Genomic DNA, 72,089 nt, shown 5'->3' with positions numbered 1-72,089 from the left:
GTTATAATTTTTTTTAAAATATAATAATAATTCCACCTTCTAAGTAGAGAAAAATATTAAATTAAACAAATTAAAAGTTATTAAAAAATTTATGTATACGATGACACATTTCATGTTCTGATTGGAGGATTAAATTTATTAAATTAAATTTTCAATAAGACTAATTTCATAAAATATGTAAGTCTTGAAGATTAAATATGTAATTATACTAATTTATTAACTTATGCATCAATATTTTCGTTAAATATTGATAAGAGATGACTAGATTGATAACATTTAAATAATTAACTGACAAAATTAATAGATCGATAATCAAAATAAAAAATAATAATATAACCATATGTGTAATATTATAATTTCATACATTTTTCTTATAACTACAATAAAATCAAAACTTGTTTTCATATATTGTTCTATCATATTAATGTAGATAATTCACTCCACCTTTAACACACATTAATAAAATACATTTGATACTTCTTACATTATAATCGAAATACTTTACATAATATATTATTAATTTATAATAATAATAAAAATAAAATATTTATTATTAAACAAAATACGTGGCAGTCGAGCTGGCGAAAGGCGCGTCCCCGGGGATGCGCCTTTCACACGTGGCATCCAACTCAGCGAAAACACAGGTAAAGCGTGTCCTCAGGGACGCGTCTTTCGCCAGCTCAGTCGAAAGGGTGTTATTTCAAAAAATATATATTAAACGATGTTAAAAAAATAAATATTCGTTAAAGGCGTGTGAGTTTGATCAAATCGCCGTGCTTTGATCGAAACTAAATTGAGATCAGTGTTGAAAAATCACATCTTTATGGGTGTATATATGACCCACGGTAAAGGATAAAAACCCTTAAATAGATTTCCCTCTGGATTAACAGCAGCGAGCGCCAACCTATCACCATCAATCAATCCCACATCCAATATAAATACAAACCACCATTTAACCATAATTATCCATCATCAGCTTTACTCTCCACGAGAAAATTACTCAGTTCTTACGGTGCAAATGGGATCTTTATTCCTCTTAAGGACTCAGAACAAAATCTACGGTTGCAGTACTTGGAGTATATAATAAAAGGAATCAGAAACCAACACGGTATATATAACCAGGTTTTTTTCCAAAGTTCAACGATTATGAGAAAGAAAATATAAAAATGAAACTATCATCTTTTATAACAATAATTAGATACGATTTGCATTGGTACGTTTGTGGGATGACGTTGACAATAACTGTCATTTTTTTTTGAAACGGCGCCATATATCAGAAATCATTTCTCAAAGAAAATGTGTGAAAATGGCTGCACCATGCAATCATTTACTACTTTCAAATGCTATATAAATTGGGAGCTACCATCCCCTAGTGTTCTTCACACCTCTCTATCTTCTTTCTCGTTTTGTTTTGCTATTAAGAGATTTTTCTTGCTAATCTGCTATGGCTACTAGGGCATCTGTGCTCCTCCTCGTATGCTTTCTGGTCTTGCATGGCGTTTGTGGTTCGAGTTCGACCTCTCTTTATTCTTCATTTGGGGTCCCGTTTTAAATGCGAACGTGCTAATCTTTTTCATGTTTAACAGGCTGCGTTTCTGGCCATGGATGCTCCTATGAAAAGCCATCTCAAAACAGAAAGGTTCATTATTTTGTTTTTTATTTTTTTTAACTGTTGAAAAAAAAACTAATGAAGCCATCGGTGCTTGCAGATGCTGCTGCAGGCTGATTGGAAGGTAAAAGATGGATCGACGACCGGTGCTGTGAATAGAGAAAGCTTTAGGACGGTACCATCAGGACCAGATCCATTGCACCATAACGGTGGTAGCCCTAAGAAGCCACGGATTGACCCTTAATTTCCCATGTTTTAACGTGTCCCCCCCCCTTTAATGACATACTATAATATAAATCTTGTAAGATTCCATCTTCTCTTTTGGAGGAGGGTAGTTTTTTGTTTGATCATGATGGTCTCTTGTCCTTTTGTTCTTTATATAAATGCAAATGTTTGAAGTTAATGATTAGTGTGATTTATCATATGGTCCATAGCCTAAAGCAAACAATGTTGAATTTGATCATTTGATTGTAAATGTTTCTAATACAAATGGTGACATCAAAACAAAAGAAAGACAAATGTTTGATCATTTGTATATCTGAATCATTTCATTTCAAGTCCATTTTTTTATTTAAATTTACTTAATTAAATCAACTCCAAATTCATTAAATTTAGACTAAATCACCTCGATAATAGAGAGGGGATGGATGGATGTGATTGTTTGTAGTCATAGCACCAATTGTTGATTGGAAGAGGGTGATAGTGGTGCATCCAGCGGTATTTTTACAAAAAAAAAAAAATCATCTAAATATATATTATTTACATGTTAGACATAGTTTTTTTTAAAAATTATTGATTTAACATTTTTTTTTACAGTAAAACGTTGTTGACTAAACTTGCCTTGCACACGTAGATAGAAAACATGGATCATCAAACGTGCCTTCCATCTGAGCTGACACCACAAGGTAAGCACGGATCCTCAGGCACGCCTTCGATGGAATTCTGACACTTGCCGGAAGGTATGGATCTCTTCTATTATTTTCTAAAATATCTCCTTTAATACCGTCCAACCATCCCCTTTCCTTTAATTCCACCGTGTCTCTCACCCCTCCACCTATAAATGCCCATCATACAACCCTTAAATCACACCAAAATATTTTCTTCTTTTTATTATTCATTTTAATAAGCTTTAAGTAAGTTATGTTATCGTTTTTATATGGTAAAACTTTTATTATTATATTATAATCATTTAATAGTTTATTATTTTATTATATTTTATTGTACTAATTTTTCATTGCTTTTTGTAGTTATAAAATGGAAAGCAGGTTACTACGTTTAGATGAAAATCATATCTTCAGTCATTTTGTTAATACAATAACAAATTTAAATTGTGTTATTTTAATTATTGTGAATATTTTATTTATTTATTTATTTTAATATTAATTTACATTTTAATTTATATACTATTTATTTAATTAGGAGAATGATTGTATATTATATCCACTTATTCATAACGTTAAGTTAGAGATATCAAATCATGTCTGGTTGTATTTAGTCGAGTCTGGATTCGGTTATATAGCGAGATAGGAAGGGCACTGTAACCTGAACTTCCCCTTATTTCTGCATTGGTTGAGAGGTAGAGACCAGAGACGCACACATTCCATCTTTATGCGGGGAGTGCACTATTACGCTGGAGGATGTTTCCCTATATTTGGGACTTCCAGTAGATGGGCTGTTATTTCTGGTGTGGCGGATGGTGATTGACATTCATTGTGCGAGGAGTATCGTCGAGGTATCACGCCTACTTTCTACAATGGTAGAATACTGTTGCATGGTTTGCTACAAATTTTAAAAATTTGAGTGAAGACTGTTCCGAGGAACATGCTAAAAGATTTGCTTAGGTTGCATATTGTACTCATAGGAGGGATCTTGATGGCCGAAAAATCTCGCAACCAAGTTCATGGTACCAGGATGTGGATTTCCCATTAACGAGTTAAAATCATTACACATTACTTGAGTTGAGCTACGAACAACATATACTTCAACAAATGTGGCATACGTTTGTGTAACAGCGTTTGAATTTTGATTTTGAGCATCAACCATCATAGCAACATCGTCATCGTTGGAGAGTTTGAACGTTGTATAAGTTAACGAAAATAGTGATGGAAATTTGTACTGAAGTGAGGATAGTCTTCTAGTATTTCCAATATTGACCTTCTTTGAAATTTTAATGTTTAGCTCCTCAAGTGTGATGTTCCTCTTGAAGGATAAGTTGACAGAATGCTTTGATGCGAATACAACGTCAGTTCCATCTTCCCAAATTTCTTCATCATATTAAACAATAGTTGAAATACACCTCATTTTGAGAGTTTGAAAGATTGAGAGTCTTATATCTGCAAAAAAACGACGATAATTATTTCTAATATACGAATTAAAATATAAACTAATACTAATAAAATTTAAAATATTCATAATAATTTAAATAGCACAATTTAATATTATTACTGTATCGATAAAAAGCCTCGAAATATGATCATGTCTATCATTTTACAACCGTAAAAGAAATAAAACATAATTAATACCATAAAATTTGGTCAAACAATTCTATATGAAATAAATATAATATAATAAAAGTAAATTTACTTTCTAAAAACTATAAAAACTTCTATTTAGCTTGATAAAAAGAATTGATAAAAAAAAGAATATCGTTGGATTTGTGTGTGGTTCGATATTTCTATTTGGGGCGATATTTATAGGGTAGGATATGGCCGATTTTCGGACAATAATTTTGAGAAAATAATGGAAGGCTCAGATAATGCATGTGTCAAAATCCCATCGAGGACGTGTCTGAAGATTCGCACTGTACACTCGTGGTGCCAGCTCAGACAAAAGACGCACTTGATGATCTGCGTTTTCCATCCACATGTGCAAGGTATGTTTGGTCAATCGCGCTTTACTATCAAAGGGTGCTAGATCAATAATATTTAAAAAAATAATGTCTGATAGATAATATATATTTAGGTAATTTTTGGATAAAAATGCGGATGCCTCCATATATATATATATATATATATATATATTGCTGCAACTGCTGCATTTGCTCAACCAAATCTATACATGTATGATGGACAATTAAGGATTTGACAGTGCTGATGCTGGGATTATCCTGCTGCAACTATTATTATTCCCTTTCATGCCAGTCAACATCATATTATATGTTACGATATCAGCACAAATGAGACAGACCAGTGTCAATATCCAATTGCTTCACTTTTAAATGTAGTTGATCATCAAGTTCAAGTTTGGTTTTCCATTATTTTTTAACAAAATATTTAGTACTTAATATTGTACTCATTTGTTATGACCGTAGGTAGCCATTGGCACTGAGCAGCCGTTTCTGATATTTTCTGCTAATGTATGCTCGTCCCAGAACCATAACCTTTTTCGCATCCCTTCTAGATAAATGCTCATCCACCAAATCCCTCCAAAAACTCAAACAAATTCATGCCAAAACCATTCTGCTTAATATTTCAAGCCACTCCTTCCTCCGAACCAAGCTCGTCTCGGCCTACGCTTCATGTTCCCAAATGCGCGAAGCTCATATCCTCTTCTTCTTCACTTCTCGACAACCCACTTTCCTATACAACTCCATTATCCGAGCCCACTCTTCTCTTAACCAATCCTCTCAATCCCTCGCCGTTTTTCACCACATGATCAGTGCCCAAAAGCCCTTTGACATTTTCACCTTGCCTCCCGTTCTCAAGTCTTGCGGCCAGTTATCTGATTTAACCCTTGGAAGAGAACTCCACGGGGCTGTTCTGGTCAATGGGTATTCGTCCAATTTGGCAAATAACAATTCTTTGATTAGCATGTATGGAAAATGTGGTGAATTGGATTGTGCAATGAAACTGTTTGATGAAATGCCTGTGAGAAGTTATGTATCGTATTCAGCGTTGATGGTTGGGTATGAGAAGCTTGGGATGGCGATGGAAGTATTTATTTTGTTTGATAAAATGGTGGAAATGGGGATGGTGGTTGATGAGGTGACGTTGACTACAGTTTTGACCACATGTAGTCGTGAGGGAATGGTGGAAAAGGGGAAAGAGGTTTTCGAAAAGATGGAGGAAAGTTTCGGGGTGAAGCCTAAATTGGAGCATTATACGTGTATGGTGGATATGTTGGGGAAGGCGGGATTGGTGGAGGAAGCTGAGGAATTGGTGATGGGGATGGAGTTGGAGACCGATATGGCTTTGTGGAATGCTTTGTTGACAGCTTGTAGGGTTCATGGGAAAGTGGAGGTGGCCGGAAGGGTGGAGAGAAGACTTGTGGGACGAAGTTGAATTTCGCTTCTTTGAATTGCTTTCTTCATTGTATTGGATGCTATTTCTATTGCTGCTATTAAAACTGCGCCGTGATGTTACAGAAGCTGGTCGGGTGTTGCAATTTGACTCATATTGGTAGAAAGAATCAATGCGCTTGTTTCTTGTTACTCGTTGATGGGTTTAATCACTTTCATATATTTGTCTTGCAACAATTTCAGAAGCATACCCGGATGACACTAGATCAAAGGCGAGCAACTCTAGCATTGCATAAATACAATCTTTTTCGATATGTGACTTGTCACTGGCGACGAATTCATGAACACAACCATTGATCTCAATTGAACTAAAACCTGGTTTCTTTTGTATCCCAAGTGCTTTCATTCTCCTCCTAACCTTCTTGCTCCCTCCCATCTTCCAACTGCTGCATATATGTTTGAGAGCAGTACATAATTGGAATCACTACCAGGGTCCAATGCCACAAGGTTCTTCACTATCCTTTTGGCTAAATTAATGTCCCCATGATTTGTACATGCAGCTAACAGTGAACCCAATACAACTTCGTTTGGCTTCATAGGCATATTTTGTACTACGTTCCATGCTTCTTTCAACTTCCCAGCACGGCTATAAAGATCAACTATGCAACCGAAATGCTCAATCCTAGGTGATATCCTATAAACTCTTTTCATAATAGCAAAATAATGGAGCCCTTCATCTACTAATCCTGCATGGCTACAAGCTGTAAGTGCTCCAGTAAAGCTGACCCCATCTGGTTTAAACCCTTCTTTCTGCATGGCATCGAAAGAATTAATGTTGCAATTATTTTTTTTCATCATAATAAATTTTATTTTTCTACTATAAATACTAAATCAAATATGTTCGGCTTAAATACTACGATTACATTATAATAATGACTAAATTTATTATTTATTATTACTTCGAATTTATTACTTCTTAATTCATTATATTTTCCCGTTCAATCACCATCCACCAACCTACCCGGGTTATTTATGGATAATTAACGGTGTCATTATTTTTTGTCATTATAATTAATATTATTTTTCTTCATTATAATAAATATTATTTTTCTACTACAAATACTAAATCAAATATGTTCATCTAAATGTCTTAAAATGTCTACTACAAATACTAAATTAATAATGTAGCAAACAATAAATCGTAAAATACTTTAAATAATATATTTTTACACTTACTTGAAAGTTTCTTCCTATAAGTTGATGTTATAAAAAAACCTTTTCTAATTTCTTACTCACTTATTTTTTTACTTGCAACAACATATTAAAAATAATATTTTAATAACCTTTCCGAAATAGACATATTTTATTCAAATACGAATATAATTTTATTCGAATAATACTTACAGATTATAGATTAGAAGAAAATTTTGTTCAAAATTTTATCTACTATTCTTCTCGGATGCTTACTCTTTCAATTCTTCTCCAGATTTTGCATCTTTTCTCCTTTTCTCACCATTACTTTACTCCTCAATTCTCAACCAAAACACCCCATTTAATAACATATCGGATATTTATTACAATTTTCCGTTCAACCACCAACCAACCCGGTTATTAATGAATAATTAATTTTTCCATTAATACTTACCTATTTCCCAGTCTGAGGCAACCTACCACCCTACACTAAAGACGTCGAGTAATTACGGAATCTTCTTTATGGCCAACTTGCCTGAAGACGCCAAGTGATCCCAGGGATTTTTAGTTTGCCTGAAGACCCTGAGATTTCGTATAACTTTTAGACTTGTAATGTAGAAAATACCCTAGATGGAGAAATAATGTTGGAACCGCATTATCCTAGAAAAAAACTTCCCAGGATACATTATTTTGGCACTTTTGCCAATTGGCTATGTTATTGTTAAATTTCTTAAAAAGAGAGAGAGAGGATAAAATACATCTATAGTCCCTTTAAAAGAAAAAAATGTTTTGCAATTAGACAAAGAAAAACCGTATACTTGAGCAGCTTGTGGCACGCTTGCGTGTCGCCACGGGCTTTCGAAGAGAAAATGATATGTACGATAGTAAGACCCACAGATGGTGCCTAATTGAATGGCAATTATTATTATTATTATTATTATTATTATTATTATTATCTATCTTCCGGTTCACTGTATATATTTCATATAAATATTACTGCATAAACAATTAAATTTTACAAACATAATGAATTTAGTAAGCCTCTCATGGTTTTTAAAATATATTAAAATTTTAATAATAATGAATTTGTACACGCTTTATGAAATCAAAACTTTTACTAGACTTGGCAAACTTGACCCGAATCTGATTACCCGAGTTAATTTACCCGAATATGATAATCAAATTTGATTCGATACCCGACTCATACTCAATCAGAACCATACTCAATCCAAAATTTAGCGAAACCGAAATTAACCCAAATCGAAATCGAAATTAAGTCAAACCAAAAGTAACCTAAACCGAATTTAACCCGATTCGAAAGCAACCTGAACATATTGAAATTGATAAAAATTATTTTCAATAATAAATTAATTTAAATAAAATTGATAATTTATTAAAAATATTATATTTATAATAAAATAATAAAAAGTTTAAGAGGAATATAAAAGTAAGAATCTAATTGTAAAATTGGAAACAATAATAAATAAAATTTACTTATCTTACTTGTTATAAAAATATTAGATTTATAATAAAAATAATAGAAAACAACTAAAATAAAGGAAATAATATTATATTTATAATAAAAATAACATAAAGTTTATTTTTGTTATGACTAAAGCTTAACAAATAAAGTTATGTATTATTTTTTAAAATTTAATAAAAATATTAAATTTATAATTGGAAATAATAATTTTAATAAAAAATTTATTTTTTTATCAAATAGTTCTCGTTATAAATTTGTTTCGAAGATTGTTAATGCTTGTAGTGTGCGAGATTTTTGTCCTATTTCTTGTTGTTCGGTGGTGTATAGGACAATTATGAGGATTTTGGTGGATAAACTTGCTGTTTTGTTTTCGTCTATGATTCTCCCTAGTCAGTTTGCATTTGTAAAGTGTAGGAACTTTGTGGGCAACACATTGCTTGTGCAAGAGCTGGTGGAGGGTTACTCTAGGAAGGTCATTTCCCCGAGATGTGTTGTGAAGGTAGACTTGCAGAAGGCTTTTGATAGTCTTAGTTGGGAGTTTATTATGAATGTGCTGGAAGCGATGGGGCTGCCAAAAGCGATTGGAGTTTGCTTGATGACGCCCCATTATTCTATTGCTTTTAATGGTAGTTTGGCTGGCTATTTTCGGGGTGCTAGGGGTACGACAAGGGGACCTGTTGTCCCCATATCTGTTTGTGTTGTCCATGAATGTGTTAGCTTGTATGCTGGATATGGCAACTCGTAAAGGGGTGTTTCGTTATCATCTGAAGTGCAAGAAAATTGGTTTGACCCACCTTTGTTTCGCCGATGACTTACTCATATTTTCTAAGGACATAATGGATTCTATTACATGTATTAAATCTGTTTTAGATTGTTTTATACCTTTTCTGGCTTACGGGTGAATCCTGCGAAGTGTGATTTATTTTCTGCTGGAATTTCGGACGGAGAGTTGTTACATATGATCTTAGTTTCGGGATTTAAACTTGGTAGTCTCCCTGTTTGTTACTTGGGTGCACCGTTGGTAACGAGAAAGGTTAGGGAATCAGATTGCCAGCCTTTGATTCGAAGTGTTTGCAGTAAATTGGAACATTGGTCAAATTATGGGTTGTCATATGCTGGTAGACTCTAGTTGATCTGGTTGGTGTTATTTGATATCATGAATTTTTGGTGTAGGCAACTTATCCTTCTGAGAAGTGCGATTAAAAGAATTGAGCATTTGTGCTCTCGGTTTTTTGGAAGGGACATGATGTGGTTGCATCGGGTGGTAAGGTTCGATGGGAGCTATTATGTTTGCCAAGGTTTGAGGTCGGGCATTAAGGATATCTGGTGCTGGAATAAGGTTTGTCTTTTCAAATTGTTGAGGGATATTTTTGCGGGGAGGGGTCGCTATGGGTGGCGTGGGTAAACGCTTATGTGCTAAAAGGGGTGATTTTTGGAAGAGCTCTGTGAGCTGGAGTCTTCGGAAGATTTTCGTGTTGCGAGGCGAGGCTTATGCTATAAGGGGTGTCCTGGTCAGATGGGATGTGGGTGTGAGGGAGATTTGGGTTGAAATTCGTAGGAATGACGAGAGGATGGGTTGGCATAAAATTGTTTGGTTTCCTCTCCATGTCCCTAAGCATGTTGTGGTCGTGTGCCTCGCCATCCTCAATAGGCTAGCGACAAAAGATCGCCTGTTGAAGATGGGAATGATATTAAATGCGGATTGTGTACTATACGGGGAGGATGCGGAGACACTTGATGATCTATTTTTTAGGAGTCCTTTTTTGGTGAGCATTGGGAAGGATATACTTAAGTTATGCAGATGGGACAAGGGGATTCATTCATGGGGACAAGAGCTTGCTTGGGTTATCAGCATGTTCAAGGGTAAGTCTTTAGCAGTTTTGATTCTTAAGCTAGTTTGGAATGCTTTCCTTTATTTGGTTTAGGAGGAGAGGAATAGAAGAACTTTCCAACGTATTTCTAGGGATGATATGAGGAAAATGAGTAGAATTCGAATCTTTGTATAGAGGGGGATAACTAGGGATGGACATGGGACTCGAACTCGACGGGTTTCGACTCGATCTGATCTAGTCGTTTTTTTTATAAAAAAATTGGGTTCGGATTGGGTTGGGTTCGGGTATAGGGTGAAAAATACCCGACCGACCCATCCCAAAAAAAATAATTTTACCTTATATAGTTAGGAATAATTATAACAATACCCTTTTATATATTATTTTTCAATTAATTCACTAATTTTATTGATTAAAAATAATATTTTTTATTATTAGGGTCGGGTCGAGTGAGTTCGGATTTTATCTAAAATATTCGGGTCAAATTTAGATCGAATGAAGAATATATATTTTTTGAATCGAATCGAATCGGAGGAAAAATATAAATTTTTTTAATACCCAACGCATACCCATCCCTAAAGATAACTAAACAAGTGTCGGGGGTTTTTGTCGGTTGCTTTCGTTTTTGGTGTAGCAGTTTTTGTTGCTTTTTTTTTTTTTTTTTTGGATATAATACAACGTTATTTATCCAAAAAAAAAAATATTCTATTCAATCCCATTTCAAATCACTCAAACAAGACGCTCATGTCTTGTTGCTAGTTACATCGCAAATACATGCAAACTTTTCTAAATGTTTTGGGTTTGAAAATGTCCATTATTGAATGATGATATTTCAAACAACAATTTACAACTCTTTTTTTTTTTAGTGATGATTTTACCCTAGAATATTGATACCTTAAGATAAATATCGATGTTCTTAGATATAGATATAAAAAATTGTAAGAGCATAATGTTACCCCTAAATTTATTAAAAAAAAAAGATAGGAATGGATTTGTAATGAACCGATGCGTTAATGTACTAAATAATTGAAATACCACTAAGGGCCTCAAATTACTAAAAATACACCCATGTACAGAATAGATCCAAAGTGCTTTATGTTGTATCGTTTGCATCCTATTGTAAAAAATAAAGATGAAAAAAATGAAGCAAATGCAATACAAAAAGACATGTAATGAAGGCTTAAAGAAGGCAAACAAGGTGAAAGACGTATAATTTTTTTTGTATTGCATTTGCTTCTTTTTTCATCTTTATTTTTTACACACCTCGTTTTCCAGCTGCATGCCCCAATCCCATTTTTTATATTTAACTTTGAAAATCTATTGCCCCTACCTAACCCCATTGGATACATAGGATAATGAAAATACCACTGTAAAAAAGGCAAAACAATTGACTAAACAGTGAATTTTAGTGGAAAAACCTTTATTTTTTAAAGGGATGCCACGAGAGAGAGAGAGAGAATAAAAGAAGAGAGTGGGGTATCATTTTCTGTTCACTTTTCTTTGTATCTCTCTCTTTTCCTTTTAGTCATCATCAATTATTTATGAACTGTAAGGAAAGGAAAATATGGTATAATTTTTTTCCTTGTGACCATTATTGGATTGAAATATGGTACTTTGCTTCTATCTGCAAGACCCTTTGACGCCTTCCTTTCCTTAATCAAACCTTTTTTTTTATTTCTTTAACAGAGACTGATGTCAGTTTTCAATTATGGGTGCTTTTGGTTTTCATTTTGTTGTTTCCAGGTTATGAAATGATTTGTTCACTTCAAGTCTATATCTTGTCTTTCCAGTTAAAGTTCTTCAGTTCCGTACACTGGTGAAAGGTTCGATTGTTTTGGGATGGCGACGTACTTTCATGGAAGCTCAGAATTCCAAGCTGCTGATGGGATGCAAACACTCTATCTCATGGACCCCAACTATGTTCACTGCTCCGATACACACCAAACAGCCGCCGCAGCCACTAAAATGTTCTTCTGGAACCCCACAAGTTTACCTCAAGCGCCACCGCCTAGTAACCATCACCGCTTCCTCGGTCTTCCTCTCCAAACACAGCCATCGGCTTCCATCAGATTGGTCGATTCCGATGATGCCCACCGTCCATCGCCTCTTCATGGTTTAGTCCCCGGTTTCCACTCTAACTTATGGGGCACTTCAAGTACTCTTGATCATCAAAATTCTACGGGAAGTAGCCATCCTCCTCAGGTTGTGTAGGCAGCAGCGGATAACTTGGGTGGACCCCACGATGCACGGGAGGGGTTTCATCGGCCGGTGGTGTCGCCTAGGCAAGGTTTGTCCCTGAGTCTGTCAGGCAATAACGTTGAAACGGGCATAACAGGGCAACAACAACAACCTCAAGTTCCAACGATGTCATTGGCGGATGACGTGAGAATATCGGGAAACTCGCCGTCGTCGGTTTCCATCATTTCGAATGGGATTTCCGGTGTCTCAAAGAGGCAATATCGGGACAAGTCAAAGCCACGAGCAAGAGTTTGGGAGAAGAGGAGTGGTTGGCTGGAAATACGGTGGAGGGTTCGAGACTAAGGTACGTGGATCATCAGCTCCGACAACAACGAGCGTTGCAGCAGCTGGGAATGGCCCAACACAATGCTTGTAGACCCCAAAGAGGATTGCCGGAGCGGGCTGTTTCCGTTCTTCGTGCTTGGCTTTTCGAGCACTTCCTTCACCCGTATGTAACTCCAAATTACAAATCCTCTAATTACACATCTTTATCAATATACATATTACCTTTAGCTCAATACGAAATCCATTGAACTTTGTTCCCAGGTATCCTAAAGATTCAGACAAACAATGCTTGCCAAACAAGCAGGGCTTACAAGAAGCCAGGTAAGTATTATGTGCATGCATGCTCTCACTTCAATCTGCATATATATTGTTCTTCTTTGATCATTATTCTTTGGTCAAATTATGGGTTTGGCCCCTTTACATTATAATATCATTAGTTAATCTAAATAATTAACATCTTAATTATTTAATTAAGATATAAGAACATTAGTCAAATTCATATCATCATCATCATGTGTCTGAGATCGATTATAATGTCAATATTTCAAGAGCGTGAAGACTGATAGGTTGAGATTAAATCTCAAATTTGATAATAATAGATGGACCAAATCATAATTTGAGGTTCTATTTTTTATTCATCAAACAATTGAACTCGGAATGCAGGTGTCAAACTGGTTCATAAATGCTCCAGTTCGGCTTTGGAAGCCAATGGTAGAAGAAATGTACATGGAGGAAGTGAAGGAACAAGAAAAGAAGGCCAACGAGGCTGCGCAAAAGGAGTCCAGGTCTAGCTCCAATGGCCAGCAGGGGAGTGTCTCGTTTATGATCGATCAAGTCAAAACTCAATCCCAGACTGATCAATTTTCCAATTCCACCATCTCCACATCTCCCATGGAAGGCTCCTTTCTGCCACAAACAGCCTTCGATCTCATCGGATCGACCGACAGCTCAAAGAAGACTGAAAAAGCCAAGGGGTACCGTTGATGACATGCAGAACTCCCCTAGTAGTATCCTTTCCATGGACATGGAGATGAAGCAAGGTGAAGAAAGGATGAACAAAAACACTTACTTGTTTCCAGTGGGAACCGAGAATCCCGACGATGGATTCGCAACATATGATCCAATGGGCGATATCGGGAGGTTCGATCCGAACCAGCTGACACCGATGTTTCATGGAAACAGTGTTTCTCTCACCCTCGGTCTTCCCCATTGTGACAATTATCCGTCACTCTCGGGGAACATTCAGGTAGGAAGAAGGTTAGAATTAGGGGCACCCGAATTTCATTCTACCACCTTCGAGATGCAAAACAGGAAAAGATTTGAAGCACATTTGTTGCCGGATTTTGTGGCATGAAAACGAGACCAAACTTCACATGGCATTCACTTGGAGTTCCATTGGCTGAGATCTTTAAACCATGACACTGAGTAAATGAGCATGCACAGAAAAAAGCCGAGGAACAGGAAAATAACCTTTATTTCTATTTATATCATGTTTGCTCGCCTGTAAAGGAAAGATGGATAGTTTATATATAGTTCGTATATATTCTTACGTAGTTTAGGCTTGAATTAGAAAGTCTGAGCATTATATATCCTATTGATATAATTCGAGATTTTTGATATATATGGATCTGCAAAATGTTATGGGGTGTATACGATTGATAGTTCAACTTAACTATTGTTGAGAGTTGCTGCGTATGGTATAGCAGTCCCATGGAAGCTCCTGTGCGTGCGTGTGTATAGGATGGTTAAAGATGATTCTAGAGGCTGTTAGTTACAAGAATGGTATTACTAATTGTGTAACAGAATTCTGTTGAGAAGTTTTTTCAAGCTTGATAAAGATGTTATATAAGCTGAAAGAATGTAAGCATGAAGAGTATTAATTTTCTGATTCAATAAAGAAATTACACAAGTTTTGAAGGAATTTTCCAGCTTCTCAACATGGTATCAGTCGCTTTTGGTCCTGGAGCGTTCTGCTAAGCTGCGATGGTGCTATTTGCGGATTCGTCTTCCTCACAAGTTCGGATGTTCACTAACAAACGAGTGAATGACGTACTGGACGAGACAAACTTCCTGTTATGGAAGCAACAGATCCTGCTCACCGTGCGCAGTCACCGTCTCGAACGGTTGTTGAACGGCACTCTACCAGCTCCATCAGAAACGGTTGTCAATGAGCATGGCGACATAGTGGTGAATGAAGCTCATGAAGACTTTGTGGCACAAGACAGTGCGCTTGCGTCCTGGCTTCTCTCTACGATCAGTGCTCCATTGCTGCCACAATTTGTGGGTGCCGAGTCGGCTGCCGCAGTCTGGAACACGGTCCTGCAATTCTTCGCCAATCGGTCCACGACTACTGTCATGAATCTTCACTACAAACTTCAGTCCATGAAGAAAGGTGATGACTCGATTCGAGTTTATCTCACCCGATTCAAAGAGATCTGCGACGCCCTTGCTTCGTGTGGGAGCCCAGTGTCTCAAGTCGAGCATATTGTGAGCATCCTTAAAGGCTTGCCACGAGAGTATCAGCCGTTTATGGCCGTAATTACAACCACCCGTGAGTCACTCTCGTTAGATCAGGTTTATTCCATGCTGGTCGACGCCGAGACTCAGATTGCTGGGTTTGACTCTCAGTCTGAGAGCTTTCCAATGAGTGCGCATATGGTTCAAGGAAGGTCTGTGGCTGCTTCGATTGAGTCAACTCGTAGGGGACGGTCTGGTGGTCGAGGTCGTGCCCGCCTTCAATGTCAACTCTGTGGCAAGAATGGGCATTCGGTCGATCGATGTTGGTACAGATTTGATCGCGACTTCCCTGGGGTCAATGCGGTGTCTGGTTCGTCACAGTCCAGAGATGAATCGGGTGCTGCTAATTGTGTGCTTCTTGATTCATCAGGATGTGCTCGTTGTAGTGGTAAGACTGGTTCTAATCTTCCTCAAACACACATGGCTTCAGGTGAACAGTGGGTTATTGATTCTGGTGCGACCCATCACGTAACTCCAGATGCCTCCAAGGTGATGAACTCCTCCGAGTGTACTGGACCAGGTAAACTTCTAATAGGCAATGGTGTTTCTCTAAGGGTAAACTCGGTTGGTTCTTCTGTTTTACATGCTTCTCCTCAGAAATTAATTTTGAGCAATCTTTTGCATGTACCAAGAATAACGAAGCATTTACTTTCTATGTCCAAGCTTGCTAAGGATAACAATGTCTTCCTATAATTTCATGCTGATGAGTGTTTTGTTCGGGATGAGATTACTGGTGCTGTGATGCTTCGAGGGCAGCAGCGTGAAGGACTTTATATGTTTGCTATAGAACTTACAGTTACTTCATGTAATAAAGCTGAAGTTCATAATGTTGTCGCTTCTAGTATGTTTGAACTTTGGCATAGGAGATTAGGACATCCTGCCTTTCAAACACTAAAAGATGTGTGTACTTCGATCAATGTCAATATTTCAAAAGCTCTTAATTCCACTTGTGTTGCCTGTTGCATGGGAAAGAGCCACAAGATGCCCTTTGATTCTTCTACTACAGTTTATAGCAATCCTTTTCAACTAGTTTATACCGATCTTTGGGGTGCTGCACATGTTCCCTCCTGTGGCTATCGGTACTACGTTTCATTTGTAGACGCATGCACACGCCATACTTGGGTTTACATACTCAAAAATAAGTCTCAGGCTCTTGATGCATTTCGGTTATTTCAATCAATGGTTGGAACTCAGTTTTCTTTGACCATTAAATCAGTTCAAAGTGATTAGGGAGGTGAATATAGGCAGTTGTCATGTGAGCTGACTCGTGCAGGTATCTCCCATCGAGTCACATGTCCGCACTCCTCTGAACAAAATGGCGTTGTAGAATGGAAGCATCGCCATTTAATCGAACTGGCTCTTGTGCTACTTGCCCAGGAAGCCCTTCCATTCAGATTTTGGTCTTATGTTGTGGCCACAGCAGCACATTTAATAAACCGGTTACCAACAAGGGTGTTAGGTAACATCTCACCATTTGAAAAATTATTTGGATCCAAACCTAACTACAAGTCACTACGCATGTTTGGTTGTCGGTGTTTTTCTCATTTGAGGCCGTTTCAACAACACAAGCTAACGTTTCACTCTTCTCCGTGTGTGTTCTTGGGTTACAACTCCCAGCACAGAGGATTTCAGTGTCTTGCTCAGGATGGTAGAGTGTATATTTCGAGACATGTCAAATTTGATGAAGATGTGTTTCCGTTTACAGAGAAACAACAATCTGGTTGTATATCTGATAACCGTGCGTGGCAATCGGCACCTTTACCGATTGTGTCAAACCGAGTACACGCAAAGGATGTGGCTGAACCTTCAATACATTCTCACACGTCTTCGTATATGCATGAAGACTCTAGTAGTCAACATGATGTGGGTTCCAGTGTACAAGGTGCTGCTGATAATTTAGCTGAACAAGCAGCACAGCTGAGTCTCAAGATACTGTATATACCCAGCTATCTCCTGCAGCGCCTGAGCATCTAACTAATGATCACATGCAGGCTGCTCCTGAGCAAAATCTGACATTGCCAAATCAGCATCCCATGTTAACAAGGAGCAAGTGCGGGATCTTTAAGCCCAAGGCATTTGTTAGTTCCTTGAATGACTCTCTTCCTACATCCATTGATGAAGTGATGAAGTCTAAAGAATGGAGTGCAACAGTTCATGCTGAACTCACTGCACTTCAGAACAATAACACATGGACGCTTGTGAAGCTACCTGAAGGGCGAACCACGGTAGGTTACAAGTGGCTCTTTAAGATAAAGCATAATTCTGATGGGTCCGTGGAACGATACAAGGCACGACTGGTGGCTAAAGGGTACTCTCAGGTGCCCGAGAAAGATTTTAAGGAAACCTTCAGTCCTGTTGTTCGATTCTCCACGCTGAATGTCGTCCTTGCTCTTGTCGTATCTGGAGGCTGGTCATTGAGACAGGTGGATGTCAACAATGCATTCCTTCACGGTGATTTGCATGAAGAAGTATACATGCATCAGCCACCTGGTTTCGAGCAATACACTCCCGATGGTGGTAAGTTAGTTTGCAAGCTTCAAAAATCTTTGTACGGTCTGCGTCAAGCACCACGAAACTGGCATGCTAAGTTGAAGAACAATGTGCTTCATCTTGGTTTCAAGGAGTCCAGAGCCGATGCTTCTCTGTTTGTTTTAACAGAAGATGGAGTATCGACTTATGTTTTAGTTTACGTTGATGATATAATAGTCACAGGACAGTCGTCGGATGGAATTGAGAAAGTGGTGCTGCTATTGAAAAATCAGTTTGCCTTAAAAGACTTAGGTGAGTTGCATTACTTCTTAGGTATTGAAGTAAAACGATGTGATCAATTGTTGTTTCTTAGTCAAAAACAGTACATATTGGAACTACTTGAGAAGGCGCGAATGGTCAAAGCTACATCCACAGCTACTCCCATGGTTGCTTCGTTCAAGATGAATAAGGATAAAGGACACTTGCTTGCTGATGCTCGTGAATTTCGCAGTTTGGTAGGTGGTCTACTCTATGTTTGTCACACAAGGCCTGATATTGCCTTCAGTGTGAACAAGGTGGCCCAGTATATGAATGCTCATCGAGAGCAACACTTACTTGCTGCTAAGCGCATTCTACGTTACCTGGCAGGGACACTGAACTATGGTCTTGCATTTGTACCAGGTAGATTACAAGTTTCAGCCTTCTCGGATGCTGACTGGGGGGGTTGTGCTGATGACAGGAGATCAATGTCTGGTCACTGTGTTTTTATTGGAGACAGTCTCGTGTCATGGAATGCAAAAAAACAAAAGGTAGTTTCCCGGTCTACCATGGAAGCTGAGTATAGGAGTCTTGCGGATGCTGCAGCAGAGGTAGCGTGGGTCGATGCTTTGCTTGCTGACTTGAAAGTGCCACGTGATAAGCAGTCCACTATATGGTGCGACAACACGAGTGCAATTTCTCTAAGTGCTAATCTCGTATATCATTCGCAGCCCAAACATGTGGACTTAGATGTTCATTTTGTCCGAGAAAAAATTGCAGCAAATCAGCTCTATGCGAGCTATGTTCCTGCAGCTCATCAAGCTGCTGATGGTTTGACCAAGCCATTGTCAAAATCAGCATTTATTTGCTTTCGTGATAAGCTAAAAGTTTGGTTGATTGCTGAAGACGAGAAGAAGTAGGGAGAATGTTGAGAGTTGCTGCGTATGGTATAGCAGTCCCATGGAAGCTCCTGTGCGTGCGTGTGTATAGGATGGTTAAAGATGATTCTAGAGGTTGTTAGTTACAAGAATGGTATTACTAATTGTGTAACAGAATTCTGTTGAGAAGTTTTTTCAAGCTTGATAAAGATGTTATATAAGCTGAAAGAATGTAAGCATGAAGGGTATTAATTTTCTGATTCAATAAAGAAATTACACAAGTTTTGAAGGAATTTTCCAGCTTCTCAACAACTATGCATCTTATGTGTTTTCTCCTCAATTCGGAGTTTTGATATGTCTCGTAAAGCATTTTATATTCAATTTAAACTCAGAATTATACAGGTTTTATATGTTATTTACATGGACATATTTATTAATTTCAAATAATAATATTTAAATTTGGATATTTTATAATTTAAAATGTTTTAGATCACGATAAAATTAGATTTATATATAGTACAATATTTGTTTCAATATCATAAACTAATTTGATTCTCATTTAGATGATAGTATAAGATATGTAGAATTTTGTTCAATGTGTTATTTTAAATGTAAAGGATAGAGATAAAATCATTTTTCTAATGCAGTTAACCTAGGGCGGCAACATGTACATTTTAGATCTAAAATTTCTTCTATTATTTATTTATTTTATTAATTGCGTCCGTCCTGAAATTTTATTTATATCTATTATATACATTTCTAAAAAATATTTCTGCATCCACTATTGTTCTAATCTAATATTATGAACAAAGGAACATAAATGTGAAGCATGTTTTTGTTCAATGTAGTTTACCCTTGTAATAATGCAGTATATAAATGCATTGTTGACATTGTTGCTATGAGCTGTGACTGTGAAGGAAACAGAGCAACCAATGGAAAAAACAGGTGAAGCGAGTTGGAGTGAGCAAGTAGAGGATCCGGTGGCTTCCGGAGACACTCAAGCTGCTAGCAGTCACCTCGAAGACCTCATCTCCGAACCCCAAACCGCATCGTCCTCATCGTCTTCCGACGAACTCCGATTAACCTCTGCTCTCTCCTACTTAGCTTCCCTCTATTTCTCCATCGGCTTCTCCCTTAAATCCGATGAACTCTCTTCTCAAACACCGTGCTCACTCTTCAAGGCACCAGTTTTCTTTGTTTATCTTTCTTGTTTGTGTAAATGGTAGTAATTTCAAGGCTAAATTCCATGCCTTTCGTTTTTCTGAACTCCAGTTTGGGGCTGAAAAACAAGGACTTGAAGGATGAATCTTTAACGTTACCTAATACTGCAAATGAGAAGAACCCTTTGACTCATGGTTCAACTCAATATAATGTTTCTAACTTTCTATTGTGGCATAGTGTGATGGGAAAACTTAATATCTTACTATTTAGTTTTATTTTCATTCTTTGTTGATATCTTGCAACTTACCATTATTTTAATATTCCATTTTTTTAAATTTATTTTGTTTAAAAATGTTAATTCAACATTGGCAATTGATGAATAACATGAAAACCCTTTTCCACTAATGTAATTTTCATGTATCACCGACAAATAATTTTTGAACAAATTATTGCTTGATTAATTAATTAATTAATTTAAAAACAAATAAATTGAACAATATCATGACCAATAGCAATAATATTTGTTCCGTTACAATAATGTTTTTAAATCCAGTCATTTTTGTGTTTTACTATAATTTGTGTACATTTAAAAAAATCATGATTACGATATCTATAACGGTCGAAATAATATCCATTATGTTTATAATTACAATAAACACGTCATAATAGAAAATATGACAATAACTGTACGTAATTTAAATCAACGATGACGATGGTCGTGGTCGTTCCGGAGAGTTTACATCGAAGAGGATTGTGACTAGTGTTTGGCGCACATGGGGATATGAGGAGAAGTGAAACTTGCATACAATAAGTATCTTTTGTGGTGGTAAGGAGGACCCAGCAATTGAAGTGTACATGAAACGTAAATCTTAACAAAAGGAGAAGCTTATTTAAATATTCCGTTATCTTTTCATTATGATAAAAAGTACAAAGCAAATCAAAATAACAAAACATCCTTTCCTTCCTTATTTATCATCTGCCGTATGTATAAATATAGCATTTTTATTTTGGAAGATCTTCAATGAAAATAAGCTTTTTAGTACGGTTTTTCACCAATGACATTGCCTGCAGGGTAATGAAAGTTCCGCCATTGTTGCATGTCACCTTAGCACAACCGAGACGAACTGAGTTACGCCAAACCACTTGAGTGTAACGTCTGCAAACCTTGCCTGAAGCACAACTGTTGGAGACGTAATCGTAGTCGGCACCCTCATTAACCCACACTGTTACGGCATCGGTGCCCGATAGGTCGCCGCTGCTCCAGGCAAGGTTCTCACCGTAAGATCTGTTGGAAATATGGACTACAAAAGCACACAGTTAGCACTGATAGGAAAGATAAAAAATAATGTAAAAGGAACAGATTCGTAAATCGTGTCGTGGTAAAATCACTGCCTTAGAAACGAATTCGTCCCGATGTGTGTAATCGTTGCAGTAGGCGGACCGTCTCTCGAGGTTAACACGGTCGCTTCGAATTCCGTACACCCGAAACCGGAGTGGACTACTGATGATATTGCACTTCTGATCGGAAAGCACACAGAGAACAAGTGTAGAAAACATTTTGAGAGTGAATTGTGAATGTTGAGAGTGAGTTGAAAAGCTGAATTCAGTTATCTATTTATAGGCTAGAAATAGGGTTAAAATCGTCCATATAAAATCAGGATTAAAACCCTTCTTTGTAACAGCTGAAACATCTAGATGAATCTGACTCAGACATAGTCCAGGTTCATTGCATCATTATTCAGCTATTATAACTCCTGAAATTATATCATGTAACTCCTGAAATTATATCATGTAACTCCCGAAATTATATCATGTAACTCCCGTAACTCATGATATTAACAACTTGTCTCCTCTGTACAAAGCTGGAAATTAGTTTAGATATATCTTAACGTTTTTTTATTTAATTTAGGAAAAACTATTTAATTTATGATAACTCATAAATTAGCTGTTATCATTCGAATTTAAACAGTCCTCAGCAGTCTATAAATATCAGTTGAAATCTTTCACATTTTCCATTTGATTCTTTCAAAGAGAAATTCCTCAAGAATTTTCTCTAAAAAGATAGTATCCGCACGGATGTGTCGAAGACACGTATTACCACGACCACGAGAGTCGAGCCGAGTTGAGATGAGACAGACGACGGTGGCAACAATGCGCAAGAGTCCCCCTTATTCTCTTTCACTCAACAAGGAAGTGAGAAATTCAAACCTTAAATACCCATTCCCAATAGTATTTTCAATACTATGTGGGATTGAACATTACCAACAAGGTCCACCAGAGTGCACAAGGCTACAATCAGCAATGCTCTGATTAACATAGCTCTGTGCATAGGCAGCCACGGTGTTGTCCCAAGTTATAGGTTCAACGCCGACAGCTGCTCGAGCTGCGTTTGTGAGCGTCGAGGTAGTCTTGTGGCTAGTTTTGGGCATGGGAGGGAAAGACCAAGGCTAAGGCCATGGCCATGAGATAAGTAAGGGCTAGGGAAAACTCCATTTGAGATTAGATTCTATTAGGATAAAGCAATTAAGAGAAGATGAAGTATGAGGTGTATATTATGCGTTTTAATGGAGGAATTTATAGACAGTTATTATGTTGTCTGTTGAATGTTCAAATTAGGTTACCCTTCCAAGAATTGTTCTTTAATATTTAAGATATTTTCTTGAAATAAGAACCATTAGCGTTTAGAGCTGTTTTTCGCAATTTGGTTATATTATTTGCCGATTTTGTTATTTTAGAAAGTAATGGGAAGATGGTTTATTTTAAGGGTAAATTACACCAATCATCACTGAATTTTACTATCTACTATTTCACTCATTGTACTTTAAATACGTTCAATTTACTCACTGAACTTAATACATTTGGTTTTTTGGTCACTTCGTATTTTTCTCACTAATGGCATTATAAATTGACTGTTATATAAATGCAAAACAACCTCACCTTGGTGAAAATTTTGTTTCTTTTAAATGACGTCGTTTTAACACCATTAACTATTTAACGACGAAGTGACCAAAAAATCAAATATATTAAGTTTAGTGAGAAAATTGAACGGGTTTAAAGTACAATGAATGAAATAAGAAAAAAAATAAAATTAAGTGATAATTAATGTAATTCTCCCTCATTTTAATAGGAAATTGCATGTACCTCATGAAAGCCGCCTCATTTGTAATACTCAAACACGTAATGCTATTTACTGTATGAATTAGTCATAGTTTTTACTACAAAACACACATATATGTATTTGTTGTGTCTATACTTTTATTATTCTTTTTGAACCACACTGCAACTAGATAGGACACTAGGCTTTTCAAAATCAAAATTATATACACTGGTGAAATGAATTACGTTTAAATTAAATTAATTATAAATTTGTTTTTCTTTGATGACTATGAAAATTTATGTTTTCTTTTATCAAACCAAAATATAGTTAGAAATTATAAGACTAAATATAAAAAATGTTGTAAAAAAATATAAAGACAATCGTTCTATATAAATAACAAAAAAATTGATAAATATCTCTAAATGAAGAAAAGAAATTAAACATAAAAAAATCATAACACAACTTAAAACTGTCTATGAAAATAACGATATAATGTCATCTGATTGATTGAACTAATTTAATATATATATATATATATATATATTTCCCAACTTAAATTTTATTTCTATTATCAGTTTGATACTAAACTTTATTAATAAAAATAAATGTCTAAATTTGATTTTTTTTTATTTAAATTAACATATGGATTTAATTTTTTTATTCAAATTAATTAAAAAATCGTATGATTCAAATTGGCTAAAAAGTAATATGTATAATTTTATACCATGAAACCAAATAGATATACTAATTTGATCAAGATATCAGAGTTTACGGTGGTCCAAAAAAATGTAAAGTATATTTACCATTCTTTTAATATTCTATTTCAACTATTAAAAATGAACTTTATCTAAACCTAGTTGCTTTAAAAAAAAAACTAAATTGTTGTAATTATCATGTACTACCAATGGATAATTTAGCACAAATTGTTGTTTGATTAATGAAATAATGCATTTGTACGGTGAATTCACGACGAAGTTTTCGGTAATCATAAGTATTGTTAAAAAATTCATCATTATTGAAGTGATTTCTTATTCGATGATCTAGGGCTTCTGTTTTAAAGAAAGTATGGTTTGTGGAATCAATATCAATCATTGTTTAGGGTTAGGGATTGATATAATTCAAGTCAGATTAGATTTGTAGTATTCTAACTTAATCTGAAAAATAAATTCATCCATTCACATCCGACTTAACTCGCGTTCAGGAAGGTCCCATTCAATCCGAAATCTGACCTAATTTTTTAAGTCAAGACTCACACCTACACCTGCACCATACATACATACTGGGCAAAATCCAATTATATTGTATAAAATTCTTTTAGTTTTACACATTTTTAGAATTATTGGATGATGAAAATTAAAGTTTGAGATTATATATATATATATATATATAATAAGAAGATATTCAATAGGGAAAAAACAATGAGTTAGTTTCAGTCTTTGATTCCCTCAATCCAATGATCCTGAAAAGGTATAAAACTAAAAATAAATTTGTAGAGTGTGAGTGTATCATAACCCAACCTCTAATTTTTCTCATCACATGGTCTTAAAAATGTAAAACTAAAAGAGTTTTACAAAGTATAGTTGGACCTGTCCATATATATATATATAAAACTCTTAGTAGGTAAAATAAGAACCTAATTGAAAAATAAAATAGAAATGCGCATTATTACAATTATTCCTAAATATATAAGAGATAATTATAATATTATGTCGAGTTAGATTTTTTCACCTTAAACCTTAACACAACCTCATTCTTCAAAAAAAAACCTTATCCAAACCTAAATATTTATTTTAAAAATAAAAATTTGACTCGATCAATTCTAATCAAATTAAAACTCATCAAGTCCGAATGAAATGATCCTATCTATATACGTTGTGATTGAATTATCCAAAAAAAAAATTGTCGCATCATTTTGAAAGATTCTTACCCAAAACTAAATGACAACATCATTATTGACATTTGAGTATATTTTATATTTATCATGTCATCAATTGTTAAAATAGTTAATAAAAACACTAAAACAATCTATAAAATCAAAGTTCATATATCAATTCATTAGCAAAAAATCTTTAAATATCAACTTAAAAGAATAGGCGTGATTCATGTTTCAAGTATATATTGAAGCCTTAAAAGTAATTAAAAATATTTAAAAGTTATAATGACTAATTACGAACATAATTAGTCCAATTCCAACTTATTTACCTAAGAATATAAGAATAATTGGAACGTTAATTACGTTTAATTATGAGATCAATCAAATACAATGTTAACCTAAACATGTCATCATATGCTCTGCTATCAGTGTAAATACACCCTTAATTTTTATTACTTTTAAATTTTATGTATCGTTCTTAAAATGTCTCTTGGCAAAGAAAAAAAATAAAAATAAAAAAAGACTATTCAAAGTAGATATATTTCATTATCTTTCATTATAGTAAAATTATAATAGCAAATCAAAATACATTCATTCCTTATTATTATATGCCATGCATAGGCTGATCAGCACACACGTACACTCAACAATTTTATTGTAGATAATTAAGTTGATTTGGAATATTTTAACCAAAATGAGCATTTTAGTAAGGTCTTTGGCCGCGGATATTGCCTGCAGGAGCATAGTTGCAGATAATGAAAGTTCCACCATTGTTGCACCTCACCTTAGCACAGCCGAGACGAACCGAGTTACGCCAAACCACCTGCGTGTAATGCCCGCAGACCCTGCCCGATGCACAGCTGTTGGAATTGTAGTCGTAGTAGGCTCTCTCATTAACCCACAATCTTACCGCATCGGTGCCGGATAGGTCACCGCTGCTCCATGCAAGGTTTTCGCCATACGGTCCACCGGAGTGCACAAGGTTGCAGTCACGAATGCGCTGATTAGCATAGTTTCGTGCATAATTGGCCACGGTGTTGTCCCAAGTCATAGGGCCAACGCGGACGGCTGCTCGAGCTCGGTTGTGAGCGTCAAGGTAGTCTTGCGGTGAGTTTTGGGCGTGGGAAGGAAGGACCAAGGCTAAGGCCATGAGACAAGTAAGAGCTAGAAAGGAAACCTTTGAAAACTCCATTCGAGATTATTACAACGAAGAGGAATTGAAGTGAATTTTACGTGTTTTTGATGGATGTATTTATAGACAATATTTTGGCAGTTGAATGTTCAAAGTAGTTTACATTTCAATAATTCTTCTTTTTATATATGTTTATAAGTTTTCAAGTAATTCATAATTTAAAGCAACTAATTAAATTATACTAAAATATACTCATTGGCTACAATTCACAAAATCAAATCAAATTGTTACTTGATCATAATATTTATATTATATCATAATTAATGTAATGATCCAATTATATATATATATATATATTAATTTACTATTAACTCTCTGTCCCTAATTAATCATATTCATATGAGAATACTATTATATGTTTAAGTCTATTTTGATCCACAATTTTTAAGACTATACAACACAAGTTGTACTGATTGACTTTTGAATAAAAATTGATTTATTACGCTAAAAATGTATAGTTTATAACAAATTAAATTATCACAAAAGATATAAATAATTAAACATGTCATTAGGGGCGGAGCTAGAAAAATTGTTTTAAAATGTCAAATTTAAATAAAATTTATTTTAGAGTCTAAATTTAGAAATTATATGAAGAATTTTTTTTCAACTATATAAAATTTATTTTAGAGTCTAAAATTTAGAAATTATATGAAGAATTATATTGGAGGGGCGGACCCAAGCCTAGGCCTACCTGGGCCATGTCCCCTATGAGTAAATTACTTATTGAATCACTTCGTAATTATTTACTTTTTATTTTGGTCATATAATTATTATTTATTTTAAATCACATTTAATTTACGTTTTGATTTTGTTTTGGTCACTCATCTTTAAAAATTTAGCAGTGATGTTATTGTGTCATCATAAGATAATGTCATATTATGATTGGAAAATAATTAAAAATTTTCATGTTAACATCGTTAATTTTTTTAATTGTGAGTGATCAAATAGAACCAAAATGTAAGATTAACTATGATTTTTAAAAAAAAAATAGTTGAGTGAACAAAACATAAATTAAGTAAAAGACAGGTGACAAAATAGTTATTTTATCTTAAATAAAAAACATGTATGAATTATGTTAAAATTATATTCATCCATTTAATATTTTTTCTAGATTTAATCTATATATATATATATAATTGTTTTATATTTTAAAATCTATATAAAATGAATTAAAAACACGAAAAGTATAAATAATATAATATAATATATAATATAATATAAATACATTTATAACAAAATATTATGCAAACTAATATATTAGAGTTGAATAAATGAAAAAAAATAGAGTTGAATACCTTAAAATAATTATGTATATCCATTCATAGATATCCACAGTTACTTGACCTAGTTAAATTCTTATGATATGATGTAATCTTATTGACAGAATCAATCATATTTTTTTAATATATTCTATATTAACATAACACAGAAATCAACTAATTTATCCAATGGTAATTTGTCTCTCAATTTAATTTTTTAAATAAAATGAGATTTGGGTTGAATTTGTGCATGTATACGTAAGAATTGAATTGAATATGAGAGTCATCCGTGTCCACGTTTCTGCAAAAACTTATCTTCCACTCGTGTATTTCCTTTTCTCTATTTCATTTTGCTACTGAAACCCTAATTTTTTACACGGCGGCTTCCTCCTTTTGGCTGCCTCGTGTCTGCTACCAGATTAATTTTTATCCTCCGTCATTGTCACTTGAAAAACAAAGTAAACAACATTAATTTATTACTTATTCATAAAATATATGTAACGCGAAACAGGTGCTGATGCACCAAGTTTCTATAGGGATCAAGTGTATCTTTGTTGTGTTAAAAAATAGTTAAATTTAGTTTGATGTGTTAAAAAATCACATACCCATTATTTGTAAGAAAATAATATTAAAATTTTGAACTTCCATTCTTAAATTTATGAATTCTTAAATTTTGAACATTTCGTGTCTTAAATTTATGGATTCTTAAATTTTGAACATTTCGTGTCGTTAGATCAAATCTGATCCAAATGGTTTAGGTTTAGGTTTAAGGAAATTTAGGGTTTTACCCTAAACACGTGCTAAGCCCCGCTGCCTCCACGCGCATGTGGTCCTTTGTTTGTGAGATGCGTGTGCCAAGCTCCCATCTCTTGAAGTCGTTACCGTTAGGCATGGCAATGGGCCGGGTTGGGATTTTGGGTCACCCGACCCGAGAAGAAAGGATTCTCCACCCGTGACCCGACCTGATTCGAAGAAATTAAAGTTTCACCCGACCCGACCCAAAAAATATGACTTAGAAACTCGACTCGACCCGAAATAATTAAAAAAATAAATTTTTATTCAATAAAAATAGTGATTTAATTGAAAAAAATTATATATAGAGGGGAAATATTGTAATTATCCCTAAATATATAGGTAAAATTATATATATTTTTCGGGTCGGGTCAGATTTTTTCACCCTAAACTCGATCCGAACTGTGCATTAAAAAAACCCGACCTAAACCCGTATTTTTTAAAAAACAAATCCGACCCTATCGAGTCGGGTCGGATCGAAACCCGTCGAGTTCGGGTTGAGTTGCATCCCTAGTTACCGTCACCACCGAGACATCCGTCGGTCACCATCACCACAGGGAAACGAAAAGGGCCTCAGGGTAAAATATTTATCCCGTCCTTTTCATGAGATCACTGCCGCCTATAGGGCTTTGTCCTTGGTGTTATCTCCTCCTCTGTTAGAGCACACAAAGCCAAGAAAGGTAAAAAATAAATAAAGGAAATCAAAGATCATATTTACCATTCCATGCAACCAAAAATATGTTAAAAAAAGAAGATGTTCTTTCACTCTAAAAGAAGGAAACTTGAAAAAGAAAAACAAAGGAGATTGTTACCTTTGAAAGTCTCTAGATTTTCTCACCGAAGCAAGGGAACCACTCTCCACCGAAGGTAACACCTTGCATGTTCATAAATCGGGTTAGAGAGGCTTGAAGGGTCACGAAAGAGAACTTTTCCTATTAGGTTTTATGATTTTCGAAGCTTTTTGGGTGATTTGGGGCTAAGATCGAGTCGTTTTAGGTCCTAGGCTTGAAAAGGGGTGTTTTCTGACTTAGTTTGGTCATCGTGGCCATGCTTATAGTGGCCGGAGTGAGATTCAATTCATCTCCACGGTGGAGAGATGGAGGAGAGAGGGGAGAGTTGAGAGAAACTTTAGTTTCTCTGTTTGGCAAAAAACAGAAATGGTGCAAATGAGAGGGGAATAGCCATTTTCGCCTAATTTTGGGTTTACATACCTAGCGTCAAACGACATCGTTCAGGGGGATAGGCCCGTTTCAGCGTTTGGTTTAACTACTTCCTCGTTCATTTGTATTTTGTAACCTTTTGATTTAGTCACTAAATGCAATGTTTTAGTCATTTTACTTTGAACTTCAAATTTTATTTGGCATACATTTTAGTCGTCACCCATGCTTTTACATGTTTTGGTCGAATATTTGATATGACCCTTAAATTTTAGATTCAATACATTTTATTCCTTAACTTGTTGTGCGTTAGAAAATGTAATATTCATGCTTTAGGTCCTCCTAGGTTTATTGAATATTTGTTCTGGTCACTGATTAATATGATTACTACGTGGAATAAAACTTATTGATTAGTCCCTATAGTTCCACCCTAGTTCTGGTTTAGTCTACTAATCCTATTTACTTAATATCCATGCTTGATTTAATTTGTTAAGTAATCACATGACCCATGTTTTTTCTAAATATTTCATAAAAAAATGGTAAAATATCCTTAGATTAGTTAATAGTGATCACTAATGTTCATATCAATTTTCAAGAACACACTTCCTAAAATGGGCGTGAAAAGTGTAACCTATCGAGGTAGTACAATTCAATACGATATTCGAACGAAAGTGAACTTGAAAAAATATCGAGTATGCTTTGATAAAAAAAATGCCATAATAATTGTTTTATATTTATAGTAATCACGTGTTATTTTTTGCATGTTGTATTAATTTTAATTTATATTTGATTCATGCTTACTGCAATGCCCCCAAATAAGTAATAAAGAGAATATTCTCATATAGGGAATAGATACAAATCTCGTGATTACTTCTCAAAAGAGGGAATATTCATCTATAGTTCGAACCGAATTAATTAATGAATAATAAAATAAATTGTAAGATAATTCATAATTTTAGTATTCTTTAATTCCTATTACCACAATGATATATAAACGATTAGATATCAATATTGGACGTTGTAGGGGTGGTGCCCCTTCCCCATGTGCAACCGACTCCTGTTCCCTTAAAAATGAATTTTTGGTGAATGCAGATCAATTTGTCTTTAAAAATGATTTTTTTTATTTTTAAAATACGTTTTTAGGTATTCGACCTACCTAACTCAAAGGTCGATGACAAATCCGAATTAAATCAATTCCATAATAACTAAATTTTCAAATAAAAATAATAAATCATTTTTTGTTTTGAAAAAAACGTTACGACAGCTTGACGACTTTGCTGGGATTTATTTAGAGAGTCACACTGATAATCACTTATACATCATCGTGGTATTGAATATTAGGAAACTTAAATAAAAAATTATCTTATTATTGATTCATTGGATATTGATTAATTCTTTTCGAAGTGTTTATTAATAGTTGTACTAATCTTTGAATTTTTGTTTTTAGATTTGACAAATATATTTATAGGTGCATCTTTAATGTGGGGCGTCTTGTTTGAACAAAGGTTTGTATGCTCCTCTTCACACACTACACTTGCAGCACATGACATAAGCTCTATACCTGAGTTCCGTCCCGATAAAATAGGGTTGAACATTATGCTTTCAGGGTTAATTTATTCCCCGTATGAGCTATAGCCACTCGCCTATGAGATACACACTTTGTACCTCGTGGGAATTTATTTCCTCGTATGGGTACAAGGAGGTGGATCTCCTTGAATTGAACTTGTTTTGTTTGAAGCCTGTAATGGATGAGCATCGGGGGATTGTCAATCTAATGGGGCAACAACATCAATGACAATTCGATTACCCTTTCCTTTAGAGCAAAACCATGCATATAGTGAACCATAGACTAGTCATACTAGGTAAAGTCATATCGAACCTCCGTTCGTTAATAGGTACCAAAATACGCGTTCAAGAAGGAGCGTACTTAACCTTTGTTCTCTTTATTTTAAATTCATAGGATAGATTTACTTTTTCAAATAAAAGTAAGAGAACTAGAAAATTATGCGGTTAGGTTTTGCTTGCCCGAATAAATGCATGAGGGTACAAAGCATGTTTGGGGTAGGACTTATTTCAATAAACCATGTTCAAGTAGATCTCATGATGGGAGGGCTAATTTACTTATTATTTTTACACCTTTGTTTATTTTATATACTAACTGATCTATTTGTTGTTGTGTTGTTTTTTTTTTGCTTTGTTTCATGTTGCATGTTCATAACATTTAAAAGGTGATTGATCAGCAAGTGTACATTTGGTTGAAAGAGTTTTTCAGATGGAGAAAAGTTTCATGAACATAGATGAACCCCGCAGATATGTGTGACTAGTCTGACGCAGAGCAAAAGCAGTAGGGAGACAGTCTGTCAGCTCATTATGCGTTTGAATTGCATAGCTATGTACCTACTACTATCAAGTTAAACGGGATTCGAGGCTTGAAAAAGATCTGGGAAAGTTGGTGTAAAAGTAAGAAGCAAGCATTCCAGTAAGACCGGTGACATATATCTCTTGTTGCACTTCGAAGTTGATCCGATCCTCATCCGAAGAATGATACAGTTCTGGAACCCGACGTACACTTTCAACCGTGAGGAAATGACCCCGAATTTGGAGGAATGCCATTTTTGCTGAATTTACAAAGAGTTAAAGTGGACAAGGTTTATTCTAAATCGACAAAAGAACCAACCCTCAAAGCTAAACTTGCAAAGATTTTCAGCACAAGTGAGAAGTGGGTGACTCATTGCATGAAAAAGAAAGGGGAGAGTGAAGGAGTATTATAGTCTCATCTACATAAGATAGTTATGGAGCATATAGATGAAAAAGTAAGGAGAGATTTTTTTGCTCTGGGGTTTACAGCTAATTAATTTTCCCTAAATGCATCAGTCATGTCGAGCAAGTTGTGGTCGATTTGTTTGAAAAGTTAGAGGGAGAATTAAACTTTATGCCAACGATCTTGGCTGAGACATTTAGATCATTGAGCACTTGTCAATGGATTGGAGGAGGTCATTTTTGGGATGCAGGTAATTGCTTACTGTATGGATTCAGAGTCACTTTTGGAAGGAATAGAAGGTTGACTATGATCGCTTCTTAAGGGGATACTCTCCTATTGCAGATTATCACAAGAGAAAGTATCCCGTAGCCTCCCACCAAGACCAATGTATTAGCTACTTCAGGAACATTTGAGACCAAGATAACGCATGGCTAACCCCGTGACTGTTGCATAAATTTTGTTTAAATATGGAAATGAGGATTAGATTTACTCTCATTGGGTTGTGGGGAGCAGTAGGGTATACTCCATTTTTAGTTTTGCGACAATATAAAGCTCGACAATTTCTCCTAGTGCCCTTTGGACTTACTAATGTTGAGTTCGATTACAAGTCAGTCAACTATAAGAAAAGAGTCTAGGAGGCTACAAAGTCATGAGCCACAACGTACAGAATGAAGGTAAGGGGATCCGATGTCTTGATGAAGCTTGAAGGATCAAAAGGGTAAATGATAAAATCTCTTTATCTAATGGGGAATGATCAACCTCTATAGAAGAGCACTTTAGAGTAGTCTCTTTGAATCTAGAAATTCAAAGAAGGGAGTTCGAAGCAGAAAAAGCCAAAGATACCAAAAGAACAGAAGAATTGGGAAGAGAAAACTTCATGATGTCCCTCAAAACTAAGTACAATGCTACGCAGTTTGAGATGATGAGGGAAAGGAAATAGGGAGTTGAATCTGAATTGACAAAATGGATGAAAGACTATCAAGATTTGCTACGAAAAAAAAGGATTGTCATATCAAACAAGACATCTCAACAATGGGCAAAGGAAGTGGTAGTTGGAAAATGTTGAGTTAAGAGTCTAGAAGCTGAGAACAAGCGACAACTCAAGGGGATAAAAGTTGCAAGGAAGAAGGTAGAGGGCCAGAATGCTAACAAAAGAGAATTGATCAATGAAAGGAAGTGTAAAGTCAACAATAGCTGCAAAAAGGGGGGGCACCGACTGCAAAAGGGGGGCACCGAATTCGTGCCCTAATATTAAATTAAAATAAAAAATGGTTAAATCACACATTTAGCCACTGCACACTTTAGGGTATTTACAAGATTAGTCCTAAGTTTCAACTATAAATACCCTAGCCCATTTAGCTTCTAAATCATCCCAAAACATTTCTTTCTTCCTATACTAGAGAGCTTTCTTGTGAGTAGTGAGTGTTTTGTAAACACCTTAAATTTTCTCTCTTAGTAAAAGATCTGCAGCAGCCCGGAGACGTAAGCACAATGGCTGAACTCCGTTATCAATTTTCGGGTATTATTTTTCCGCTTTTATTTTGCATTCTCACTAATCTGATTATAAGGAAATTACTTGTACTCGGTTTATTTCCTAACAACTGGCATCAGAGCTTTTTGGTTGTGAATTCTGTCAATTTTTTGCGAGGTTACTATTCGGGTACTATTCGTGTGAATAGTGAATTTCGTGAATAGTGAAATTCGGTCGGCGATACGAATTTGTCGACGGAGGTGTTCTAATACACGACGGTTCGCAGAAATTGTCAGAAACGATCCAAACGAAGCCAGATTCGAGTTGGAGCGATGGCTGCAGACGAAGGGAAGTGAAAATTGAAAGTTCGATGGTGCGGACTTTGGATTTTGGAAGATGCAAATTGAAGATTTTCTGTACCAGAAAAATCTATATCAACCCCTCTCAGGAAAACAACCAGAGGGCATGAAGAATGAAGACTGGGCTCTTCTCGACAGACAAGCCCTCGGAGTTATCCGACTGACGTTATCCCGTAATGTTGCTTTCAACATAGCAAAGGAAAAGACCACGGCAGGTCTTATGGCGGCTCTCTCCAGTATGTATGAGAAGCCATCGGCCTCAAACAAAGTTCATTTGATGAGGCGATTATTCAATTTGCGGATGGCGGAAGGGGCATCAGTGGCTCAACACCTGAATGAACTCAACACAATCACAACCCAGTTGAGTTCCGTGGAAATTGAGTTCGATGATGAAGTTCGAGCTTTAATTCTCTTATCATCTCTACCAGACAGTTGGAATGCTACTGTTACAGCAGTAAGCAGCTCGTCGGGAAACAGCAAATTAAAATTTGACGATGTTCGGGATCTGGTATTGAGTGAAGAAATTCGACGAAGAGAAGCGGGTGAAGCATCAACCTCCTCAGCCTTGCACACGGAGTCTAGAGGGAGAACTTCAGAAAGAAATTCAAATCGTGGCATATCCAAATCCAGATGGGGAAAATCAAGAACATGTAATAAAGATTTTACCTGTTATAATTGCGGCAAGAAGGGTCACTTCAAAAGAGATTGCCGAGCACCGAAGAAAAATACCGGCGCACAGGAATCTGCAAACATGACAGATGAGACAGGTGATGCCATGATTCTAAGCGTCAACAGTCCGATTGAATCATGGATCTTGGATTCAGGGGCATCTTTCCACTCCACCCCATGCCGAGAAATCATGGAGAACTATGTCAGTGGTGATTTTGGGAAGGTTCATCTAGCTGATGATGAAACCTGAAGATCGTCGGAAAAGGAGACATCCGACTAAAGCTGCCAATCAGACCACCTGGAAGCTGACAGGAGTGAGACATATTCCTGGCCTCAAAAGAAATCTGATTTCTGTGGACAGCTTGATGGAGAAGGTTATAGTACAACCTTTTCAGGCTGTGATGAAGATTACCAAAGGAGCACTCGTCATTGCTCGTGGTAAGAAGACTGGTACTCTCTATGTAACCTCGAATTTAGAGAATATCATTGCAGTAGCAGATGCTGACGGAAAATCAAACCTATGGCACCAAAGGCTTGGCCATATGAGCGAGAAAGGGATGAAGACCCTTTTGTCAAAAGGAAAGCTGCCGGATCTAAAGAATGTAGATGTCGGACTATGCGAGGATTGCATCTTTGGCAAACAAAAGAAAGTCAGCTTTACAAAGATTGGCAAGAATCCAAAGGCAGAGAGGTTAGAATTGGTTCATACTGATGTATGGGGACCATCCCAGTTCCATCTCTTGCAGGCTCACTATATTATGTCACCTTCATTGATGGTTCAACAAGGAAGGTGTGGGTTTATTTTCTGAAGAAGAAATCAGAAGTCTTTGATACCTTCAGAAAATAGAAGGCCATGGTGGAAAATGAGACTGGTTTGAAAGTCAAGCGGTTGAGGTCTGACAATGGAGGAGAGTACAAAGACAGTAGATTCAGAGATTTCTGCGCAAACAATGGGATCAAGATGGAGACACAGTTCCCATAACACCGCAGTAGAATGGCGTAGCAGAGCGCATGAACAGAACTCTGAATGAACGTGCCAGAAGCATGAGGATACATGCCGGATTGCCCAAATTTCTATGGGCTGAAGCTATCAACACTGCAGCTTACCTGATCAACCGTGGGCCCTCAGTTCCTTTGGATGGCGGAATACAGAGGAAGCTTGGAGCAAGAAAGAAATAAACCTTTCACACTTAAGAGTTTGGTTGTATTTCTTATGTACACATAAACTCTGCTGAAAGAAGTAAACTTGATGCCAAGTCCAACAAATGCGTCTTTGTTGGTTACGGTGGTGATGAGTTCGGTTACCGGTTTTGGGACTACGAAATCGAAAGATCATCAGAAGCAGAGACGTCATTTTCAATAAAATGTGATGTACAAAGACAGGTCAACCGCAGAATCAGTAATACCGAAGTTGAAATAAAAGAATTTGCTGAGTTCGAGGAGATTTCTGGTAATGATGTTCAGATCAATCCTGAAGCAGTTCAAGAGGAAGAACCAGCACACCAGAACTGAGACGCTCATCCAGAATTCCTAAACCAACCCAACAGTATTCGCCTTCTTTGCACTACTTGTTGCTAACTGACAATGGTGAACCAGAGTGCTATGATGAAGCGATGCAGGTGGATGATTCAGTCAAGTGGGAGTCTTTCATGAAATGAGATGGACTCGCTATGTCAAATCAGACGTGGGAATTAGCTGAATTACCCCAGGCAAGAAAGCGCTCCATAACAAGTGGATTTCCACCATCAAAGCAAGAAAGCACGACTACAATGAAATTTTCTCTCCAGTTGTAAACTGTCTACAATCGACTGGTGCTGAAAATTGTAGCTGCAGAGAATTTACATCTTGAGCAGTTAGATGTAAAGACAGCTTTTCTTCATGGTGATTTGGAGGAAATCTATATGAGGCAGCCAGAAGGCTTCATAGAGGCAGACAAGAAAAACCTGGTATGCAGGTTGAAGAAGAGCTTGTATGGTTTAAAACAAGCTCCTAGACAGTGGTACAAGAAGTTCGATAGTTTCATGGGTAGCAGTGGTTTTACCAGATGCCAAGCAGATCATTGTTGTTACATCAAGAGGTTCGACAATAGCTTCATTATTTTATGTTGTACGTTGATGACATGCTCGTTGCAGGCTCAAACATGCAAGAGATTATACACTTGAAGCAAAAAGTCGAAGCAGTTTGCTATGAAGGATCTGGGCACTGTAAAGCAGATTCTTGGATGAGGATCAAAGAGACACAAAGTCGGGGACTTTGATGTTATCACAGGCTGAGTACATCAACAAAGTACTCTCCAGGTTCAACATGCAAGATGCTAAACCAGTAAGTACACCTTTAGGTGTTCATTTCAGACTCTCCAAAGACCAATCACCAAAGACGGAGGAAGAACGTGCACACATGGTGAAGGTGCCGTATGCCTCAGCAATTGGAAGTCTGATGTATGCCATGGTTTGTACCAGACCAGATATTGCTCATGCAGTGGGAGCTGTTAGCAGGTACATGAATAATCCGGGCAAGGTACACTGGGAAGCAGTCAAATGGATCCTCAGATATCTGCGGGGTACCACAAACAAAGAACTTTGTTTCAAGGTGGAGATACGATACTGACAGGCTATGTAGATGCTGACTTAGCCAGAAATGTTGACATCAGAAGGAGCACTACAGGGTATGTCTATACTCTAAGATCTGCAGTGAGTTGGGTTTCTCAACTACAGAAGATAGTTGCTCTCTCCACAACTGAAGCAGAATATGTCACTGTTACAGAAGCCAGCAAGGAGATGGTTTGGCTCCAAAGTTTCTTGGAAGAGTTAGACAAGAAACAAGAAAACATGTCTTGTATTGTGATAGTCAAAGTGTTATCCATCTAGCAAAGAATCCGTCGTTTCATTCCAGGATAAGCACATGCAATTGCGATATCATTTTATCCGGTCTCTTCTGGAAGATGGGATTTTGAAACTTGAAAAGATTAGTGGAGCTCAAAATCCGGCAGACATGTTAACAAAGACGGTGACCACAGACAAACTGAAGTTGTGTTCAGCTTCAGTTGGCATTCTAGAATAACAAGACTAGAAATGCTGCTGCATTGATCGATGTGTGAAGTCAGATTAAAATCAGTCTTCAAGTGGGAGATTGTAAAGTCAACAATAGTTGCAAAAAGAGGGGGCACTGACTGTAAAAGGGGGGCACCGAATTCGGTGCCCCAATATTAAATTAAAATAAAAAATGGTTAAATCACACATTTAGTCACTGCATACTTTAGGGTATTTACAAGATTAGTCCTAAGTTTCAACTATAAATACCCTAGCCCATTTAGCTTCAAAATCATCCCAAAGCATTTCTTTCTCCTATACTAGAGAGCTTTCTTGAGTATGAGTGTTTTGTAAACACTGTAAATTTTCTCTCTTAGTAAAAGATCTGCAGCAGCCCGGAGACGTAAGCACAATTGGCTGAACTCCGTTATCAATTTTCGGGTATTATTTTCGCTTTTATTTTGCATTCTCACTAATCTGATTATAGGGAAATTACTTGTACTCGGTTTATTTCCTAACAGGAAGGATAAGAACCAGCTGAGAGGTTGAAGAAGGAAATGGATAATACTCTGAGAGAGCTGGAAAGGGAGAAAAGTCAAGTTCAGGGATTAGAGACTGAAATGAGCACTATAGTTGAGGACTTTAAAGCCAGAGAGCGAAGGATCCATGAGCTGGAAAAAGATAAAGCAAAAGAAGGATGAGATTCCTTAAAATTTTATATTCACCTCTAACATAAATATTCCGTCCATCCCTAACTATTATCCCGTGGCACTCTTCTTTTCTTTCCCCAAAAGCTATAATTTTCAAATGAAATCTTCACTGAATCATGTATGTAATGATTCACATCTTGATCTTTTCCCTGAGATTATGTTGACAATCACACCATTAATGTCACCCTTATTCATCTTTTCCAAAATAGAAGAAGCATGAATGATGTATCGGTTCCTTTCTCTTTTCACTAGACTGCGACTTGCTGAATAGTTTAAAATCATATGAAATTTTGAGTTGAATCTAATTTTTTAAGCATACAAGGCATATGTGACCTATAATTGCATATAAATACTTTTACTTTAATTCTTCCCTTTTTACAATTTGTATGTGTATGCATACACTTGCTATTATTATATGTGGGAGAAAAATCAACACCTCTTAATCGTTCATAATATTAATATTCAATCAATCACAAAGAAAGAATCTGTCAACAAGATAGAGATCATACTTTGCCGGCAATCTTAATTATATTAGTTTAAACTTTATAACGAATTCTTGGGTTGAAGGAAAGTTATGATGAATTCATTTCATCGATAAAGTATAAGTAGAGAGCTCAAGGAATGGTTGAGTGGCAAGCGAACTCACCCCCTCTTTCAATCCCGTTACTCTTGTGGAATTTGAGTGTGTAAGTTAGGATGCGTGTGTATCTTGTAAAATAAATTGCAAAGAATTATCTTTTTTAAAAGAAATTATGCAAGAAATTTAAACCGAGCATATGTAATGATTATGAAGCTCAAAGAAGCAACGTGCGATGTCCAGATCAACTGTAAAAACTGTTTTAGGAGTCTTGCAGATGTAGCATCAGAGGTAACTTGGGTTAAAGCTGTGTTGCAAGAGACGTTAGTTCATTTGTCAGAGGCACCGAAGATTTGGTGCGACAACATCAGTGCAGTGGTTATGACTGTCAATCCGATATTGCATGTTAAGAGTAAATACATTGAACTAGATCTACACGTCGTGCGCGAGAACGTTGCGACGTGTGAAGTTCAAGTCTATGTGCCAACAAATAGCCAAGTTGCAGATATTCTAACTAAACCTCTTGCTCTCAACAGATTTAAAGCATTCAGAAGCAAATTGTGTGTTTTGATTTTAAAGAAGTCATGTAAGAAAAACAGGGTGAATGTTAAATGTATAACTAGGCGGTTAGTGACACATGATTTAGTTGAACACGTGACTCGGTTTTTATACAGTTATAATAGCCGGACGTCTTGGTGTAATGTTCTTAAATATCCAAGCGTATGTAGAAAGTAAACAAGTCTTGATTCACTAAAGAAATTCAGAGAAGCATTCTTGTTCATATCACCTTTTTGTTTGACATTATAGCCTTTATTGTTGAATCTTTAAGACGTCAAATGTTTTTTATCAGGGATTCAAATTGCGGTTACGGTCGCGGACTTAATGGATGCTATCGCGGTCACTGCGGGTATCGCGGACGTGAAGTTTTTTTTAAATTCAGAGCATTCTTGTTCATATCACCTTTTTGCTTGACATTTTAGCCTATTGTTGAATCTTTAAGACGTCAAATTGTTTATCTTTATCAGGGATTCAAATTACGGTCGAACAATCAAAATCCAAATCGATGCCAAACAGTCTATTTTTCTATTACAAATTCAATAGCCCAAATTACAACACAAATTAACACAAACCAAACACTAACCCATTTAAGCCAAACCCGGTTAGGGCCCGTCCAGCTTCTACTTCAGCCATCCAGCAACCTATTATGCAAACAAGTGATTCCTCCAGTAACCAACTAGCACCACTGTCCTCCAGAAGCTTCTCCAAAGATGTTTCATCAGCAATTCATGCAAAAACAGAGAAAAGGGAATCCTTAAGAGAGTAAATGCAGTTTGCTCGTTCAAGGATGAAGCATTCATCTTCCTAAGCCTTCATCTCCCTCAAACTGAACAGTGAACAGAGAAGCAGATGAAGCCGATGCCTGTCGGAAGTATCAGCTCCAGCGGTGGTAGTGGTGGTGAAGGGAGTCGACCTGGACTTGCCCGCTTCCGCTCAGCGCCAACCACCTGGTTGGAAGCTCTTCTCGAGGAAGACGAAGAGGACCGAGGAATTAACGGAAAAAACGGTCTGTTATAGCCACGATCGACCGTTACCCGTTAAATTACGGCCGTTATGAGTGTAATTTCGTTTCACACCCTGATTTCGACTGATTTCGGTAACGGGAGCCGCCGATACCGCGATATAACGATCGTTATACAGTTACATAGCCGTTTTTTGAATCCCTGATCTTTATTCTCTCATATTTTCTTAAATTATACGTTCTAAATTCATTGGGAATACATTTCTACTATCATTTCCATCTCCTTTAAGTAAAATTAGGATATACATGACCATGTAGAACATTTTCACTTGAAATTATATAGCATTTAGTGTAATTTTCTAATATTATTTGCAGTTTTAGAGTCTCTTAATGTTTTAGAAATTAAATTAATGTATCCTATAAATTTATTTTGTAATCAAGTTGATTTTTTATCAATAGAAATCCATGTTGATTGTTGTGGTGTTAATATGATGATTTATAGTATTAATGTGGTAATTTACAATATTGAATAATGGTCCACAATATTAATGTAATAGTTTATAGTACATGATGATTTGATAGATGAATTTAATTGATTATTATAAAATTTAAGGGTTTTAATAATTTTGTAGAAAATTCAAGAATTTATTTAATTTAAAAAACATTAAAAATAATAAATAATTTAAATTTATGATAATTTTATGATGAAAGTGGTCAATTTTAACACTTTTTCAAATATTTTTAATTTTAATAATTTATTATTTTATAGTACCTAATAGTTTTTATTTTTAATAGAAATTTTAATATTTTAAAAAATTTAATAATTAAATTTTTATTTTTAATACATTGAATGATAATTTTAGTATATTAAAGATTCAACTACATAGTCAATGTGAGTTGATTTAAGTGGTAAGTAACTTGGTATCGCTAAAGTAAAGTCTCGGGTTCGAGTCGTTTTGTATATAGAAAAACTCCGTTGGGAGACTCACTCACTAAAATTAAGTGTGCGATGCGAGTCGGTCAGGATTAATCAGGACGAAAACTTTAAACCGGGAAAAAATCAACTACATAAGCTATCAAACTAAATAAAGGGTTTAGCTTTGTACCCCAAAAAAACAATAGGGTTTACCCAAAGCTAAACTTGTAGTCGTCAATTTACACGTTTGGGAAGACAATGACACTAAAGGGAGAAGATAACTTTGGAAAAAAGGCATAAAATAAGTTTGAATTCCACGCAGCTTGCTTGGCATTATTACTATGGGTTTGGTTTGGTCCGCATTCGTTCCCCAAATTCCATTCCATGTCGGCGAGTTTCCTCTCCTTGTCCAAATAATAAAATACCATCATCCATGAAATTTTGCAACTGATAAAAATTCTTTAACCCCAAATCCACAAAAGGAAGGAAATCACTTGCCCACATTTTTTAACCGAGTGGTTAAAGTAGTCTGTCCCTTCCTGGCTTCGAACCACTAAATAATTACCAAGTGGCAGTCCATTAGCAGTTGGAAGAAATTCCATATTCCAAACGTGATTTGCATTGTTTCTCATGTGTTGACCATTGAATAACCCTTATAGAGAAACTACGACTGGTAAAAGTCTAACAAGCAGTAGAAGAAGAATAGAAAAAGCATGAAAGGCATTAAATGATTACACTTTTTTAATGTACTTTGGAACTATCCTTTTTATGTATAAATATAAGCCACTTTCTCTTACCATTTTGGCTTGAAAACTTCAATTTTTCCAAGTCCCTTGCAATCTTAATCTTTATACCAATGGATGACATTGAAATTCCTGAATATTTCATCTGTCCCATATCGCTAGAAATCATGAAAGACCCTGTTACGGCTGTTACAGGCATTACTTACGACAGAGGCAGCATAGAGAAATGGCTGAAGACGTCCAAGGACATCACTTGCCCTGTAACAAAGCAGGTTTTGCCGTCCGGTTCCGGTTTAACGCCGAACCACACGCTCCGGCGATTGATTCAGGCTTGGTGTATGGCGAATGCGGGCGACGGTTGTGTCGATAAGGTTCCGCCGCCGCCGAAATCTCCTCTCTGTAAGACTCGTCTTGTTAAACTCATTCGTGAATTCGAGGTTCCTGGTTTGTATTTAAATGCTTTGAACAAAATGGAAGTCTTGGCAAAGGACATTGAAAGGAACAACAAGTCTATGGAGGAAGCTGGAGTTGCCAAAGCTTTGATTTTGTTGTTGTTAAGATGTTACGAAGAGAGTAAAACCGTGGGTGTTGAACAAGCTCTGAGGATTCTTTGTAAAATTTGGACACCATGTAGTGAAATCAACCATCTTTGAATGAAATCACGAGTTCATCGACTGTTTAACATGGATTCTGGAGATCGAGATCGAGAATCCCGTCGTTATCAAGACACTCGCGATGCAGACATTAAAACGAGTGATCGAGGCATCAAACACAAGGTTGTTGGAAAAATTGAACCCCGAATTCGTTAAACAAATGTTAAGGGTACTGAAGCTGAAAATCTCTCAACAAGCCACCAAATCCGCATTGCAGAATTTGATCCAGATATGTATTTTGGGAAGAAATAAATCAAAAATCGTCGAGGCCAATACGATCTTCGAGCTCGTCGAGCTAGAACTCGAGAAGCCCGAGAAGAGCATATCCGAACTGATATTCAACCTATTGGCACATCTATGTTCATGTGCCGAAGGTAGAGCCGAGTTTCTTCGGCATGCCGGAAGCATAGCAATGGTGGCTAAAAGGATCCTAAGAGTTTCGCCGGCGACCGACGATCAAGCGGTTTGCATACTTTCATTCATATCAAAAAATGCAGCAACGAAAGAAGTGCTTTTGGAGATGTTGAGGGTTGGGGCGGTGACAAAGCTTTGCATGGTGATTCAAGCAGATTGCCCAACGTATCTGAAACAGAAAGCCAGAGGAGTACTTAGATTGCACTCTAATTTGTGGAGTGATTCTCCTTGTATTGCTGTTTATTTGTTAACCAGGTACCAAAGGTAACCTTGGTGTCAAATGTATAAAAATTACTGCGGTTTATAGTAAAAAAAATAATTAATTCTAGTGATATCGATAAACACTCAATGCTCACCTCAGACTCCTCATCTCTAATTCTTCCGCCATTTTAAGTTTATCTTTTGATCGAATTTAAATCACATCTCTAACACTAGAAAATATCTAATATCTATATAACTTTAATTCTTGTTTTAACAACAAGTTTACCATTTTTATAATAAAATATCTTAATTTTGCATTTTAGTCAATTTAATTTTTTTGTTGTAACTTATTGTCTAAAATCTTCTTCTCGTGACTCTTCAACTCTTTCATACTCTTATCAATACTTTTTCTCTCAGAAAACAAAATAAAATTATAAACATATTTTATAATTTTGGGTGACATTTGATTTATTGAATGGCATTGAAACATGGAAAAAATGAATATATATATATATATATATATCTTATATGATTAGAGAAAGTCATTAAATTAATTCAATTTGTACTATACCAGTATAAAATTTATAATTAAATTTTAAAAAAACTCAAAAATTAACTCGATTAGACTCGAATTTTATAAATTCGACCATATAGTTTAATTTAAAAAAATGTTAAGGGGATAGAAAGATATTGCTTTTCATTTCCCTTGTAAATATTCTACATGAGAGTGCAACATAATTAGTATGAAGCATATTTTTCCTCCATCTAGATTTAAGAAGATTTTTTTTAATAAGTTTCGTGTTTTTATCTTATTTTGTATGTATTAATACGATAAAATCGTACAAAACTCTATTTAAAAAAGTTTGAAACATATTTTTTAAATTAAAAAAAATCTTGTTCAAACTCGTAAATCTCGTCTCTTGCACTCTTCTTTTAATTGAATTATTTGATTACGAATCTGGTGTTCACTGATATCATCAATGTGACGATGAAAGAAAAATCTAATTCCAAATAAATCAAGCGTTATATTCAAACTTGCTTTTGTGTCCGATGGCTGTTCTTAATTTGACAGTCAAATCTATTTTATAAACAATTTCGGTTGAATGATTCATGTGGATAATAAAGATTTGATGCGACAGATAAGCATGTTGAGTCATTTGATCATTTTTAATCCCATTGGATTATATAATACAAATGTACAGGACAATATCAACACAATAATAAATTGAAATATATATATATATATATATATATATATATAATTTAACGATTTTGTTGGTATTGAATAATATAATACTTTTTAATTTAATTTAAATTTGAAGAATGTACAATCTAACAATATATAAAATGTATATATAAAATGTTTAGTTAATTGATAAAAGTTTTTTTTTAAACATTTGTTAAGAATCAGAATATGTATTTATTTTTTTGGCTTAATATTAAAATAAGTGTTTAAATTATGCCTCAAAAAACGTTTTAGTATCTAAAGAATTTTTTTGTTAAAAATAGATGTTTAACGTTTTTTATGTTACACTTTTAGGTGTCAACCATTATATTTTTATTATTTTTTTAATAATTAAATATTATTATTTTTTAAATTAAAAGTTTATTTAATGGCACGAACGACGAAGAAGATCGCCTGAGGTTACTGCCACCGCCGATCTCTCTTCCTCAATCTGAACCGTCGGGATTATTGGGATTAAATCCCAGCTAAATCCCTCACCCATTAAATTTAGGTATAGGGATTTTAAGTTTAGAGATTCATAGATTTAGGGAGATTCGAATGATGATAAGAGGGATGGTCGGCAATGAAAGTCCGGCAAAGGGTGAGTGGTCGTTTGATGATGGCGAAGGCGGTCAGTGATGGCCAGTGATAGCTGATTGAGAGATGGAACGAAATATTTTAGAGTTTCATGGATTTGAATGAAAGATTTTAGAGATTTAGGGTTTTTTGTAATTTCGGATAAATTAGATTTTTCTAAATTAATAATAATTTTATTTTAAAAAACTTCAAAAAAAAATGAGAGCAACAAGTGTCAAATAACAATCAAATTTAATGGTCGTTACGGTCTAGGTACCTAAAAGTGTAACGTTAGAAACTTTAAACACCTATTTTTAACGAAAAATTCTTTAAGCACTTATTTTAATATATAGTTCATGCACTTATTTTTATGTTAAGCCTTTTTTATTTTGAATGTCATATATTTGAAATTAATATTTATCATTTTTGAGTTTACTTAGATTATATATTCATATGAGATAATTTAAATTTCACAACTAATAATAGAATTATAAATTTTAAAAGCAATTTAACAAATAAAAAGAGAAAGAATTTCAAACCCATCAACGTCTAAGCAGCTTGGCAAGTGATTTGCTTTTATTATTATCGGTCTTCGTCTCATTTGATTGTTTGTTCACTTCTACAATTTGGAACTAAAATAATTGATTGTCGTCTCTTTTGGGCATATGAACCAATTAAATGGTTGCATTTTGTGGCTTTCAATAAGTTTGAATTCCTTTTTCATGAATAGAGTAGATGCATGGGCGGCCTAGATTTATGTTCTACTTATTTTAATGAATTTAATTTTACAATTTCATATTAATACAAAAAACAAAAAATAATGTAATTATATTTTCAAGAAATTACAGTTATAATTAATATAATATAAATAATTATAATTAATTATTTTTTGAAATAATTTGGTACGAATACATTGTAATATTTATTCAAAATATTTTTAACCATTAATAATATATACTTTGTAGATACAATTAGTGATGGGCATGGGTCGGGTTTCGGCCAACCCAACCCGAACCAACCCAAAAATTTTATATCCTTCACCCGACTTGAAACGAAAAATATATATCCTCCACCCGACCCGATTTTTTGAGATAAAATTCGAATCCACCCCGACCTGAAATAATAAAAAAAATATTATTTTTATTCAATAAAAATAATAATTTAATTGAAAAAATAATATATAGAGGGTATTATTGTAATTATTCTTAAATATATAAAGTAAAATTATTTTTTTTTCTGGGTCAGGTTGGATTCGGGTTCAATGCCAATCCCTAGATACAATTACTCAAATTAATGTTTTCTAAAAAAAATAACATTCTTTAAAAAACTCGAACCCGAAACCGAATTTAAAAAAACGACCCGATTAAGTCAGGTTGGGTCGAAACCCATCGGTTTCGGGTCCCATGCCCATCCCTAGATACAATTACTCAAATTTTTGTTTCCTAAAAAAATAACATTCTTTTCTATCGCTAAAATCACTCAATAATTTATTAAAACCATCAAAATAAATATAAAAATATCATATTAAAACATAAATATTTTAAACTTTATAATTAAATTAAAATCTCATCAGTAAACTAAAATAAAATAAATAAACATATATTTTGTTATTAATCTTTTAAACTTATAATTAATTAAAATCTCATCAGTAACTAAAATAAATAATAAACATATTTTGTTATTAATCTAAGTGTTTGCAAGTGATAGTATTTTTAAAGACTCGTAACCATTTTTAATGAACACTCAAATACCTTGCAATTTCCGGTGTTGGAACATGTGAACTTTAATAATAATAATAATTATAATTAAATTAAAATCTCATCAGTAAACTAAAATAAATAAATAAACATATTTTGTTATTAATCTAAGTGTTTGCAAGTGATAGTATGTTTTAAAGACTCGTAACCATTTTTAAAATGAACACTCAAATACCTTGCAATTTCCGTGTTGGAACATGTGAACTTTAATAATAATAATAATTTTTTAACCACTGATATAACTTGGTTCGTGTTAAATAAACACTTAGTTAACTATGATTGGGCCTTAAAAGTTTAAAACACCTAATATTTTAATGGTATTTGAGGATCAACAAACCTAAGCCCAATGCGTACACCAATGTCGCCTTAAACACCCTGAGCTTGGCTGATAGAACTAAGTTTGGTCATCTGTTATAAGCATAATAATATTTAGGATAAGGTACTCGTTAGTACTTAAACTATTAATTTTAATTTGTTTTGATACTTAAATTTTCAATTTTTTAAATCATAATTAAAGTTTAATTATAATAAGTCAATTAATTTAAACCTCTAATAAGATGGTGATATATATCTCTATTTGTGAAAGTAATATATATATATAGATGAGTTTGGGGGATTAAACTTTTATATATATATATATATATATATATATATATTGAGTTTGGGGGATTGAACTTGAGACTTGAGATAAGTACACTAACCTACCCTACTAAGTTAAATAATTGCTATATTATATGGTTTGGATTTTCAAGTCAACGTATGGAAGTTAACCTGGATAGCCTTGAGCCAAGGTGAGAGCAATTTAGATTTTTGAGGCACGTTGTGCCTCTTTGGGGGAGAATCGGGCCTTGTGCTAGAGAGAATAGGGAGTTTTGCATGGAATTCAAGTATTGAGGGACTAAAAGATAAATTTATCCATTGATAAAAAATCAAGCTGATTTCCCTCTTGATTCTGGTGAGGTCATGGTGGGCTATATTGGGGAAGGATGAAGGCTTTTACCACCCACTTTTACATTTCGTTTGTTACGAGGTCCATCCAAAAGATAATAGATTCTATGTTATTTTTAGAGTAAGATTCTTAATATTTTTAAGGAAGAATTTATTACAATGAATTCTAAAGATGATAAAGGAGAAAATTAGATTGTTTTGTTAAATCTAAAGGAAAACAGATTTTTTTTAAAGAAAAGTGGGCTGAAGCTTTTGTTGAAGCACAGGAGACAGTGTCTGTAGGTAGGAAATTTGGACTTATGGTTGGTAGTCCTGAATGATGGTTCTTTAGAAGCCTTTGTCGTTATGCGTTGACGTTTCTTAGAGTATTGTGGGGTTTTTAGGTGATTGCTTTCGGTCTTTAAGAACAACTTAGTTTCTATTTTTGTTCGATTAACTAAGGGGTCTGGAACTGTTGAAATGACAGTTTGGAGTTTTGGTCGATATTAGTGGCATGTGGAGCTCCCTTGATTTCTAGGATTTAGTTCGAAGTTTGAGGTCGTTCTATTATTAAGTTGTTATTGTTGAGTTCTGCATTTGTGTTTCTTCGTAGGTGGTTATGTGGTAAGTTGTATTGTTGCTCTTCATTATGTGTTCTTTTTGACTGGTGTTTGTAGCTGTTTTTAACAACAGGTTTGGAGTGTCTTTGTAGTATCCTGTATTTCAGGCAGTGTTTGCTTTCTCAGGAGCTAGTCTCTGGCTTTTTGTTTTTCCAACTCATGGTTCACTCTTTTTCCTCCAAATAGGTTTAGGGAGGTTTTTAATGAGGTTCATGGGGTGGTGTACCTTGTATCCTTATCAATAAAAAAACAGATTTTTTTCAAAGGGTCCCAAATTTTGAAACTCTATGACGTATAACATGCTACACTTGTCATTAGATGAGTTTATTTGTCACATTTTCCTTTGAAGCTCTCAGAGGTACTTATGGTTAGAATATCAATTCAAGAAAAGTAAGAAAACATTTCATTTAATTCTATAAGTTCAAAATAAGTTTTATATCACTCATTTTGAAAAGCGATGTCAAAGGAGATTTTATTGGGTTTAGGCCTCATTGATATGTTAGGAGAGTTTATATCTATATGTCTCTAAATTTGTTCTTACCATTATTTTATCTTTTGGATTATATTTGATGTAATTGATCAGCGAGGAGCCCTCTAATCCTAGAGGCTGGCCAGGTTTCAAATAGCGGTCCGCGACTACGACAACGTCCGCGAAATAGCGATAGTACTCTTTCCGATATACGTTACACCCGCAATAGCGCCTAATAACCCCACTATGGCCGTAATTGTGTAAAAATGAAATAACTGAAATGCGACCACGACCACGATTTGAAACCTGCTCTAGGTAAAGAAGTTGATGAAAGTTGAACAAGTCTTTTTTTATACTTTTTTCGTTTCCTATTTCCGGACAGAAAAGAATAGAAGTTATGTTCTAAGAATAATGAATAAAATTCTCATGGTATTTAATGCCTATTAAAATTGTATAGTTCCAACATTAATTGCATGGAGAGATCCGCTTTAATTTCACCCCACGCCTGTTTCAATCTTCAATCTTCAAAAAAAAAACATCAATCTCAAGAAGAAGATGGATAAGAAGACAACAAATGAGAAGGGATACAAGCGTGGTTCCTCCAAACCCTAGCGTGCAATTTCAATATCTCCCTTGCTTTCTCCTTGGTCTTAGAACTATTATCAAGTTGAAGCACCAAACAAAGCTTTGCCACCACACCCACCTGCAACATCTCCTGAAGAACCCTAGATGTTACCGAGAACCTGCAAATCGACGACAGAATCCTCACCGCCCTCTCGCTCGCCGCATGCGAAACCCTAAATATTTTCTTCGACACCATCGCTAGCCCCGCCGCGTGGTTCAAGAACTCCGCCCTCCCTTCAGCGCAACCGCAGAGTTGATCGAGGACGACCAATGCGAGCTCGGAAGTTCTCTTGTCGGAGCTTTCGAGGAGAAGCTCGACAATGACGAACACGGCTCCCCCTTCAACGGCCTTGATCCTGTTTCTTCCCCAGTGAAGAAGCTCCGGTAGGAGTTTCAATGCCGCCTTGGTGGCTTGTTGATTGATCTGGTCTCGCAACGTTCGAACGATTTCCGCAAAGAATTCGGGTGTGAGGCTGATCAAATGGATTGGATCCGCCACTTCAAAACTTCCTTCCAGCATCGTGGCGTATGCTCGAGATTGGTAGCTACCCTTTTTCAGAATTTTCAGTAAAGACTCTACAAATCCATTATCATTGCCAACGATACTCTTTAAACAGGTTCCGGATAACTTGATATGATAAAGAATGCTCAATGCTTCGTCGCCAGCTTTTATAACTTCAGACCCTTCTTTGCTCTCGATTTCAAGTAACAACGAAGAATCGTAACTCTTGATGATGTATACCAGGAATTCAACTGCACCAGCGGCTTCCAAGCAGCTTCTATTTCTTTTGCTTTCGAAAGCCATTGATCTGAGAGTTTCAAGGCACCGGACTTGCATTTCCGGGAACTTTTTCGCATCTTTAACGAGCTTGGCGATCTGGGCTTTGTTGATCGGAGTTTTGGGTGTGGGGATTCTTTCGATTCCATGTGAAGCATTTAGAGTGCACCACGCTTGGATCAAGCGACGAAGAGTGTGGTTTGGGGTTAAATCGAACTCGTGTAAAACTTGTTTCGTTACCGGACACCTTGTTCTTGCATGAAAACAACCATTGATCTATGCTTTCTCTATCGTATGTTATACCAGAGATGGTAACAGGATTTCTCATTAGTTTGGAGCGAAATCGGACAAAGAAAATAAGAAGGGATCTCAATTCCATCCATAACTTGTGGTTTAATCACTAAATCTAAAGTAATTCTATAGGCAAAAACTAGCTTTTTATAGAACTATATATGGAAAATAAGATGATACCAAATAAAGGAGGTGAAATTAGCTGGTGAGGAAGAAAGTAAGAGAAGCCTTTTATACATATAGACTTAAGAGAAGAGAAGGCAATGGACAAGTGCAAGCTGTTCAAAAAGTCTAACACACGCAAAATTAGAAAGGAAGAAAACACTACTTCCAGGGAATTTAAAATATGGGAAAGACTTTGTTTTGTGAAAGGCATTAAATGGGGGTGAGCTTTGGGACAGGCGTCGGTGTTGCAATGGATCTATTGCGCCTTTGACTTTCTCTATTAAAGTAAGACTTTTTTTTTTTTTAATTTGGATGATGATTCATGAATGTTGCATGGCTTGCTGGTGCTGACAATCCTCATGTGGCTCGTGGATCTCTCCGGTCTCCGCGCATTTTATCGGCTGTTCCTTTATGAGCATCATTTATTTCTACGTTTGAAGTTTAATTTGTTGCTTAATGCATTTTTTACTTAAGAGGATGAGGTCAACTGAAAAGGATTGAGTGGCTAATTCCTTTTTACTTAGAAGTTTTAGTTTTCAGTTAAAATTTGGAATGCATGATGATTAATTGTTGACACCCACAATGATTGTTGTATTAATATTATTAACATTTTAGTGTCTTTATTAATATATTTTATTCCCATAAAGATTGTCATCCTCCCAATCACCAGTTGACTCTATCCATGTATATATTTATTTTTAAAAATTTATCAAAAGTCTACTCTGTACAATACGTAACATACGGGACTCCAAGAGGTAGATATAGCGTTAAGTATAAAAAAATTCCAAAACAAATTATTCCTTTAATGAGAAGAAGTCTACGGTTGCTGGCATAAATGAAGCAATACATGTATCTGAATATGAAGGATACAACTTATAAGCAAATGCAGTAAAGAAGCAAGCAAGGCCGTCATTTTATGGGACATTATCCAAAGTGCATGAATGACATAAAGCAAGTGTCCAACTTCAAGGGTCAGAGGGTTTTGTAAGATAAATAAATTGTAAGGCTAAGATGTGAAACAAAAATGAGCCCCCCGAACAATAAATTTTGTTGGGGTTAGGGAGGTGGTCAAGCAGGCTGAGCTGTATATCTCGGGATCCAGGATTCAGACAATTGATTAACGGGCAGTGCCGGCACCAGACATGGCAATGTCGACCAATCACTTGCTTCTGAAATTATTATAAACATGAGGGAGGAGGAATCCTCATTAATCATGCAACCAGTTTTTCAACGATTACATATAATAATGTTTAATTTGAATGTAGTCATCCGATTATATCAATTGTACTTGCGAGTTTTATTACTTTTCTTCTCTTTTTCAGCTTTTTGTAAGATAAACGTTAAGCAAATAATATATCAAAGGTTCAAGTTCACCCTTCTAAATTCTCCGAAATCCATGAACACGTGTAATGAACCTATAATTTATCAACGAATATTTGATTTGGACCACACTTCGATCTTCACAGTAAAGGTTTTTTTTTTATAACACCAACTTTTATTGTCTACATTCAACCATCACAACAAATATCATGAATTACATTCTTCAATGAACAAATACTTCCTACAACTTTAAGTTTCGAATTTCCGCCACATTAAATAATTATCATTAGTGTCTGATTATCTTACGCTGAAAATAATCATGTCACGCTCCAAAATAGGACCTAAACTTCTCTTAAATTTTTTTCGAGGACTAAATTGAATTCGAGGACCGAAGTGATATTTTGATTAAATTTGGATCTAAATTCAGAAAGTAATTAAAGATGGAGGACCTATGACATGATTTTACCATTTTTCTTTTTTTTTTATATAACCCTAAATATGGGGGAATTTATTAAATTTTTTCTCTTTTAATATTTTCCTCTTTTAGAAACAAATAGTTGATCGTCGTTTCGTCACCAATCGTTGCTTTGTTTTCGACACCTCACGCACCATCGTGTTTCTTGTGTCGTCCTGAGTCCATCGATGTCTTTCTTATCTCCGTTGTCGCCGGCGTGTGAGGGGTAAAGAATATCAAGTTTTCGATGTTTCGGAATAGAGCTCTCCGTCGTTCACCGTTGTGAACCGAGTTTGGTAAGTGTCTCAAAACCCCTTAAAACGTGTTTAGGAATTTTTTCGGAATTTTTTTGACTCTCTACGGCCATGCACGCATCCCCTACGTGCCACCCCTGAGAGTGAGGAAAGTCCACCGTTTGGTGGACTGCTTGGAAATGGGCCGATATGACCCAACCCGTGTCCAACCCGACCCGTTAATCCGACCCGTCTGCCTGACCAGATCCGACCTGACCCGTTAATCCGACCCATATGCCTGACCAGATCCGACCCGGTTTAATGTTGACCGTTGATTTTGACCAAAAAGTCAAAAATTTTGAAAAATCATATTTTATGTTTTTCGACGTCGTGAGTCCGATTTCGAAGTCCCTTTTTCCAAATTATGACCCGAAAGCCCCGAATCGAGCTCGTTAACCCAAAAATGCTTAGTATTTTTAGCATTTTTGCTTATTTATTTGAGATTTGGTTATGGAATTGATCCAATAAGATATTTTTTATGAAGGTATTGGTGTTTCACCTGACCGAGAGTCAGTTAGGTCCAGTGTTTCCCGTCCGTCAAATCCGCTCGATCCGTGTTCTACAAGAATTACCCATAGGTTTTTGTAAATTGTTTAAATAAATGTTAATATAATTCATATTAGGATTCTGATATGGATTTTCCGATTCGTAGAATCTAGCGCTGCCGCTGATCGTGATCAATAGACTCAGTAGTAGGCTTCCTTATCAGACTACTCAGACCGATACATGTGTGTTTTCTGATGGAGTTACATTACTATTTTAAACTACCTATTTGAATTGTTTCAGATTTGTGATAATTATGAATATTTTTACGACATGATATCTGATTTCTTAATACTTCTTATTCGACATCTGATTTACCATATATTACTGATTTGATTTCTGATTATTGTATTTTTGTATATGATTTCCAAGCATGAAACATTTTCATGTTTTAATGGATTAATTATCGTTTTCACTCGAATACATACATGTTTATTACTGTCATTGGGGGTATTGTTGTAGGAAGTTTCTGAAGGCTCATTTGCTTTGTGCAAGGGTAAGACCTTACCATTTTTGAAGGCTCCTCTGCTATGTGCAAGGTTAAGACCTTACAATTTCTGAAGGCTCTGCTATGTGCAAGGTTAAGACCTTACAATTTCTGAAGGCTCCTTTGCTATGTGCAAGGGTAAGAACTTACCGTTTCTAAATGCTCCTCTGCTATGTGCAAAGGTGAGACCTTACTGCTTTTCGCAGGCTCCTCGACTTTTTGCTCAAATCCTTACTGCATGCTCATCTGCTTTGTGCATAGGGTAAGTCCTTACTGGGTTTACAGGTTGGTTCATGGTTTTGGGGAACCTACACATTCTGGTGATCAGATGGGGGTAGTGTTCATGTTTTTAAAACATGTTTGATAAATTGATTTTTTGAAATACTTAATCTGTATGTTTTTATACACCGTAAGGAGCACACTGAGATTTTTAGCTCATTCCGTAAATTTTAACCTTTTCCGATAATAAGATACTAGACTAACAGACTTGGCATCAGCAGGATCGACTACTCCTACTTATCTATTACTGTATATCTCTATATGTCTTTCAGTTATATTTTGGTGACATGTGTTTTGCTAAAATCTTGATATATACGTATTACTGATATTTTGTTCCGTAAATATTTTATACGGTTTTTTTGCGGTATTTTGATATGTATATGTTTTATACACTTTTCTGACATATGTATACATATATGTTTATCATATGAATCTTTTATATGGATTTTCATGTTGGTTTAAATATGAAAAGAATCTCTGAATGCGATATGTGATCGCCTAGATTTGGGCCTAACGTCCAGGCCGGGTCTAAGGGGTTACAAAACAAATGTTTATTTTAAGATATAAATTTCTTTCGATTATTTATTTATTTGATTAATTATATTTATCTTAAAATTTTATTTATATTCATTCATTTTATTTCGTCAATATATAAGTAATCACCTAAAAGAACCAACCACTCAATTTCAAATCTATTTTTTGAGCCTTAACCTCCCCATTTGGGTTGGGCCACTAAGTAGGCCAGAGCTCTGCTGATCTCGGTCCATCTAACATGCTAGCTACTTGGATCCTTCATTTTCTTTTCTTTTGCTTTCTTTTTTTATTCAGATCAAGCTAAGTGGATGATATCCAATAGGATTTTTTCACAATAGGCCACCTGGGTTTTTTATTTAGCCTAATAAGGCACTCATTTTTTTATTTTGGAGAATACGAAAAAAGACAGTGATTCAAAACTCATCACATCGAGGTGACGATTTCGTGAGATATATTAATTTAATGGACTTGGATGAGTGAGCCCCACGTGGGCCATTGATTTATTGAAATTAAAGCTACTCGTCACCTCGAAGTGACGAGTCCGTTTAAAAAAATTAATAAAATTATAAAAAGAATTTTAATATTAAAAATAGAAAAAATAAATAAAAAAAGAACTCGTCAAGGTGACTAGTTGTTCAATTGAATTAAAAAAAATATTTGTTGGTCAACAGGCAACAACAACGATCACCATGGAACTCGTCCCCTCCAGATTTTGAAAAACAATGTTTACAAACTAATATGTACATAATATAATTTATTTATATTTTTGAAGTTCTTGACGATGCCGAGGAGGGGTCGAATGATAATGATGTGGGGCTTGTCAAGTACGCCGACGACCCCGACCATGATCGTTGTCATCGTCGTCTTCATCTTTATTTTCGTTTGGTTGTTTAAAAGGAGGCGTAGTTAACGCACTCTGAGATCCACCTTCAAAATACGATGATAGACTTATGGTATTTGACGCCATCATTGTTGTTACTGAATCGACTTGGCTACCTTGTCGACTATATATGATATGATCCCATTCACTCTCACCCGCATGTTTTGTCGAAGATGCTTGAGTGTGTTGCACTGCATCCCGTGAAGGTTCAACCCAAGTCGGCTAAGTCTCGGTTGAAGTATGATATGCAGTATAGGAGCCGAAACTAGCCTGAGATACATAATAGTAATCTTCAGATGTAGATGTTGTAGCAGAAGAAGAATATGAGGATGATTTCTTCGACTTGGCAAATACAACCTTCTATTGTTCCCATTCTCTCTTTTCTTTCAATGTCGTTAGATATGATTTCCCATTTGCTTCATAATTTCGGAGATAGGGAGAATGGATGAAATCTAGGTCGATCGATGTAATATTGTAATGCGGGAGGATCGATTGGTGACACTGATTTCATTGCTCAACAATCGAAAAATGTAATAATGGAGTCACGACACACCATAAATCGGATCCATAAAAAAACTCGGTGGCAATAACCAGTAGATCTCTTCATCACGATACGGAAGCAAAAAAATTGTAAATATTAATTATAAAAGTGAGTATATATAAAGTTAAACAATTTCAAAAATAATAATAAAAAGAACTAATATTTACCACAAATCGACCAACGATGTCGATCCTCATTCGTATATCATTTTTAGTAGCACCCGACAACTTCATCTCGGTTATTTTATGGAGCCATCTAAAAAATATAAAATAATAAATTTAGTTAAAAAAGTGAAATTAAAGAATTACCTTCTAACGAGAGGAAACTCAACTGCGACTGTTGTAATTAGCGTAAAAACGGAAATGTATATCAAGCCCAAGATTGTAGCAATATTAGACAACCTGCCACATATACTTTTTGACCCCGCTAGACGATTGCAACCTTGCAAAGCTCCCGATACAAAAAGGCTAAAATCATCAAGCCTCAATTGGTATTGCAACACTCATCAAACTTATTTAATATATGGAGATACTAAATGTGCATCAAATTACCAGATTTATCCGATAATAATATCTTTCTGATCAATTGGAGAATATATACCCAGGGTGCAAAAATAACCTCCTCCTCAGTAGAGTCGTTTGTCACTTGAAATTTGGACTCCAACCACGTCATCTGTATCCAATAGCCGTCCATGACCTCAGATGGTGTTAGTCTTCCCAAAACTCTGTGGACTATAGCGATGGGGTTGTAATCGTCCACCTGACAATGGCGACATCATTGACAGGAACACCAAATTGGTAAGCGACGTCTTCCAATGTAATTGTTTCTTCACCACTTGGGAAATGGAAAGTGTGCGTCTCGGGTCTCCAACGCTCAATCAGAGCTTAAATCAATGACGGGTATACCTTAAAGCCACGTAAAATTATGACTAGATATAGATCGGATTGCTGAAGATATATCATCATCCGCTTATGCGGATCTCTCGATGTCATCCTGTGCTGACGAATGCTCCGTTCTTCTTTCAGATGAAGTTCGATCGACGAAATATGAACATTATCGAGGCGTAACATTTTTTCTCAAGAAGCCATTTTTCCTGATTTTTTTTCAGACAGTAAGAATTTTTCTCAATTTTTTTCGTAACAATGGATGGTAAAAAACATAAACCCCAATTTACAGCCCCAATCCCAACGGCTATAAACAACTAGAAATTTCGAAAATCCGACCGAAATCATCACCTCAAGGTGAAGAGTTCTATGGTGATCGTTGCTATGTGACCGTTGTTACCCATTGACCAACATATATTTTTTAATTCAATTGAACTCGTCACCTCGAGGTGATGAGTTATTTTTTTTAATATTAAAATTATTTTTATAATTTTATTAAAAAAAATAAACAAACTCGTCACGTTGATTCACTGTAATATATCTCATCGAACTTGTCACCTCGAGGTGACGAGTTCTGGATCACTGTAACTTTTATCGTATTCTCCAAAATAAAAATTAGGGTGCCCTAATGGGCTAAATAAAAAACCTGGGTGGCCTATTGGATCAGAAAAACCTATCCAATCAGTATGAGCTATCACCTTTTTTGGTAAAAAAAAGGAATAAAACAAATAATAATGGGATAAATTATGCGTTTAGTACCTAAATTATCAGTTTTAGTCCGTTTAGTACTTCAATTTTCAATTTTTTCAAAAACATACATAACGTTTAATTTTTGTTTTATTTTAGCACCTGTCAAAATTGAACGTTAAGTTTTGAAAAAATTGAAAGTTTAGGTACTAAAACGAACCAAAATTGATAGTTTAGGTACTAAACGTGTTAAGTTATTAATGGCGGGGTACTAAAATGAAACAAAAACTAAACGTTAGGTATGTTTTTGAAAAATTAAAAATTTAATTACTAAAACGGACTAAAACCGATGGTTTAGGTACTAAATGCGTAGTTTACCCATAATAATAAGGGAATCTACAAAGGGAAGATGAGGAGATAAATTGTTACCCAACTATTATTTTTGTTTAATTAGTTTCGGTTATCTAATTATTTTTTGTTTTAAAATTATATTTAAAGTTTTGTTTTGAATTCATTTTGATTGCTCTCAGTTAAAAAATTAACGGTAATGTTGATGTGTCACCATAAGATAATTCCACGTCATCATTAATTTTTTTCCAAAAAAAATATCACGTCAGTAGTTCTGTTAATATTTTAATAGTGGGTGAACAAAATAAATTCAAAACGTAATGTGAGGTATGATTTAAAAGAAATAATAGTTAAGTAACCCAAACAAAACAAAAGTGATAATTAAAATACTAAACGTATAGTTTAAGTAAAGCAAAGTTTAAAATGCAAGGCAGAAGGGTGGAACCACAATGGAATATTCCTGGATTCTGCTTGGTGGACACTCGAAAGTAATGTTGGTTCATTCCCATTCCTGAATAAAAAAAGCACAACCTTTACCCACGGATGCTCTCCAACATCAATTAAGCTGTGAGAGTGGGCTAAACATGGCCAAGTGACGGAGGGCTGCTCAAGCACAACACTTACTGCTCAAGCACTACACTTACTGCTCAAGCACTTTTCAATTGACGGAGGGCTGCTCTTACTTTTTCCCCCTTTGACCAAACACTTTTCAATTAAGTAGTGATCTACATATAATCTAGACCTTGCATTAATGGTTTCAATTGCCTTTTTAATTTCGACTTTACGACCAAATGTACCAAAGATTTGAATTTTATATATTTGAAAGGAAAACTTAATCATTAAGCTCCATCGAGAAATATATATATATATATGCTCACATAGTCGCATAGCATTCTTCAACATGGCATACAGGAGATGGAAATGAATGTTATTGCATGCATACCATATACAAAGAGAATGTATAGAGGGAGAGAAAGAATTGTCGGGAAAATGTTTTGAAAATGTTATTGCATGCATTGAAGATGGAAACGAAGGATCAATTGAGTCATTAATGCATGGATGAGATCATCTTGATTAAACAAAACCCTAGAAAATCATTTTTCTTTAAAAATAAAGGTATTGGTTGCATAGCATTGGTCAATTTGATTTAGGGTATAGGCTGAAAAAGGAGGGGAACAAGCCCTATGCAACTTTACCCCTCCTCTTTTCTTTATTATGTGCTCTCCTCGCACACACATTTCGGAAAGCAAAGGCGTACCACTAGTTAAGTTCATTCATTGAGCTTTAGGAAAAGCGTGAATAACCAAATTAATGACTATGAATTCACCTCCTTCCTTACGTATGTATATTGATTGTACAATGAAATCCGCACTAAAGTTTATATAAAAAGCTCTTCCAGGTTTCGGGAAAAATCACGAGTAAAAGAAGAAATTTTTTAATATTAAAATTAAAAGAATAATTTCTACATCATTTCAAATGTGATCACGTATATTTATCATATAATTTCTCAGAGAATGTCATCAGAGTTCTGACAATTCGGATAACAATTTCGTTAAGATAATCACCTTTGTAAACATTAAGGACTAGAATTATCTATTTTTTAATAAAATTAACCTACAAATATTCTAAAATTCTAATCTAATTAATCTTGTGGTATTGAAATATGTTATTTTTCTTAACGATAAGTATGAGTTTAGTTTTTAATATAAATTGAGAGTTTGAATCACAAGATTCTCTACAAGAAAATGCATCTTTAGTAACAATGTAAATGGTCATTAAAAGCTTTAAGTTTAGATACTAAAATGCATAATGACAAAATTTTCAAGTCATCTCTAATAACTCTGTCATTGTTATATTAGTGACAATTATTCTAAAAATTGTTTTTATCACAATTGTTCATATTTTTTGTGACAATCTATTTGACACAATTATCACTATAAATTGTTTTGAATTTATTTGACACTAAAAGTATATTTTGTGACCATCAATATTGTCACATTAAGTATTTTTAGTGATCAAATGTTCGATACTTTTATCAATAAAAATTACAATAAATTTGTTTGACACTAAAACTATATTTTGTGACCACCAATATTGTCACGCTAAGTATTTTTTAGTGACCAAATGTTCGTTATTATTATGAATAACTCTGTCACTATCATATTAGTGACGATTTTAATGAATTTTGTCACAATTACTTGTATTTTTTGTGACTACATTTTTTGACGCAGAAAAATTAATAATAATGATAAAAATTTAGACACTAATATTATCCTTATAGTGACAAATATTTTTTTATAACTACGTAATTAAATTGAATAATTAAAAAATTCATTATGAAATCAATTATAGTAGATATGATATTTTTAGTTGTATCCATCTTCTTTAGATTTAGGAACTTGCATTGAAATCAATTTCATCGGTTAGTTATTCGTTAACAATAGATGATCCACCAATATCTGATTTATTAACCGATTAATTTTTATCGGAAACTACATAGGCAAGGGCGACCCTGGATCTAGTGCCTCATCCCACTAGACCAACTGGTTGTTGGTTTCACATGTTATTTTTTGATAAATTAATACAATTCATGTCTTTTAAGATGATCATACCCGAGATCTTCAGGGAAAGAGTGCAACGCCTAACCATAATGCTAAGAAAGAAATATTTGTTATTGACAAAAAATATTTATGTTAAATTATTGTTAGAGTTAATATATATAATATTAATTATTATTATAATAATTTAATTAAATTTTCTATGATTTCTCATATTAAATACGTTCCTGGAAAATAAATATAAAAATAATTAGGTTGATTTTAAAATATAACCATACATATTAAGATTTAAATCTAAAATAAAATCAAGTGTTCATAACTAAAACTACAATTTTCACATAGTATAGAGACTAATAACAAAATTTTACCTTTTGACAAATTAATTTTTTAACAATAATTTTAATTATTATTGATGTCAATATTTATCACAATAAAAAGTAATAATTTAAGTGACAAACAATTTTATTGTCATAATAAATATTAAATAATAGTGATCACTTTATATGTCATCAATGTTATATCATTTATCGCCAAAAAAATAATTGACACCAATTTACGTATTCTAATAGTTTTTGTAACGGTGAAATCTATGCCAAAATTATATAACTATAGTGAGAATTTAATTAATGAAAAATATAATCATCATGTTTTTAATATAACAGTGACAAAATAAAAGTACATCATAATTATTTTTATTGTCTTATAAAAAAAGTTCAAAATTTTAATATTTGTGACAAAATTATTAATAGTTACTATCAATTGACCTGTAAAAACCTTTATTCTTGTAGTGATACTTTTGACGTAATTTAAGACTATTACAAGTATATCAATATAAAATGGTAAACTTACAAGTGCAAAAAAATGTTATTGTCACATTATGAAAAATAATAATGATAACTTAATATGTTATAACTATTACATCGTTTCCTCTTAAAAAAATTTGATGTCAATTCAAGCTTTTTATTAGTGACCAAATAGAAATATGACACAACTATTCACTTCAATGGTGATAAGAATAATTGTCATCACAAATCACCGATTAAGACTAGTGACAAAAATAATTGTCGTCACAAATCACCAACTAAGATTAATAAAAAAAATATTTTCTTCACAATTATAAATAATAATAAAGATTACGTAATATATTGTCATTATTACAATTTTTTTCGGGATAAATAAATTGATGCCAATTCAATCATTCTATTAGTGACTAAATGATAATGACAATTTGTTTTGTTTATAATAAAACATAATTAGTGACAAATTACTTGTGATGAATTTCAAATTTGTCACAATTATTATCTAAAAAATGATCAAATAAAAACAAGTCACAATTACACATTTACAAAAAATATTTCATAATAATATATTTTTTGTGACGAATTTTTTTAATGTCATAACTAAATTATCACTAAAATATTAATTCTTTTAGTGATTAATAATGACATGTGAGTATACTGAATGTACGAGTGTATTTAAGAAATTATGTTATCGTACTAAAATTTTACAAATTTAATGATTAACTATTAAATGAAACCTACAATCAGTTGATCTAGTGGGATGAGGCGTTAGGTCCCTTAAGCAAAGTTAGGGATTCCAATCCTGACGTTTGCGAATGGAGCAAGCTGAGATGGGAGGGTCGCCTTCGTCTCTGCAGTACTCCATCTGGATTAGTTGGTCAATAGATCGGATACCAGTGATTAATTAAAAAACTATTAAAATGAGAATCTTGTTATAAAAATATTTGAACAATGTAATTATTAAAAATAATTAAATATTAATGGAAATAAAGCGAAATATCGAGGGGGAACCCTTTGTGGAAGAATATTTCCCTGGAAAGGCAAAACTTTTCACTGAAATAATTATAATATTAAAAATAGTTAAGCTGGTTTCAGACAACAAAAAATTATCGTTAACCAACTTTTCTATTTGATAATGACACGACTTTCAAGAGCATTACAAGTTAAAGAAAATTCTTTCTAATTTTGATAAAACGAATCAGAATTCTAAACTTTTGCCCCCTTTTCTAGAAGTTGAAATCAAGGGGGGGAGGGGGGGAGAAAACACACAGTGCAAATGTTAATTCACACCGATAAAAGTTGTATATTAAATTATTGATGTGAATAAATTAAAATATTTTATGTAAAAAAATTATTTAATAAATTAATATAAGTGAAATAATAAGATTCTCTTATAAGAGTCCCTGGTACATGATGTAGTTAAGCAAAGGGATACTTATATAAATCAAATATGGAAAATAATTAGCACTAAATTGGAGTGTGACAGTGATAATTTAATTACAAAACGTGTAATTTATCCTTTTTAATATTTACTTAACAAGAACAATTTAGCCGGTGACATGTTTCGATGCGTCGTTTTAGTGATATGTTGCAGTGTACGAAGTGTGCCGTAGATTTTTTTTCAAATTTGGGATTAAATTGAATTCTTAATTAAATTCATAGAAAATTCAAAAGGAAACAAAACCTCAAGGACTCGGTGTGTAATTCTACCATTTTACTTTTTCATTGGGTTTAAAATCTCAAAACTTGAAAGTTTCCTCATTTAGGAAACCCGGTTTTCTCTCCTCCTACTTTCTTCTATTAGTATTTTTCTTTGAGAAAGTTCAAACGACGTTTCGTCGCACACTGTTGCTCCGTTTAGTGCACCGCCCATACCATTTGAATCCTAGTTTCGTCCTAAGTCCACCTGTAACACCCCCAACCCGTATCCGAGTCTGAGATGTCACATTGACTTTTCAAAACTCTTTTCTTTACAAATCCACCAAAATCTTAAATTCATCATTTGAAAAAGTGAGTACTTTATAGAAATTATTATAATTAAATCGTTTTACAAACCAATCAGAGCATATTCAATCCAAATCTTGTAGTTACATTCCAACTAAATTTTGTAACACAAAATACATAGATTTCATAGGTTTCTGATCTGATATTCGTAAGGAAGGTGCTAACATGTCTTGCTCCTCTTAACTTCTCTTCTCGTTTCTGTAACCTACGTGTGAAACAATCACACGCTAAATCTTTGACTTAGTGAGACATTAAATTATAAAAGAACTCCAACTATTTACACATGCATGAACCTATCATCTTATAATGCCACATCAAAACAATATAACATATATATAACATATACATATCACACATTATTTTAAATCTCTAACCTTATTCCACTATCAATATTCTTATCGTTTATATCTTATAATTATATCCTCTTATATCTATTCTTTTACTCAACATATTATTCCATTAACCAAGCAATACAAACATCATCATATAAATCATATCAGATTATCTATTAAGAAATACATGCATACATATAAATCATCATTAGTCACTTATCATTTAATCATATAACACATATACTTAACCTTCTTAATCATATAATATCCCTATACCTCATCATGTCCTTGCTATAAAATTTATCATATCACAACATGTATTTGTTATTATCTCTTGATTAGCCCATGTACATATGTGAGAACTATTGATATGTGAGTCTCTAGAGGTTGTGCACTAATGTTGTCACCACAGCTCGTATAAATGCACCAAAGTGCCACAAAGAATTGCATCGAAGTGCCGCGTAGAAATGCACCGAAGTGCCATATAAAATGTCCCTAAGGGCCACGTAGAAAATTCCTTAAGAATCATATACATATGTAAAGGATCAAGTATGTGTCTCAAAAGACATCACACATGTTCCAAGGAATACATATATGTCCCGAAGGACCGCGTAGACCCTCGACTTTTGGCATGCCAACTATACCTCTAGCTCTCATGACATGGCATTAATATTTATGTTATCACGCATTCGCATATACACATAGTATTATTATTACATTTTTATAAGATCACACGTAGTCAAGTATTTCATTTCCATATAAATCACACATACACGTAGATCACTTACATGTAGAACATCTTCATATAATCATATGATTCACTTTCACTTATCACATATATTTTCTCTTTCATATATCTCATGGCATATATCACATATACCCAAATCAAACATATGCATATGATCATAAATTCATGCATTCTAATATAGGAAATAGACTCGTCGCAAGTCATATTTCCATTAAACATCATAAACTAACTTGTATGCACTCACCTTGGCCTCACTAAGTTCCAATCCCCTTTTATGATTTCCTTTCTTTCGATCGAATCTTAACTTGATGGTCATCCCGGAACTTGTTCGTGGTCGATATCTACATGTTTATACATTGATACATATCAGTATCTAATTGATGTATTCTAATCTATCATTTCTTAGACCAAAAGAAAGACCTAATTTTATTTTCCCTTGAAGTGCATTGATACATTCTACAGTGTATCGATGCATTCTTTAACATGTGCATCGATACACTACCCATGCATCGATACACAAATCACCTTCGATGTTTTAATTTTAAGGGGGTGCATCGATGCACTCCTTATGCATCGATTCACTAATTGCATTCGATTTTTCAATTTTTAATGGGTGCGTCGATGCACTTCCTTTGCATCGATACACACTGAACAATTTCTGGAAATACCCTTGATACATCGGTACACACATTGAATGTGCATCGATACACATAGCCCAGAATTCATTTTTAAGCCCGAAAATCACTCCAATTCTACTTAAACACTTCGTATTACATCCTCTACCATATTCTTAACTCTCATATACATACTTAAACTCATTTCTACTCCTTTATCACCCTTTAAATATTAAAATTCCTTTCTCCATATGGAAATCAATAATCATACCAATTTTTCAATATGTTCTTAATTCAATTCTATCACTTCATCTCTTAATTAAGTTGATGACAAGTCAAATTTATCTTCCAATTTGAGTAAGGAACTCTATTCCAAGATTTCATTTGAAAACTCTTAATCTTTAATCTCTCCTAACTCTTCCATCCTTTGCTTTTAAGATGATTTAAGTTTTCTTTAAGCTTAATTATCATATAATGATCATAAACAAACCTTGAATTCAACAAGAAATTATCTAACAAGAGGACTTACCTTCGCAACCTTGGTTCACAACGGAGAGAAAGAAGAAAGATGATGAAGAGAACTCTGGAACTTCCTTTTCCCTCTTCCCACATGGTTTCCTTATCTTATAAGGGAAAATAAAAATCGTCCTTGTCAAATGACCATTTTACCCTTTACTTCATTTAATAATTACCAACAATCCCTCAAAAATATTTACAAATAAGTCCCTATATTTTATAATCTTTTGAAATCATACTTTAAAGTTTCAAAAATTCCATTTTAGTCACTGACCCTGATTTTGGGATATTACAAATCTCCCCTCCTTTTAAGAAAATTCATCCTCGAATTTTCATTGCACATACCAATAAGAACATAGCTTCTAATGTTCTCATGTTGCCTCCTTTACTTAACCTTTCATTCCTTTAGTTCTTCAACTTCTTTTTTTCTTTATACATTCATTTACTGTCACTTATCATATACACAGTAACCAGTAACCTCAATCCATTCATGTTGTCGAAACGATTTTTTTTAAAAGGGAAAAAGTGAGATTTTAAAAAAAACCACATTAATTATTAATTATCTCTTTTTAATTTAAAAACAAATGTGATTTAAAAGACCTCTTGTTTCGAAAATTTTGAATTTCCTTTACGATTGAAAAATACGGTTCGAAGAGTCGCCACCAATCTTTGATTAGGGTGTGATTGGGCACCCAAAAATGCTTTGTCATTTTAAATAAAAAATTAATTTTAATTAAAACAACAACTTGAAGTCTGCGTTACCAAAATTCGAGTTCGGGAGTCGGTTACGTGTGGGGAAGGATTAGCACCCCCACAACGCCCTAAATCGGTACCTAGTCGATTAATTAACGTCTTTGCAATGAACTTTACAAATTCGAATTTATTTTGATTTTTGATCCCATAAAATAAAAATGTAAATTTAAAACATTCAAAAACACTCAAACAAATTAAATTAAAATTACCAAGTCATTTTAGAAAGATAAAGAATGTTCGATTATTACAAATATCGAGACCAGATCTTAAAGATAAACAACCTTTTCTCGATATATTTAAATAAGCGAACATTTCTTTTCTCTCGTTCCCAAATTTTAGGTGACGAATCAATTTTTTTGATTTCATTTTCGGGATACTTTTAATTTAAAATCGTCAAAACGGCCCTAATCAGTTAAGACAGGCCACTCAAGACAATTTTAAATTAAAAGGGTATTACCCTTAGTCCGATTATATAATAGGTCGAGTTGCACGTGAGGGTATCATACAAGTTATGCAGAAAATAATGTCATGTAATCTTGGAAGTAGACAATTGCATACTCAAACGACATAAACATGCAAATATGCAAGAACAAATATTACAGCTAGTTTGAAAAATCCCTATACATATCTCAGAAATTATAAATGAGTTAGCAATAAATACATAATTTTATACTAATTAATAAAAAGATTGAAAAAGGGAAAATGCATTATATACGAACTACCATAATAAAATAATTAAATAAAGTTTTAAAAAAGGTCTAGTACGTATATACATGTAACTATACATTAAAAATTATGCACAAGATATATGCTAATATACTAATGCACATATATATATATATATATATGTATACACTAATGCACGTATAAAAACAACCTAATATGTATGCTAGTACACTGATGGATTAAAATACAATTTAACCCAACTTCAAATACTGTAACCAGAATAAACCCCAAACATGTATAGGATTAAAATGGAATAATTCAAAATAGCAAACCAAATATATAAACAAACAAAAATTAATTAGACTACAACCAGGGACTAAAGTAAAACGCGCGTAAAATATGAAGATAAAATTAAAAGTTCAGGAAACATGGATTTTGAGGACTAAAATGAACTAAATCGGAAACATGCATGGCTACCTAGAAAATAAACTCAATCTCATAAAAATGAAATACACTGTACCCCAATTAAACTATGTCGTTTCATAAAAAAAACTAAATATTAAATTAAGCTCTAACCTAATAACTAACCCCCACCTCTGCTAACTTTAACCCCCAGTGCCGTTTACCTCTTTCTCTCCTCTCTACTTCTCTTCTATTCGACAGAACAGCTGCCATGGCTACCTTCACCGCTCTCTAATGACCACAAAAATTCTACAAACCCAAACACTCCTAATCGAGGAATTATAAGAGCGTTACCTTTGACTGTTGAAGACGTTCCCTCCTTCCCACGAAAGCACGAAAGCTGTTACTGCAAAGACAGGTGAGGTTTCCTCCGGATTCTTCTTTTGTTTGAATCTCCTTTTAAATTCTTATCTTTTATTCGAAGCTTTGCTATTACTGTTTGGGATTGTTTATTTTCGTTGACGATTTATTGGATAATAGGTTTTTTATTTTTTTCATTTTGAATGGATGTAAAAACGAAAGAAACATGCTTATGGAAGCATTGGGAAAAAAAACTTAAGATTTCAAATTCTAGCCTTGTATATTCCGTGTAAAAATGAGAACGATTACACTATTTTTTTGTTACAATGAATCCCCTCAAAAATGCAATGCCCCTCTGTTCTGTGCTCTTGTCTTTTTTTTTGGTTAATCCCTGGTAGCCCCCCCTCTTGATGGTGATAACTCCCCTCTTTTATTTTCTGCATGTAACCCCTTTAAACTGACCATTTTCAGTTTTTTTTTAATTCCCCCAGTCATGCTCCTCTTTGTTAACTGCCTTTTCACCCTTGTTAACTCCTTCTAACCATTTTTGTTTTCCAGGCTTCAAGTAGGCTAGTTTGCTCTGCTGAGGAACATTGGACTTGAATTGGGCCTTTAACGGATTTGGGGTCGGGTTTAGCGATCTAACCCCTGACAAAAACGAGCATCTACAGCTGCCCCTCTTTGCTCGTTGTCGTGTAACAAGAATAGAGCAAAGATCAAAAGATGATTGAGTTTGTCCGGTCTTGAGAACTTCAAAAGATTAAAGCACTCTACTGTTACTTCGGGATAAATGAAATTTAAAAAATCTTCGAATGATGTGTCTGCTCCCTCTTGTTCAGGGATTAAGGAACTTGAACAATCTTCTAAAAACGAGTTCGCTCCCTATTTCTTCAGGAAGTAGAACTCGAACAATCTTCTGCTTACGAGTTCGCTCCCTCTTGCTTCAGGGAGTAGAACTCGAACAATCTTCTGCCTACGGGTTCGCTCCCTCTTGCTTCAGGGAGTAGAACTCGAACAATCTTCTGGTGTAATTCTGCTTCACTATTCTTCCATGAAGGCTCAACTTCGAAGGTTAATCCTGAAAATCAAACGTTTTCACCTATTAATGTATGCTTACAGATTTGAAAAACATTATACTCGAAAAATTTAAAATTTAAAAGAATATTTGATAATTCATTTCTCTTGCGGGAGCTTGTCTCGCAACAGCTAGATATGAGAATCTTCTTAGACTCGGCTGCCATCTGAACCTCTATCTTCCTAAGACCTTGAATTGGTTAATGACTCCTCGTGTGCATTTCCTTTTAATCAATTGATTCATTTCTTTGTACTCGAGAACCTTCGCTTTCCTCCACATCTGATGATCTAATGGTTTGCTCCAACCTATTCCGAGAAGGCTTAAAATGGCCCGGAGGACTTATCATCTCACTCGAAAGACTTACAAATGACCCGAAGGATTTAATCATCATGCTCAAAAGACTTACTGATGGCACTTACTGACATATTTGCTTCACTACTCTTCCGTGAAGGCTTAAAAATTACCCGAAGGATTTAATTATCATGCTCGAAAGACTTACTGATGGGTTTGCTTCACTACTCACCCGAAGGATTTAATTATCATGCTCGAAAGACTTACTGATGAATTTACTTCACTACTCTTCCGTGAAGGCTTACAAGTTACCCAAAGGATTTAATCATCATGCTCGAAAGACTTACTGATGGCCCGAAGGACTTATAAATTGTGAAATTTTGAAAATCGCATTCTTTGTTTTCAAAAGTTTCATCTTCTCAAAACATCATTTTTTTCATTTTCAAATTCATGTGAAAACATCCTACCCGAAGGTTTTACAGATGGCCCGAAGGACTCATCATCTTGCTCTAAAGGCTTACAGATGACCCGAAGGATTTAAGCATCATGCTCGAAAGACTTACTAATGGCCCGAAGGACTTATAAATTGTGAAATTTTGAAAATCGCATTCTTCGTTTCAAAAATTCCATCTTCTTAAAACATCATTTTTTATTTTCAAATTCTTTTGAAACATCTTACCCGAAGGTCTTATGGATGGTTTGCTTCACTGCTCTCGGTAAAGGCTTAAGATTGACTTGCTCCAATCTCATGTGTGCAAGTCTTTCCAATCGATCGATTCCCTTCTTTATACACAAAAATCTTTGTTTTTCTTCTATATCTGATGGTCATCACTTCAGAGTAATGCTTCTTCTGTGGATTAGACCTCTCAATTCTTCAGGGTATGCCTCTCTAAATGTAACTCCTTGCATTTGAGGTTGGAAATTTTCCCTTCAAACTTGTCGGCTTTTGACATCATGAATCTTCTCTTTTCACGGGAAGATCTGTCAAAATCATGTATTTTATGAAACACTAATGCAATTAAATGTATCAGTGTAATGCATTTTCTTTTATGCAAACGATGTTCTCATGAATGCATAAATGTTGAATCAATTTCACTTGGCTCCAGAGTGGTGAGCTTGATCTTCTTCTATTTGATCATTCTTTCAAGGGTCTACTTCATATGCTCGTGTAGCAACTCCGGTTTCCAACTTGCATCTTTGACAAGCCCTCTGATCTTCTTCTTGTCATCTTTGTTTTCTTTCTTTATTTCGGAGAAAGTGTTTTCTCTCTCAACATCTGCTATAGTAAGAAATATGATGATGTGTTGCCCCATTTCCGTCCTTGGCTCAATTATACTTTCAGAGTGTTCTTCCAGGACTGCCATTGATCAATGCTCAGTTGATTTTCTTTACAAGGTAAGCTCTGCTCAAATTCACGGTCTGCCCCTAACACTTCAAGTTGTGAGGCTCATTCTCAATATCTGCTTGATCTGAATCTTGTCATCCCAACATGATATGGTTTCTGGTCATGCCCCAAAGTGGGTACTCTTGGATCTCTTTGTGCCCAACATCATAACTTGAATGTTCTCATTCTCGTGTCACTACATAGTAGTGTTGTCAAGTAGTTTGAAGGCGTCTCTTCACATTGTCATAAACACTTAAGTGCCTAATTTTTCTAACAAAATGTCTTGCATTTTATACAAGTTGTAATATGTGCCCTTCTGAATAATGAGATCTCTTCTTCTTGATAGGTAATTGACAACGTCACAAGGAAATTTTATAAGTTTCATTCTTCATTCATTCTGTTCTCTTGGACCATCTACTTCAAGATCGTGGAATACTTCATGTTCTGGCATTGCTTATTCCTTTTCTCCAATAGAGGCATAATGAGTCTCACAAGCTTCAAGGACCTTTCACACTTGAAACTGTCATGTTTGAAAATGTTTTTCCCTTTTCTCTTATTATAGGGATCAAAGAATGAAAGAATTTTATAAAATATTGCCCCTTAATTCAGGCTCACAATCAAATCAAATCATAAACATGAGTTCAAAAATATCAAAAGAATCAATAACTATTAATTTTTCAGAGTTATAACTCTTTGACAAGTGTTAAAATTGATGGGTTGGCTTTAGTTGGCTTCCTATTTTTTAAGGTTTCAGCCAACAAACTTATATTTCTTTCTCGGTCTTCGTGAACATCACAACATGCCCCTTCTTCTGGCTTGGTATTTTAATCGGATACGGACAAAATGACGCAACTTGCATAATCAATTACTAGACTTTATAGAACACTTCTATTTCAGTTCTCTGAAATCTTCCATTTGTTCAAACCTCGTAAACTCCTCTAACAAAGGCAGTGCAGAAATATTGATCTAAAAATGAAATTCCTGAGTGCTCGTGTGAAGTTAACTATAACAGGTTTTCCTTAACTCCCTTAGTCAATCTTTACCGAAACTCCTTATTTAGAAAAACTTGATTTAATTTGCCATTGTCTGGCTAGCTGAAATCAGCTTATTGTAATTTGCCTCTATCGGGCTAGCTGAAGGGTTCGTCTCATCACAAAGTCTTTGACTTGACAATCACAGTGGAGCATACACCAAATTGCCAGGTACCCGATCAAGGTCATGGTTTGAATATAATCTATTCATAAAGCCAGGGCTTTCAAGTTTCCTCTATAACCAATTGCTTTAGCGGAATAGCTCAGCTTTATTGTAATATCATCACCTTTATTAGGCTAGCTAAATTATGTCCATAAAGCCGGGG

The 72,089-nt window shown here is 34.7% G+C and overlaps 3 protein-coding genes and 3 pseudogenes across 3 annotated transcripts; 3 read left to right on the top strand and 3 right to left on the bottom strand.

Moving 5' to 3' along the window:
• The first annotated feature begins 4,949 nt into the window (after positions 1-4,949).
• Positions 4,950-5,961, top strand: LOC120155507 (putative pentatricopeptide repeat-containing protein At1g68930). The gene has a single exon (XM_039167046.1). It carries the CDS (start codon positions 4,963-4,965, stop codon positions 5,887-5,889), a length of 927 nt encoding a protein of 308 aa, XP_039022977.1. The 5' UTR covers positions 4,950-4,962; the 3' UTR covers positions 5,890-5,961.
• Positions 5,962-12,163: 6,202 nt separating this feature from the next.
• Positions 12,164-14,226, top strand: LOC120155530 (annotated as a pseudogene).
• A 6,931-nt stretch (positions 14,227-21,157) lies between these two features.
• On the bottom strand, positions 21,158-22,673 carry LOC120155529 (pathogenesis-related protein 1-like). The gene is made up of 2 exons (XM_039167063.1): positions 22,422-22,673; positions 21,158-21,456 (listed from the first exon to the last, which is right to left on the bottom strand). Exons 1-2 carry the CDS (start codon positions 22,582-22,584, stop codon positions 21,158-21,160), a joined length of 462 nt encoding a protein of 153 aa, XP_039022994.1. The 5' UTR covers positions 22,585-22,673.
• Positions 22,674-25,674: 3,001 nt separating this feature from the next.
• On the bottom strand, positions 25,675-26,367 carry LOC120155503 (pathogenesis-related protein 1-like). The gene has a single exon (XM_039167043.1). It carries the CDS (start codon positions 26,315-26,317, stop codon positions 25,829-25,831), a length of 489 nt encoding a protein of 162 aa, XP_039022974.1. The 5' UTR covers positions 26,318-26,367; the 3' UTR covers positions 25,675-25,828.
• A 15,901-nt stretch (positions 26,368-42,268) lies between these two features.
• On the top strand, positions 42,269-43,654 carry LOC120155502 (annotated as a pseudogene).
• A 6,011-nt stretch (positions 43,655-49,665) lies between these two features.
• LOC120155528 lies at positions 49,666-50,906 on the bottom strand (annotated as a pseudogene).
• Positions 50,907-72,089: the final 21,183 nt, after the last annotated feature.

This window comes from Hibiscus syriacus, unplaced genomic scaffold, assembly GCF_006381635.1.
Source record: "Hibiscus syriacus cultivar Baekdansim isolate YM2019G1 unplaced genomic scaffold, ASM638163v2 tig00111193_pilon, whole genome shotgun sequence".
NCBI lineage: Eukaryota > Viridiplantae > Streptophyta > Magnoliopsida > Malvales > Malvaceae > Hibiscus > Hibiscus syriacus.
The sequence above is the reverse complement of the archived record's forward strand: the minus strand, read 5'-3'. Positions and strand labels throughout refer to the sequence as shown.

Excerpts from the sequence above, each read along its gene's own strand:
- LOC120155507 (XM_039167046.1), top strand. The coding sequence starts at position 4,963 with ATGTATGCTCGTCCCAGAACCATAACCTTTTTCGCATCCCTTCTAGAT.
- LOC120155529 (XM_039167063.1), bottom strand. The coding sequence starts at position 22,584 with ATGCCCAAAACTAGCCACAAGACTACCTCGACGCTCACAAACGCAGCT. Across the intron at positions 21,457-22,421 it reads TGTGCACTCTGGTGGACCTT|TCCATATTTCCAACAGATCT; the intron begins GTTGGTAATGTT and ends GTGCTTTTGTAG.
- LOC120155503 (XM_039167043.1), bottom strand. The coding sequence starts at position 26,317 with ATGGAGTTTTCAAAGGTTTCCTTTCTAGCTCTTACTTGTCTCATGGCC.